This window comes from Haematobia irritans, unplaced genomic scaffold (assembly GCF_050003625.1).
Source record: "Haematobia irritans isolate KBUSLIRL unplaced genomic scaffold, ASM5000362v1 scaffold_6, whole genome shotgun sequence".
Lineage (NCBI taxonomy): Eukaryota > Metazoa > Arthropoda > Insecta > Diptera > Muscidae > Haematobia > Haematobia irritans.
The window spans coordinates 238,909-310,997 of NW_027445819.1; positions in this window are offsets into that span (position 1 = coordinate 238,909).

Below are 72,089 nucleotides of genomic sequence, written 5' to 3' on the forward strand. Positions count from 1 at the left end.
GAGTTGGTATTTTCCATGGGGGTTTGCAGTCCTTGGACAGGGTTGAAAACCCTGTGTCCGCCCCGGGCCGTAGACCCGTCTGCAACGAGGGCGGCTGACGCTGTAGTTGATGATGTTGCTGCTCAGGCTGACCATGCTGTTGCTGATGTTGTTGCTGCTGCTGGTGGGGCTGATGGTGTTGCTGCCCAGGCCGATTACGCTGCTGCTGATGTTGTTGCTGCAGCTGACAGGGCTGAATGTGTTGCTACTCAGGCTGACCATGCTGCTGCTGATGTTGTTGCCGCCGCTGTCGGCGGGGTCGCAAATGCCGCTGGTGTTGTTGCGGTGATGGCTTCACTTGGTGATATTGTGGCTGCTCGTCACGATCCCCGGTTACTCGGTCTAACTGAAACTGGTGTGGTGATTGCGGTTGATGTTGCTGCAGGCCTGGTGAACGCAGCTGATGTTGTTGCTGCTGAGGACGTAGGTGGGGCTGCTGCATATGTTGTTGCAGTATACGGCCAGATCGTAACTGGTTTTTGGTTTTGCGATTGCCGGCCGTCATCGTCCATCTTAGCCCGTTGTCGAGAAATATCCTGGTGTTGTCCATTTAATCCCAGTGATGGAGGCCTCGCCGAATCGCTGGCTTGCCTTAATCTACTCGTTTGCCTAGTTTCCATCACTATTCCTACTCTCCCTCACAGGACAGCAAAACTCCCATTAACATAAAGAGCTAATCAGGCTCTCACTGATGCTCTTCATAATGTCCACAACCTGATCTTCCTTATCCTTCTTCTTCTTTTTCTTCTTACTCTTACTCTCACTCCTATCCTCAACTACTTCATCCTCCATGTCAACCACTAACACCTCATCATCTACGTCCTTTTGAAATCTCTTACTCTGAGAGCCACAGCACTCAACTCTAGATTTCTCCTCACCATCCCTATCCATTTCCTTCTTCATTTTTCAGTACTTAACACGTGTTACAAATAAGCAATTGCTTATCCACAACACGATAAAAATACCACGAAAATAAAACTCTTTCCAGGAAACTATCACGTCAGTCAACAACAATGGAAAAACAAGGTCGTAAAATAACTTTGAAAAACAAAGTCATAAAACAAAACAATTGTATACGGCCGTATGTTCGGCCAGGCCGAATCTTATGTACCCTCCACCATGGATTGCGTAGAAACTTCTACGAAAGACTGTCATCCACAATCGAATTACTTGGGTTGTGGTATCTTAAAACTTCTTAACATAGTTTTCTAAATTGTGAGTTAGTCCATACGTGGTATATATTAGACAAAAAAACTTATGTATAGGTAAGTCTACAAATAATTACGAATCGACATGGACTTTTGCACCGTACGTAGAGAGTCAGAATTGAAATATGGGGGCCGCTTATATGGGGGCTATATAGATTGATGAACTTGATATGGACCAATTTTTGTGTGATTGGAAATCGATTTATCTGACGGATATATATAAATATAGACCGATATGGACCTAGTTACGCATGGTTTTTAACGACCATATATTAGCACAATGTACCAACTTTCAACTCACTCGGATGAAATTTGCTCCTCCAAGAGGCTCTAAAAGCAAATCTCGGGATCGGTTTATATGGGGCTATATATGATTATGGACTGATATGGACCACTTTTGGCATGGTTGTTAAATATCATATACGATCACCACGCACCAAATTTCAAGCATAGGAACCAATTCCTGCATGGTTGTTGGATACCATATACTAACATCACGTACCAAATTTCAACCGAATGGCAAGAATTTTGCTCTTCCAAGGGGTTCTGGAGGTCAAATCTGAGGATCGGTTTATATGGGGCCTATATATAATTATGGACCGATACCGACCAATTTTTACATGGGAGTTTGAGGCCATATATTAACACCACGTACCAAATTTCACTAAATCAGATGAATTTTGGTCTTCCAAGAGGCTCCGGAGGTCAAATCTGGTGATCGGTTTATATGAGAGCTACATATAATTATGGAACGATGTGGACCAATTTTTGCATGGTTGTTAGAGACCATATACTAACACCATGTACCAAATTTCAGCCGGATCGGATGAAATTTGCTTCTCTTAAAGGCCTCGCAAGCCAAATCGGGGTATCGGTTTATATGGGGGCTATATATAATTATGGACCGATGTGGACCAATTTTTGCATGGTAGTTAGAGACCATATATTAACACCATGTACCAAATTTCAGCCTGATCGGATGAAATTTGCTTCTCTTAGAGGCCTCGCAAGCCAAATCGGGGGATCGGTTTATATGGGGGCTATATATAATTATGGACCGATGTGGACCAATTTTTGCATGGTTGTTAAAGACCATATAGTAACACCATGTACCAAATTTCAGCCGGATCGGATGAAATTTGCTTCTCTTAGAGGCCTCGTAAGCCAAATCGGGGGATCGGTTTATATGGGGGCTATATATAATTATGGACCTATGTGGACCAATTTTTGCATGGTTGTTAGAGACCATATACTAACACCATGTACCAAATTTCAGCCGGATCGGATGAAATTTGCCTCTCTTAGAGGCCTCGCAAGCTAAATTTGGGGGTCCGTTTATATGGGAGCTATACGTAAAAGTGGACCGATATGGCCCATTTTCAATACCATCCGACCTACATCAATAAAAACTACTTGTGCCAAGTTTCAAGTCGATAGCTTGTTTCGCTCGGAAGTTAGCGTGATTTCAACAGACGGACGGACGGACATGCTCAGATCGACTCAGAATTTCACCACGACCCAGAATATATATACTTTATGGGATCTTAGAGCATTATTTCGATGTGTTACAAACGGAATGACAAAGTTAATATACCCCCCATCCTATGGTGGAGGGTATAAAAATAATGGGAAAATCCCAGGTAGATATTTGTCTTACCACACAATTTCACAAACACTCGGTTTAAAGAACACGCACGTACACTGTGCTCAAAAAATGGCACGTGGCTAACAGGTGTCGATGGCATCACCTTACACGGGAGCAGGTTAAAGCGCAGCTGCCCCGCCCGCACATAGCCCTCCCCTGACCAGAACGGTCAGTCTCTGTTGCCGTTGACCTGCATCAGCCCGCCGCAACCAGAGAACGAATCGTTGAGCCGGGCCGCATGGTGCTCTAAATTACTCTGCTTAGAGCTCACTGCTGTAACCATGCCATTAATTCTTGCCATCCAGGTTGCCTCCGCACCCACGATCGCCGAGAAGATCCCGTCCTACTCTATCAACCTCCCGAGCCTGCCAGCCATTATTCCCGGGATCCTTTCGGCTAAGCACATCAACTCCAGTCCTCCTTCTTTTACTGGGGCGTGTATTGTCGACCTGTGCGAGTGCGCGTTGAGGTGGAGAATGCTGCGCACAAATTTCCGGATCTTTCTGTCCGCCTCCTTCAGCACCTTCCGTGTAATCGTGGGTTGCTGGACGAATGCTATATATCTCGGGAGGAGGTAGTCCCGTAGTAATCTCAACTTTTGTGCAGGCTCTAGGGGTGCTCTTTTCAGCCTCTGAAGGTGCGTAAAAAGGAAATTGTTTGTCACTGTATTTTCCCCGAACGGTGTGAATTCCGCACCCAAGTACCTGACCACCTCCTATACCTGCACGGCCGCAATCGATGTGTCACCACACTTCAACGCCTCTCCCCTCACCACTACCTTTTTCTTGCTGGGGACCGTCTCCAGCCTGATGACATGGCTTTTCCCAGCATTTATCGCCACAGCACCTCCTCCATCATTCTGCTGGCATCTTCGCGAACAGCAAAATGTCATCCGCGTAGGCCAACGATATTTTTTGGCCTCCCATCTCTACGCCGGAAAAACGATCAAGCTTAGCTATCACCTCGTCGATCACAATATTAAACAACAGGGGAGAGATGGGGTCCACCTGTTTGACACCTTTGCTAACATCCACGGTGAGACCAGTATCGCCGAAGGTGGTTGTGGCGCCTCGAAGGTTTTGGGCTATATACTTGGTCATTCTCTCATCCACATTGACTCGATGCAGAGCTCTGACAATACTGCGGTGTGATACAGAATCGAATGCTTTCGATATGTCTATCGAAAGCAGGCACACCGGTTTGCCCTCTCGTCTCCTCAGCTTGACGAGCGCATTTGTTACAGCAACATTTGCAAAGCACCCATCTAGTCTGCAGAATCCCCTCTGGTACTGCGAAAGCCGGATTCGCTCCAGCTTGTGGCCCAGTATCTTGTGCATTAGCCTAATCACTATGGAGGAAATAGTGATCGGCCTCCACTGAGCTGCGGCATCCGACCCACCATTTATAGCCTTGGGTAGCATCACAGTCCTGCTTTTCTTCCATTCCGGAGGGGTGTAACACAGAAATAAAGAGGCGTTGAAGAGGAGGAGTGATGCCGTCGCTTAGCTAAATTCTTTGGGTTCGCCACGTACTCCTGTTGCGCCAGGCGGTATTCTTTAGCACGTCTTCGCCCGGGACCCAGTACCTCCCTAATCACATAACGGTCCTTATATTGCGCAAAGGAGGTAACCTCTCTACCATATTGACGTTTAATTGAAGCTACCAGTTCGTCAATTGCAGAATGATCTTGTGCCTGCAATATTCGATCCCTCAGGAGAGAATCAGACTCGCCCAGCTCTAGCCTGCGAAGATAGTCCACGAACGGGTCCTCTTCCCCGACCTCCGGTTCGCCCTCCTCCGCCGACTCGTACTCTGATTCTTCCGCGGTCTCTCCCCCTTGCTGCTGTTGTTCACGCAACTCAGCGACCGCTGTTATATAGGATCTACGCTGCCTTCTCTTTTTAATGGCATCTCTGGAACGACTGGTATTTTCCATCAGCCGGTTTATGATGGCGGTGGGATCTGCGGGGTCTATACTGGCTTCAATAGCGACGAGGGCAGTTTCAATAGCGACGAGGGCGGTGGACCACGCCTTGCGGGATGTCGAGGGCATATCCGCTAAAAGACCCCTATTGTACTCCTCGGGGTGTGCACGCCTCTCGTGCTGACGCAGCCCCGGATAAGTGCCAAAATTTCGCAGGCAAAGGCTGCATCGGTTCTCCATAACCATGTTACCCCGACAAGTCTTCCTCCGTATGTGTTGTTTCAGGCCAGCCTCTGTGACAAAAGATCTGCTGCAAACAGGACATTGGAATGGCGTTGGCGCCTGGTTCGCTGAAGATCTAGACTTTCCCTCAGTGGTAATGATTTGTTCTGGGGAGACTGCCACATTTCCCGCCGGTGCAGATACCGAAGGTTGGGTAGAACTTTGCTGTTGGGTGCTAAGTGATCGCCGGTGACTATGGCGATGTTGTTGTTGTTGCTGCGATTGACGACGATTCGAACGCAGCTGCCGCTGATGTTGATGCGGCAATGGCTGGCTGGTGCGTTCCGCCTCGTCGGACTCAGCTACCGGTGAATTTGACTGACGCTGTAGTTGTTGTTGTTGTTGTAGCCCTTTGGAGTAGATATTTTCGAGTTTTTCGGGAAATAAGCATACTCCAAATGGGGGCTTGCAGTCCTTGGACAGGGTTGAAAACCCTGTGTCCGCCCCGGGCCGTAGACCCGACTGCAACGAGGGCGGCTGACGCTGTAGTTGATGATGTTGCTGCTCAGGCTGACCATGCGGTTGCTGATGTTGTTGCTGCTGCTGGTGGGGCTGATGGTGTTGTGCCCAGGCCGATTACGCTGCTGCTGATGTTGTTGCTGCTGCTGACAGAGCTGAATGTGTTGCTGGTCAGGCTGACCATGCTGCTGCTGTCGGCGGGGTCGCAAATGCCGCTGGTGTTGTTGCGGTGATGGCTGCACTTGGTGGTATTGTGGCTGCTCGTCACGATCCCCGTTTTCTCGGTCTGCCTGAAACTGGTGCGGTGATTGCGGTTGATGTTGCTGCAGGCCTGGTGAGCGTAGCTGATGTTGTTGCTGCTGAGGACGTGGGTGGGGTTGCTGCAGATGTTGTTGCAGTATACGCCCAGATCGTAACCGCCGCTGTTGTCGTTGCTGCTGTTCGTCACGCTCTGAACTGCCCACTCCCGTCCCCGACGGGCGTTGTGTTTGCAGCTGATGTTGTTGCTGCATAGGCTGGAATTGCGGCTGATGAGTTTGCAGCTGATGTTGGTGCTGCATGGGCTGGGATTGCTGCTGCCGCCGACTCGACCTCAACCGCATTTGATGTTGGTTTCGCGATTGCCGGTCATCATCATCCATCTCAGCCCGTTGTCGAGAAATTTCCTGGTGTTGTCCATTTAATCCCAGTGATGGAGGCCTCGCCGAATCGCTGGCTTGCCTTAATCTACAGCAGCAGCACTTTTGGTTCGTGTATCCGCTAAGTAAACTTGCCAGTTGTGCGCGTAATTGCAATAGATGGCGTTGGCAAATTATACACACATACGCACCTGCACGTGCCAGCAAAGCATACATGAAAAATACAGATCCAGGTTGGTCGAATAATCCGCAAATATTTCAGGCATCCGCCGACCGATTTGCGAAAAAAAACCACCAACGTGATCACGACACTATATGCTACGCGTTGATATATACATAAAGGCAACTTTATATACACTCGCTGCGCAAGAAGAAGAGCTTCTATTGCATCATTACGGCCCTCTAAAACCACAGTAGTCGTGCCATTACAATCGCGATTCCATGGCTTACTAACCATCCTAACGTCCTTCTCAAATTCCTCGTATGCCATTGTCTCCTTCAAGTTAGATTCATAGAGTTGCCTAATGAATTCACTCGTCGTCAACTCTGTACATACACCCTGCACTACAATCCTTGGTCCCTTTCTTTCACAAGTCTCAACTTGTAAACCAACCTCACTAAACTTCTTATTCCCTGCCACTTTCGTCCTCTCACCCGCTGATCCTGTGCGAATCATCACACTACCGCCTTTCATTGGTCTCACATCGTGTACTCTGACACCTAATGTAGGACCAACCTCTTTCACCACTTTCGCAGCAATTTCCTTCGCCGATGCCTTCTTGTCTTTACTCCTAACCACTAATGCCCAAGTATCAACAGGCTTCGGTGGAGGATCAGCTATTACAGCCGATTCCAACACAGGAGCTGCCAACACAGTAGGGACATCAATGGTCGGTGCACTGACAGAAGAAGACTTCGCCGAATTCATCACCGAAATTGGCGATTGAGTCGGAGAAGTCCATTTTTCACCCTCTAACCTCAGCTTCTCTAAAATGTACACTTTTCCTTTCAGTCTCTCATTCTCCCCTATCAACTTTATGGCGATTTTCTCATACTCTGTCAATTTGACCAGTACTTCAGTCACCGCCTTAGCACTAACCTTGTGTTCATTTATTAAAGAACTAATCAGGCTCTCACTGATGCTCTTCATAATGTCCACAACCTGATCTTCCCTATCCTTCTTCTTCTTTTTCTTCTTACTCTTACTCTTACTCTCACTCCTATCCTCAACTACTTCATCATCCATGTCAACCACTAACACCTCATCATCTACGTCCTTTTGAAATCTCTTACTCTGAGAGCCACAGCACTCATCGCTAGATTTCTCCTCACCATCCCTATCCATTCCCTTCTTCATTTTCATTTTCTCACTACTCAACACGTGTTACAAATAAGCAATTGCTTATCCACAACACAATAAAAATACCACGAAAATAAAACTCTTTCCAGGAAACTATCACGTCAGTCAACAACAATGGAAAAACAAGGTCGCAAAATAACTATGAAAAACAAAGTCATAAAACATTTCGTCAAAACAAAGTCATAAAACACCTCGTCAAAACAAAGTCATAACACAAATAAATAATGGGAAAACCCCAGGTAGATAATTGTGTTACCACACAATTTCACAAACACTCGGTTTAAAGAACACGCACGTCAAAACGTGAAAACGTAAAGTGGAAAATTTTGTTTAGGCTAACGTCAAAAACGTGAATTTGTTCAAGTGGAAAAGGTGAAATATTTGTAGGCTAGTGTAAATACATCCAATGTAAAGAAATCCTAGATGATGATTTTTCAATAAAATACATAATAATATTCATGACTATTCATGACTTTTTAGTTATTTAGTTATGAAATGTTTGTTTAATGTACACACACGAGTTCGAATTGAATCGTTAAAGTTAAAGTGAATCACCTCACTCTATGAAGATATAATACCTTTCCAATCCAAATATTTGGGCTGTTTTATCGAAAAGCAATATTTTAGAATTTTAGAAGAACAGAAAGTGCTCCAACCAAGTCAATATAACTTAAAAACACTTTGGCAATTTCAACAAATCAATCAAATGACTTGAAGATTTGAAAATTTTATACAAGTCTCTAATATGAAGACTAAACACATTTTGAATACATTTTTAATATCGATGGAAGCGAACTTTTTATTCTGGATTTCAAAAGAAAAAAATCTTTGAATCAGAAAAGCCTGCTGTTGTCACATGCTTCCAAACCGACAAATGAAAGACAGGATTTTGTTGAGTAGTACATGCTAGGCATATAGCTTCTAAACAAAATCGCTATTTTGCATTTTGTTGGTTTTAGATTTATTATCGAATCGATTTCATATCGAATCGTCGAGCAGAGGATAAGTTTCAGTGGATCGCAGTATGGCAGCTGCTCTTCCACTTACAACACCTCGCCCGTTAAAAAAGTCGTTTACAATTGATTCTAGGCATTGTCATTGTAATAAATAATGTTTTTATAAGTAACTAGCGCGGCATGCAGGTGATAGAATCCTCCTACAAATAACATTGGTATCACATCCATTGTCGTTTATCAGAAATAAACTTTAAATGGTTTAATAGCCATAGGTTAGGTTAGGTTAGGTTAAAGTGGCAGCCCGATTAAGATTCAGGCCCACTTAGACTATTCAGTCCATTGTGATACCACATTAACTAAAAGTACCTATTACATATGGGCACTTCTAGTTTTAACCGCTGAACCTTCTTGATTATTTTTCTTTGTTGAACCAACCAGATTGTTCCAAAAACAGTAGCAGACTGCTTAAGTTAACGTTTTCCAGATCCGCCAGTAATCTGAAGCTATATGCTCCTAAAAGTTGCTTGCGCTTTACACAAAATTCAGGACACTCACACAAGAGGTGTTTAATTGATTCTTTTTCCTCCGCATCATGACAGCTCATACAATAGTCATTATACTTCGCGCCAATAGTTTTTGCAAAATCGCCTATCAGGCAGCGACCCGTTATAGCAGATATCAGGAGTGATATCTGGCGTCTCGAGAACATTAGCATATCTAGTGTGCGGTTTAAGTTGAAATGGGGCCATATTTGCTTGGTGTCGTTACAACCCTTGCAATTCTCCCATCGAACATTTGCCATCATAACAGCCTCCTCACGCAGCATGAGCTTGCAGGTAGCTAGGGGCATACCAACAAATTCTAGTTCCCCTGGAATATGTAAGGTAGTCCCTAGCCTTGCCAACTCATCCGCTTCGCAGTTCCCCGGTATGTTCCTATGGCCAGGCACCCATATTAGGTGAATATTGTACTGCTCAGCCATCTCATTGAGAGATTTGCGGCAGTCGATGGCCGTTTTCGAGTTGAGGAACACAGAGTCCAAGGATTTTATTGCAGGTTGACTGTCTGAGTATATATTAATGCCCACATTTTTTGGAACATTACTTCTCAGCCAATTCGCCACCTCTCTTATTGCTAATATTTCAGCCTGAAAAACACTACAGTGATTAGGTAATCTTTTCGCTATTCGAAGTTTAATAGCCATACAATGCAATTGCCCCATTTTTATCATTGCTGAGGGCTGAATGTGTTGCTACTCAGGCTGACCATGCTGCTGCTGATGTTGTTGCCGCCGCTGTCGGCGGGGTCGCAAATGCCGCTGGTGTTGTTGCGGTGATGGCTTCACTTGGTGATATTGTGGCTGCTCGTCACGATCCCCGGTTACTCGGTCTGACTGTAACTGGTGTGGTGATTGCGGTTGATGTTGCTGCAGGCCTGGTGAACGCAGCTGATGTTGTTGCTGCTGAGGACGTAGGTGGGGTTGCTGCATATGTTGTTGCAGTATACGGCCAGATCGTAACTGGTTTTTGGTTTTGCGGTTGCCGGCCGTCATCGTCCATCTCAGCCCGTTGTCGAGAAATATCCTGGTGTTGTCCATTTAATCCCAGTGATGGAGGCCTCGCCGAATCGCTGGCTTGCCTTAATCTACTCGTTTGCCTAGTTTCCATCACTATTCCTACTCTCCCTCACAGGACAGCAAAACTCCCATTAACATAAAGAGCTAATCAGGCTCTCACTGATGCTCTTCATAATGTCCACAACCTGATCTTCCTTATCCTTCTTCTTCTTCTTCTTTTTCTTCTTACTCTTACTCTCACTCCTATCCTCAACTACTTCATCCTCCATGTCAACCACTAACACCTCATCATCTACGTCCTTTTGAAATCTCTTACTCTGAGAGCCACAGCACTCATCGCTAGATTTCTCCTCACCATCCCTATCCATTTCCTTCTTCATTTTTTCAGTACTCAACACGTGTTACAAATAAGCAATTGCTTATCCACAACACGATAAAAATACCACGAAAATAAAACTCTTTCCAGGAAACTATCACGTCAGTCAACAACAATGGAAAAACAAGGTCGTAAAATAACTTTGAAAAACAAAGTCATAAAACAAAACAATTGTATACGGCCGTATGTTCGGCCAGGCCGAATCTTATGTACCCTCCACCATGGATTGCGTAGAAACTTCTACGAAAGACTGTCATCCACAATCGAATTACTTGGGTTGTGGTATCTTAAAACTTCTTAACATCGTTTTCTAAATTGTGAGTTAGTCCATACGTGGTATATATTAGACAAAAAAACTTATGTATAGGTAAGTCTACAAATAATTACGAATCGACATGGACTTTTGCACCGTACGTAGAGAGTCAGAATTGAAATATGGGGGCCGCTTATATGGGGGCTATATAGATTGATAAACTTGATATGGACCAATTTTTGTGTGATTGGAAATCGATTTATCTGACGGATATATAAAAATATAGACCGATATGGACCTAGTTACGCATGGTTTTTAACGACCATATATTAGCACAATATACCAACTTTCAACTCACTCGGATGAAATTTGCTCCTCCAAGAGGCTCTAAAAGCAAATCTCGGGATCGGTTTATATGGGGCTATATATGATTATGGACTGATATGGACCACTTTTGGCATGGTTGTTAAATATCATATACGATCACCACGCACCAAATTTCAAGCATAGGAACCAATTCCTGCATGGTTGTTGGATACCATATACTAACATCACGTACCAAATTTCAACCGAATGGGAAGAATTTTGCTCTTCCAAGGGGTTCTGGAGGTCAAATCTGAGGATCGGTTTATATGGGGCCTATATATAATTATGGACCGATACCGACCAATTTTTACATGGGAGTTTGAGGCCATATATTAACACCACGTACCAAATTTCAACTAAATCAGATGAATTGTGGTCTTCCAAGAGGCTCCGGAGGTCAAATCTGGTGATCGGTTTATATGAGAGCTACATATAATTATGGAACGATGTGGACCAATTTTTGCATGGTTGTTAGAGACCATATACTAACACCATGTACCAAATTTCAGCCGGATCGGATGAAATTTGCTTCTCTTAAAGGCATCGCAAGCCAAATCGGGGTATCGGTTTATATGGGGGCTATATATAATTATGGACCGATGTGGACCAATTTTTTCATGGTTGTTAGAGACCATATACTAACACCATGTACCAAATTTCAGCCTGATCGGATGAAATTTGCTTCTCTTAGAGGCCTCGCAAGCCAAATGGGGGGATCGGTTTATATGGGGGCTATATATAATTATGGACCGATGTGGACCAATTTTTGCATGGTTGTTAAAGACAATATACTAACACCATGTACCAAATTTCAGCCGGATCGGATGAAATTTGCCTCTCTTAGAGGACTCGCAAGCTAAATTTGGGGGTCCGTTTATATGGGAGCTATACGTAAAAGTGGACCAATATGGCCCATTTTCAATACCGTCCGACCTACATCAATAACAACTGCTTGTGCCAAGTTTCAAGTCGATAGCTTGTTTCGTTCGGAAGTTAGCGTGATTTCAACAGACGGACGGACGGACAAGATCAGATCGACTCAGAATTTCACCACGACCCAGAATATATATACTTTATGGGGTCGTAGAGCATTATATCGATGTGTTGCAAACGGAATGACAAAGTTAATATACCCCCATCCTATGGTGGAGGGTATAAAAATAATGGGAAAATCCCAGGTAGATATTTGTCTTACCACACAATTTCACAAACACTCGGTTTAAAGAACACGCACGTACACTGTGCTCAAAAAATGGCACGTGGCTAACAGGTGTCGATGGCATCACCTTACACGGGAGCAGGTTAAAGCGCAGCTGCCCCGCCCGCACATAGCCCTCCCCTGACCAGAACGGTCAGTCTCTGTTGCCGTTGACCTGCATCAGCCCGCCGCAACCAGAGAACGAATCGTTGAGCCGGGCCGCATGGTGCTCTAAATTACTCTGCTTAGAGCTCACTGCTGTAACCATGCCATTAATTCTTGCCATCCAGGTTGCCTCCGCACCCACGATCGCCGAGAAGATCCCGTCCTACTCTATCAACCTCCCGAGCCTGCCAGCCATTATTCCCGGGATCCTTTCGGCTAAGCACATCAACTCCAGTCCTCCTTCTTTTACTGGGGCGTGTATTATCGACCTGTGCGAGTGCGCGTTGAGGTGGAGAATGCTGCGCACAAATTTCCGGATCTTTCTGTCCGCCTCCTTCAGCACCTTCCGTGTAATCGTGGGTTGCTGGACGAATGCTATATATCTCGGGAGGAGGTAGTCCCGTAGTAATCTCAACTTTTGTGCAGGCTCTAGGGGTGCTCTTTTCAGCCTCTGAAGGTGCGTAAAAAGGAAATTGTTTGTCACTGTATTTTCCCCGAACGGTGTGAATTCCGCACCCAAGTACCTGACCACCTCCTATACCTGCACGGCCGCAATCGATGTGTCACCACACTTCAACGCCTCTCCCCTCACCACTACCTTTTTCTTGCTGGGGACCGTCTCCAGCCTGATGACATGGCTTTTCCCAGCATTTATCGCCACAGCACCTCCTCCATCATTCTGCTGGCATCTTCGCGAACAGCAAAATGTCATCCGCGTAGGCCAACGATATTTTTGGCCTCCCATCTCTACGCCGGAAAAACGATCAAGCTTAGCTATCACCTCGTCGATCACAATATTAAACAACAGGGGAGAGATGGGGTCCACCTGTTTGACACCTCTGCTAACATCCACGGTGAGACCAGTATCGCCGAAGGTGGTTGTGGCGCCTCGAAGGTTTTGGGCTATATACTCTGTCATTCTCTCATCCACATTGACTCGATGCAGAGCTCTGACAATACTGCGGTGTGATACAGAATCGAATGCTTTCGATATGCCTATCGAAAGCAGGCACACCGGTTTGCCCTCTCGTCTCCTCAGCTTGACGAGCGCATTTGTTACAGCAACATTTGCAAAGCACCCATCTAGTCTGCAGAATCCCCTCTGGTACTGCGAAAGCCGGATTCGCTCCAGCTTGTGGCCCAGTATCTTGTGCATTAGCCTAATCACTATGGAGGAAATAGTGATCGGCCTCCACTGAGCTGCGGCATCCGACCCACCATTTATAGCCTTGGGTAGCATCACAGTCCTGCTTTTCTTCCATTCTGGAGGGGTGTAACACAGAAATAAAGAGGCGTTGAAGAGGAGGAGTGATGCCGTCGCTTAGCTAAATTCTTTGGGTTCGCCACGTACTCCTGTTGCGCCAGGCGGTATTCTTTAGCACGTCTTCACCCGGGACCCAGTACCTCCCTAATCACATAACGGTCCTTATATTGCGCAAAGGAGGTAACCTCTCTACCATATTGACGTTTAATTGAAGCTACCAGTTCGTCAATTGCAGAATGATCTTGTGCCTGCAATATTCGATCCCTCAGGAGAGAATCAGACTCGCCCAGCTCTAGCCTGCGAAGATAGTCCACGAACGGGTCCTCTTCCCCGACCTCCGGTTCGCCCTCCTCCGCCGACTAGTACTCTGATTCTTCCGCGGTCTCTCCCCCTTGCTGCTGTTGTTCACGCAACTCAGCGACCGCTGTTATATAGGATCTACGCTGCCTTCTCTTTTTAATGGCATCTCTGGAACGACTGGTATTTTCCATCAGCCGGTTTATGATGGCGGTGGGATCTGCGGGGTCTATACTGGCTTCAATAGCGACGAGGGCAGTTTCAATAGCGACGAGGGCGGTGGACCACGCCTTGCAGGATGTCGAGGGCATATCCGCTAAAAGACCCCTATTATACTCCTCGGGGTGTGCACGCCTCTCGTGCTGACGCAGCCCCGGATAAGTGCCAAAATTTCGCAGGCAAAGGCTGCATCGGTTCTCCATAACCATGTTACCCCGACAAGTCTTCCTCCGTATGTGTTGTTTCAGGCCAGCCTCTGTGACAAAAGATCTGCTGCAAACAGGACATTGGAATGGCGTTGGCGCCTGGTTCGCTGAAGATCTAGACTTTCCCTCAGTGGTAATGATTTGTTCTGGGGAGACTGCCACATTTCCCGCCGGTGCAGATACGGAAGGTTGGGTAGAACTTTGCTGTTGGGTGCTAAGTGATCGCCGGTGACTATGGCGATGTTGTTGTTGTTGCTGCGATTGACGACGATTCGAACGCAGCTGCCGCTGATGTTGATGCGGCAATGGCTGGCTGGTGCGTTCCGCCTCGTCGGACTCAGCTACCGGTGAATTTGACTGGCGCTGTAGTTGTTGTTGTTGTAGCCCTTTGGAGTAGATATTTTCGGATTTTTCGGGAAATAAGCATACTCCAAATGGGTGGTTGCAGTCCTTGGACAGGGTTAAAAACCCTGTGTCCGCCCCGGGCCGTAGACCCGACTGCAACGAGGGCGGCTGACGCTGTAGTTGATGATGTTGCTGCTCAGGCTGACCATGCGGTTGTTGATGTTGTTGCTGCTGCTGGTGGGGCTGATGGTGTTGTGCCCAGGCCGATTACGCTGCTGCTGATGTTGTTGCTGCTGCTGACAGAGATGAATGTGTTGCTGGTCAGGCTGACCATGCTGCTGCTGTCGGCGGGGTCGCAAATGCCGCTGGTGTTGTTGCGGTGATGGCTGCACTTGGTGGTATTGTGGCTGCTCGTCACGATCCCCGGTTACTCGGTCTGCCTGAAAATGGTGTGGTGATTGCGGTTGATGTTGCTGCAGGCCTGGTGAGCGTAGCTGATGTTGTTGCTGCTGAGGACGTGGATGGGGTTGCTGCAGATGTTGTTGCAGTATACGCCCAGATCGTAACCGCCGCTGTTGTCGTTGCTGCTGTTCGTCACGCTCTGAACTGCCCACTCCCGTCCCCGACGGGCGTTGTGTTTGCAGCTGATGTTGTTGCTGCATAGGCTGGGATTGCGGCTGTTGAGTTTGCAGCTGATGTTGGTGCTGCGTGGGCTGGGATTGCTACTGCCGCCGACTCGACCTCAACCGCATTTGATGTTGGTTTCGCGATTGCCGGTCATCATCATCCATCTCAGCCCGTTGTCGAGAAATTTCCTGGTGTTGTCCATTTAATCCCAGTGATGGAGGCCTCGCCGAATCGCTGGCTTGCCTTAATCTACTCGTTTGCCTAGTTTCCATCACTTTTCCTACTCTCCCTCACAGGAAAGCAAAACTCCCATTAACATAAATACACTTGGCTCAGAAGTCTGTCATACCCGCCGCCAGGTGAAAACGGCCCATAAGAAATTTTTTGAATTTAACGTTCAATCGAGTATGGTAACGCTACTGGCTCGTGTCGTCGCTAAGCAAAATTACAATGGGCAGCACTTTTGGTTCGTGTATCCGCTAAGTAAACTTGCCAGTTGTGCGCGTAATTGCAATAGATGGCGTTGGCAAATTATACACACATACGCACCTGCACGTGCCAGCAAAGCATACATGAAAAATACAGATCCAGGTTGGTCGAATAATCCGCAAATATTTCAGGCATCAGCCGACCGGTTTGCGAAAAAACCACCAACGTGATCACGACACTATATGCTACGCGTTGATATATACATAAAGGCAACTTTATATACACTCGCTGCGCAAGAAGAAGAGCTTCTATTGCATCATTACGGCCCTCTAAAACCTCAGTAGTCGTGCCATTACAATCGCGATTCCATGGCTTACTAACCATCCTAACGTCCTTCTCAAATTCCTCGTATGCCATTGTCTTCTTCAAGTTAGATTCATAGAGTTGCCCCATGAATTCACTCGTCGTCAACTCTGTACATACACCCTGCACTACAATCCTTGGTCCCTTTCTTTCACAAGTCTCAACTTGTAAACCAACCTCAATAAACTTCTTATTCCCTGCCACTTTCGTCCTCTCAGCCGCTGATACAGTGCGAATCATCACACTACCGCCTTTCATTGGTCTCACATCGTGTACTCTGACACCTAATGTAGGACCAACCTCTTTCACCACTTTCGCTTTCCGATTCCAACACAGGAGCTGCCAACACAGTAGGGACATCAATGGTCGGTGCACTGACAGAAGAAGACTTCGCCGAATTCGTCACCGAAATTAGCGATTGAGTCGGAGAAGTCCATTTTTCACCCTCTAACCTCAGCTTCTCTAAAATGTCCACTTTTCCTTTCAGTCTCTCATTCTCCCCTATCAACTTTATGGCGATTTTCTCATACTCTGTCAATTTGACGAGTACTTCAGTCACCGCCTTAGCACTAACCTTGTGTTCATTTATTAAATAACTAATCAGGCTCTCACTGATGCTCTTCATAATGTCCACAACCTGATCTTCCCTATCCTTCTTCTTCTTTTTCTTCTTACTCTTACTCTTACTCTCACTCCTATCCTCAACTACTTCATCATCCATGTCAACCACTAACACCTCATCATCTACGTCCTTTTGAAATCTCTTACTCTGAGAGCCACAGCACTCATCGCTAGATTTCTCATCACCATCCCTATCCATTCCCTTCTTCATTTTCATTTTCTCAGTACTCAACACGTGTTACAAATAAGCAATTGCTTATCCACAACACAATAAAAATACCACGAAAATAAAACTCTTTCCAGGAAACTATCACGTCAGTCAACAACAATGGAAAAACAAGGTCGCAAAATAACTATGAAAAACAAAGTCATAAAACACCTCGTCAAAACAAAGTCATAAAACAAATAAATAATGGGAAAACCCCAGGTAGATATTTGTCTTACCACACAATTTCACAAACACTCGGTTTAAAGAACACGCACGTCAAAACGTGAAAACGTAAAGTGGAAAATTTTGTTTAGGCTAACGTCAAAAACGTGAATTTGTTCAAGTGGAAAAGGTGAAATATTTGTAGGCTAGTGTAAATACATCCAATGTAAAGAAATCCTAGATGATGATTTTTCAATAAAATACATAATAATATTCATGACTATTCATGACTTTTTAGTTATTTAGTTATGAAATGTTTGTTTAATGTACACACACGAGTTCGAATTGAATCGTTAAAGTTAAAGTGAATCACCTCACTCTATGAAGATATAATACCTTTCCAATCCAAATATTTTGGCTGTTTTATCGAAAAGCAATATTTTAGAATTTTAGAAGAACAGAAAGTGCTCCAACCAAGTCAATATAACTTAAAAACACTTTCGCAATTTCAACAAATCAATCAAATGACTTGAAGATTTGAAAATGTTATACAAGTCTCTAATATGAAGACTAAACACATTTTGAATACATTTTTAATATCGATGGAAGCGAACTTTTTATTCTGGATTTCAAAAGAAAAAAATCTTTGAATCAGAAAGGCCTGCTGTTGTCACATGCTTCCAAACCGACAAATGAAAGACAGGATTTTGTTGAGTAGTACATGCTAGGCATATAGCTTCTAAACAAAATCGCTATTTTGCATTTTGTTGGTTTTAGATTTATTATCGAATCGATTTCATATCGAATCGTCGAGCAGAGGATAAGTTTCAGTGGATCGCAGTATGGCAGCTGCTCTTCCACTTACAACACCTCGCCCGTTGAAAAAAGTCGTTTACAATTGATTCTAGGCATTGTCATTGTATTAAATAATGTTTTTATAAGTAACTAGCGCGGCATGCAGGTGATAGAATCCTCCTACATTTGCTATGTTACAAATAACATTGGCATCACATCCATTGTCGTTTATCAGAAATAAACTTTAAATGGTTTAATAGCCATACAATGCAATTGCCCCATTTTTATCATTGCAGTCCAGCTCGGATACGACATTAGAGGCGTTCAGGCATAATCCAACGGACGTAATGTCATAACACTGTTCGCTCGTACAAGTATTGTGCCATAGGTCCGTACCTGCGGTTCCTCTCGTACTACGCAGGAATGCTGTCGCAACAACATATTGTCATTAGAAGGGTAAAACTAACCTGTCTCACGACGGTCTAAACCCAGCTCACGTTCCCTTGCATGGGTGAACAATCCAACGCTTGGTGAATTTTGCTTCACAATGATAGGAAGAGCTGACATCGAAGGATCAAAAAGCGACGTCGCTATGAACGATAGTGCGCCACAAGCCAGTTATCCCTGTGGTAACTTTTCTGACACCTCTTGTTAAAAACTCCTTAAACCAAAAGGATCGATAGGCCAAGCTTTTGCTGTCCCTGTGTGTACTGAACACCGAGATCAAGTCAGCATTTGCCCTTTTGCTCTATGTGTGGTTTCTGTCCGCACTGAGCTGGCCTTGGGACACCTCCGTTATTATTTGAGAGATGTACCGCCCCAGTCAAACTCCCTACCTGGCAATGTCCTTGAATTGGATCATACCTTAGTATTAGGAGTTATACCAAATTTCAAATACGACAATAGCACCGAAATACCATCATATCATCGTGATTTGTTTACAATTATATAACAAACTCTTAGTACTTTGATCAAGAATCTTGCATCAAACCCCAATACCATAAGATATATAAATATATACGTAAAATGGCTAAGAAATGATACACGTTCCACTTAATCAAGTAAGTAAGGAAACAATAAGAGTAGTGGTATTTCATTGTCGATAAAGGCGCGAGGACCAATATCTCCCACTTATTCTACACCTCTTATGTCTCCTTACACTTCCAGATTAGAGTCACGCTCAACAGGGTCTTCTTTCCCCACTAATTATTCCAAGCCCGTTCCCTTGGCTGTGGTTTCGCTAGATAGTAGATAGGGACAGATTCCCGGTAATTTAACGTGATTCTCGCCCTTCGGCCTTAACCACGGTGTGCCACCACACCGGGGAAGTATTGGACGACTTCCGGCGCCCCAATTGCATGCTTGCATGCAGTTGCTTCTTAGAAAGCGGCGCATAGGCCCTACCATCCGTCCAAGTTTTTCCCTTAGATAAGTAACATGGGGAAAGAAATTTAATCTTTCACCTACATTAACACCAAGGTACTTAACCTGCCTAACATACTTTAAACTATGTCGACCAATGCTGACACATGGAAGTCTGTTCCGTGAAAGAAAGCCTTTCAAGATCATCATAGTCGTTTTGTCCAAAGCAACTTCTACACCTACTTCTGCACCCCAACGGCAAACTTTCTCCATAACGGCAGCGGATTTATTCTCAATTATTAATCGAGATGGGCCATCCACCATTACTAGGAGATCGTCTGCGTAAGCACAAACAGAGACTTCGTCTTGAAGTCGCCATAACAAGTCATCCATCATAAAGTTCCATATGAATGGACCACAGATAGATCCTTGTGGGCAACCCCTGACTACATCTCTAACTACCATTCCTGCGTCACCGTAAGTAACTGCCTGTCTTTATGAAAAATAACTTTTCCAAAGTCCTATCTCCCTACATCCTACACTTCTTATCTTATCTAAAACCTGAGACCATTCCAAATTATCAAAGGCTCCTTTAAAGTCAACGAAAACGCCTAGCACATACTTGGCACGACTGTCTTTGACAGTTTGCTTTGTATGTAACCAAGCATCCTCGACAGAAAGACCTTTTCGGAAACCAAATTGAAATTGGGACATCCTATCTTCTACCAACAAATCAAGTCGATGCACCATCATCCTTTCCAATACTTTTCCAAGTACTGGTAGGAGACTTATGCCCCGATAAGAACGAGGATCAGCCTTGTCCCTATCAAGCGACTTTAACAACACTACAACGTTTGCTAATTTCCAGGCTTCTGGAAATAGCTGTTGCGAACGCAATTTCCCATTAAAGCCTCCAAGTATTCAGGAATAACTTGCCAAGTGCTTTTACACATTTGTCCTATTAGTCCATCATAACCTGGTGACTTTTTAGGTTTCACTAATCTCATGCTTTGATCAATTTCACCATAATTCCAGTTCGGAGCTTCAATTAAATCCTCAATAGGATAAATTTCCGTCTCAGATCTAGGACAGAATCCATCCATCAAAACCCCTATACAATCCGTCCAAGAAGTTAAAACAGCACCGTTGACTTTCAACGCCGCCACTTCAGTCTTCTTGCCTTTTTCCCTACAAATTCTATAAAGACTACCCAAGGGATCGTTTCTATTTGTAGAAACGTAATCCCTCCAGTCTTCTTCCTTAACACGCAAAATCATTTCCCTATACTCATCCAATGATTGACGATATATACTCCTGACTTGAGGTAAATTAGGAGAATCAGTTCGTTTCGCCCTTTGGAATCGCTTCCTTAGACGTCGAACTTCTCTCTTTTTCACACTCAATTCATGAGTCCACCACGTCAATCCTTTTGGATTTTTCCTATGCCTAACACCTAGAAAATCATTGTTGACCGCCTGAACCAAATCGGTCAAGCTCTCAACTTGATCATCTACACTCATGGCTGCAAACTCTGAGATGGGCAGATCATCTGCCGCAGCTCTAATTCGCGCACCATAAACCGACCAATCTACACCTCTAGTCCTCCAAGCCCTAATATCCCTATTAAAACTATCCTGTCTCTGTCCATCTATTTTAATCCTAATCAAATTATGGTCACTCATACCGAATGAACCATCAACCTCCCAATCAAAGTGCATTGGTGCAGCAGCCGTACTATTCACAGCAGTCACATCAATATCACTTTGTTCCACTTCTGAATCAAAAGTATAATATTCACTTGGTCTGTTCACCACAAGAACGTTCTCTGATAAGAACCATTCCTGTAGCTGCTCTCCCCTATTATAGCTAGCATAGTGCCTCGAAGTTCGAGTCGCTTTGCTAAACCACATAGGAGAGATTTCATTAGCGTCCATACCAAGCAAAACGGGATTATCTCTAGTGAGAGATAATACACCACTCATATACTCAAGATAAGGGTCAATGGATTGATTAAACTTGCAGTAAACACTGACAAGAAAAATCTTTCCAAAACAACCCTCTACACAAACACAAACTCCTAACTCTTCCTGACTAACCAGCATACACTGGATATTAGCGTCATCTATCACTATAGCCGCACCAAACGCCTTATCAGGAAATACTCGCATGTTAGCGGGCAATCCCCTTACTTTTCCATTGGAAGCATAAGGTTCCTGGATAATAGCAATGCGGCTATTCGACTCTCTCATCTCTTGGCCCAATGCAACCATTGTGCCGTAACTTCCCCTACAATTTAATTGTAGAATCCTGGTCATCTTAATGTCTTGCATTTACACGGTCCTCTTGAGCCTTGTACATCGGGCAACTCTCTGTCATCGCTAGATGGCCAGATGGTTTCCCATTCAATGCACAATTGCGGCATCTGATCGCATTGGAGCAACCATTTGCTTTGTGACCCTCGCAGCCGCATCGCCTACACACATCCTTAGTCACTTTACAGTCCTTTCGCCAATGATTGAAACCGAAACACCTAAAACAGTGTTGGATTTCCTCATAGCGCCTAACTCTAAACGAAAACCACGTTATATACACTCGCTGCGCAAGAAGAAGAGCTTCTATTGCATCATTACGGCCCTCTAAAATCACAGTAGTCGTACCATTAGAATCGCAATTACATGGCTTACTAACCATCTTAACGTCCTCAAATTCCTCGTATGTCATTGTCTCCTTCAAGTTAGATTCATAGAGTTGCCCCATGAATTCACTCGTCGTCAACTCTGTACATACACCCTGCACTACAATCCTTGGTCCCTTTCTTTCACAAGTCTCAACTTGTAAACCAACCTCACTAAACTTCTTATTCCCTGCCACTTTCGTCCTCTCAGCCGCTGATACTGTGCGAATCATCACACTACCGCCTTTCATTGGTCTCAGATCGTGTACTCTGACACCTAATGTAGGACCAACCTCTTTCACCACTTTCGCAGCAATTTCCTTCGCCGATGCCTTCTTGTCTTTACTCCTAACCACTAATGCCCAAGTATCAAAAGGCTTCGGTGGAGGATCAGCTATTACAGCCGATTCCAACACAGGAGCTGCCAACACAGTAGGGACATCAATGGTCGGTGCACTGACAGAAGAAGACTTCGCCGAATTCATCACCGTTGTCGAGAAATTTCCTGGTGTTGTCCATTTAATCCCAGTGATGGAGGCCTCGCCGAATCGCTGGCTTGCCTTAATCTACTCGTTTGCCTAGTTTCCATCACTATTCCTACTCTCCCTCACAGGAAAGCAAAACTCCCATTAACATAAATACACTTGGCTCAGAAGTCTGTCATACCCGCCGCCAGGTGAAAACGGCCCATAAGAAATTTTTTGAATTTAACGTTCAATCGAGTATGGTAACGCTACAGGCTCGTGTCGTCGCTAAGCAAAATTACAATGGGCAGCACTTTTGGTTCGTGTATCCGCTAAGTAAACTTGCCAGTTGTGCGCGTAATTGCAATAGATGACGTTGGCAAATTATACACACATACGCACCTGCACGTGCCAGCAAAGCATACATGAAAAATACAGATCCAGGTTGGTCGAATAATCCGCAAATATTTCAGGCATCCGCCGACCGATTTGCGAAAAAAACCACCAACGTGATCACGACACTATATGCTACGCGTTGATATATACATAAAGGCAACTTTATATACACTCGCTGCGCAAGAAGAAGAGCTTCTATTGCATCATTACGGCCCTCTAAAACCACAGTAGTCGTGCCATTACAATCGCGATTCCATGGCTTACTAACCATCCTAACGTCCTTCTCAAATTCCTCGTATGCAATTGTCTCCTTTAAGTTAAATTCATAGAGTTGCCCCATGAATTCACTCGTCGTCAACTCTGTACATACACCCTGCACTACAATTCTTGGTCCCTTTCTTTCACAAGTCTCAATTTTTAAACCAACCTCAATAAACTTCTTATTCCCTGCCACTTTCGTCCTCTCAGCCGCTGATACAGTGCGAATCATCACACTACCGCCTTTCATTGGTCTCACATCGTGTACTCTGACACCTAATGTAGGACCAAACTCTTTTACCACTTTCGCAGCAATTTCCTTCGCCGATGCCTTCTTGTCTTTACTCCTAACCACTAATGCCCAAGTATCAACAGGCTTCGGTGGAGGATCAGCTATTACAGCCGATTCCACCACAGGAGCTGCCAACACTCTAGGGACATCAATAGTCGGTGCATTAACACAAGACTTCGCCGAATTCATCGCCGAAATTGGCGATTGAGTCGGAGTAGCCGATTTCTCACCCTCTATCCTCAGCTTCTCTAAAACGTCCACTTTCCCTCTCAATCTCTCATTCTCCCCTATCAACTTTATGGCGATCTTCTCATACTCTGTCAATTTGACGAGTACTTCAGTCACCGCCTTAGCACTAACCTTGTGTTCATTTATTAAAGAACTAATCAGGCTCTCACTGATGCTCTTCATAATGTCCACAACCTGATCTTCCCTATCCTTCTTCTTCTTTTTCTTCTTACTCTTACTCTCACTCCTATCCTCAACTACTTCATCATCCATGTCAACCACTAACACCTCATCATCTACGTCCTTTTGAAATCTCTTACTCTGAGAGCCACAGCACTCATCCCTAGATTTCTCCTCACCATCCCTATCCATTCCCTTCTTCATTTTCATTTTCTCAGTACTCAACACGTGTTACAAATAAGCAATTGATTATCCACAACACAATAAAAATACCACGAAAATAAAACTCTTTCCAGGAAACTATCACGTCAGTCAACAACAATGGAAAAACAAGGTCGCAAAATAACTATGGAAAACAAAGTCATAAAACATTTCGTCAAAACAAAGTCATAAAACACCTCGTCAAAACAAAGTCATAAAACAAATAAATAATGGGAAAACCCCAGGTAGATATTTGTGTTACCACACAATTTCACAAACACTCGGTTTAAAGAACACGCACGTCAAAACGTGAAAACGTAAAGTGGAAAATTTTGTTTAGACTAACGTCAAAAACGTGAATTTGTTCAAGTGGAAAAGGTGAAATATTTGTAGGCTAGTGTAAATACATCCAATGAAAAGAAATCCTAGATGATGATTTTTCAATAAAATACATAATAATATTCATGACTATTCATGACTTTTTAGTTATTTAGTTATGAAATATTTGTTTAATGTACACACACGAGTTCGAATTGAATCGTTAAAGTTAAAGTGAATCACCTCACTCTATGAAGATATAATACCTTTCCAATCCAAATATTTTGGCTGTTTTATCGAAAAGCAATATTTTAGAATTTTAGAAGAACAGACAGTGCTCCAACTTAATATCGATTGAAGCGAACTTTTTATTCTGGATTTCAAAAGAAAAAAATCTTTGAATCAGAAAAGCCTGCTGTTGTCACATGCTTCCAAACCGACAAATGAAAGACAGGATTTTGTTGAGTAGTACATGCTAGGCATATAGCTTCTAAACAAAATCGCTATTTTGCATTTTGTTGGTTTTAGATTTATTATCGAATCGATTTCATATCGAATCGTCAAGCAGAGGATAAGTTTCAGTGGATCGCAGTATGGCAGCTGCTCTACCACTTACAACACCTCGCCCGTTAAAAAAGTCGTTTACAATTGATTCTAGGCATTGTCATTGTATTAAATAATGGTTTTATAAGTAACTAGCGCGGCACGCAGGTGATAGAATCCTCCTACATTTGCTATGTTACAAATAACATTGGCATCACATCCATTGTCGTTTATCAGAAATAAACTTAAATGGTTTAATAGCCATACAATGCAATTGCCCCATTTTTATCATTGCAGTCCAGCTCGGATACGACCTTAGAGGCGTTCAGGCACAATCCAACGGACGTAGCGTCATACCACTGTTCGCTCGTACAAGTATTGTGCCATAGGTCCGTACCTGCGGTTCCTCTCGTACTACGCAGGAATGCTGTCGCAACAACATATTGTCATTAGAAGGGTAAAACTAACCTGTCTCACGACGGTCTAAACCCAGCTCACGTTCCCTTGCATGGGTGAACAATCCAACGCTTGGTGAATTTTGCTTCACAATGATAGGAAGAGCCGACATCGAAGGATCAAAAAGCGACGTCGCTATGAACGCTTGGCCGCCACAAGCCAGTTATCCCTGTGGTAACTTTTCTGACACCTCTTGTTAAAAACTCCTTAAACCAAAAGGATCGATAGGCCGAGCTTTTGCTGTCCCTGTGTGTACTGAACACCGAGATCAAGTCAGCATTTGCCCTTTTGCTCTATGTGTGGTTTCTGTCCGCACTGAGCTGGCCTTGGGACACCTCCGTTATTATTTGAGAGATGTACCGCCCCAGTCAAACTCCCTACCTGGCAATGTCCTTGAATTGGATCATACCTGAGTATTAGGAGTTATACCAAATTTCAAATACGACAATAGCACCGAAATACCATCATCTCATCGAGATTTGTTTACAATTATATAACAAACTCTTAGTACTTTGATCAAGAAGCTTGCATCAAACCCCAATACCATAAGATATATAAATATATCCGTAAAATGGCTAAGAAATGATACACGTTCCACTTAATCAAGTAAGTAAGGAAACAATAAGAGTAGTGGTATTTCATTGTCGATAAAGGCCCGAGGACCAATATCTCCCACTTATTCTACACCTCTTATGTCTCCTTACACTGCCAGATTAGAGTCACGCTCAACAGGGTATTCTTTCCCCACTAATTATTCCAAGCCCGTTCCCTTGGCTGTGGTTTCGCTAGATAGTAGATAGGGACAGATTCCCGGTAATTTAACGTGATTCTCGCCCTTCGGCCTTAACCACGGTGTGCCACCACACCGGGGAAGTATTGGACGACTTCCGGCGCCCCAATTGCATGCTTGCATGCAGTTGCTTCTTAGAAAGCGGCGCATAGGCCCTACCATCCGTCCAAGTTTTTCCCTTAGATAAGTAACATGGGGAAAGAAATTTAATCTTTCACCCACATTAACACCAAGGTACTTAACCTGCCTAACATACTTTAAACTATGTCGACCAATGCTGACACATGGAAGTCTGTTCCGTGAAAGAAAGCCTTTCAAGATCATCATAGTCGTTTTGTCCAAAGCAACTTCTACACCTACTTCTGCACCCCAACGGCAAACTTTCTCCATAACGGCAGCGGATTTATTCTCAATTATTAATCGAGATGGGCCATCCACCATTACTAGGAGATCGTCTGCGTAAGCACAAACAGAGACTTCGTCTTGAAGTCGCCATAACAAGTCATCCATCATAAAGTTCCATATGAATGGACCACAGATAGATCCTTGTGGGCAACGCCTGACTACATCTCTAACTACCATTCCTGCGTCACCGTAAGTAACTGCCTGTCTTTATGAAAAATAACTTTTCCAAAGTCCTATCTCCCTACATCCTACACTTCTTATCTTATCTAAAACCTGAGACCATTCCAAATTATCAAAGGCTCCTTTAAAGTCAACGAAAACGCCTAGCACATACTTGGCACGACTGCCTTTGACAGTTTGCTTTGTATGTAACCAAGCATCCTCGACAGAAAGACCTTTTCGGAAACCAAATTGAAATTGGGACATCCTATCTTCTACCAACAAATCAAGTCGATGCACCATCATCCTTTCCAATACTTTTCCAAGTACTGGTAGGAGACTTATGCCCCGATAAGAACGAAGATCAGCCTTATCCCTATCAAGCGACTTTAACAACACTACAACGTTTGCTAATTTCCAGGCTTCTGGAAATAGCTGCTGCGAACGCAATTTCCCATTAAAGCCTCCAAGTATTCAGGAATAACTTGCCAAGTGCTTTTACACATTTGTCCTGTTAGTCCATCATAACCTGGTGAATTTTTAGGTTTCACTAATCTCATGCTTTGATCAATTTCACCATAATTCCAGTTCGGAGCTTCAATTAAATCCTCAATAGGATAAATTTCCGTCTCAGATCTAGGAAAGAATCCATCCATCAAAACCCCTATACAATCCGTCCAAGAAGTTAAAACAGCACCGTTGACTTTCAACGCCGCCACTTCAGTCTTCTTGCTTTTTTCCCTACAAATTCTACAAAGACTACCCCAGGGATCGTTTCTATTTGTAGAAACGTAATCCCTCCAGTCTCCTTCCTTAACACGCAAAATCATTTCCCTATACTCATCCAATGATTGACGATATATACTCCTGACTTGAGGTAAATTAGGAGAATCAGTTCGTTTCGCCCTTTGGAATCGCTTCCTTAGACGTCGAACTTCTCTCTTTTTCACACTCATTTCATGAGTCCACCACGTCAATCCTTTTGGATTTTTCCTATGCCTAACACCTAGAAAATCATTGTTGACCGCCTGAACCAAATCGGTCAAGCTCTCAACTTGATCATCTACACTCATGGCTGCAAACTCTGAGATGGGCAGATCATCTGCCGCAGCTCTAATTCGCGCACCATAAACCGACCAATCTACACCTCTAGTCCTCCAAGCCCTAATATCCCTATTAAAACTATCCTGTCTCTGTCCATCTATTTTAATCCTAATCAAATTATGGTCACTCATACCGAATGAATCATCAACCTCCCAATCAAAGTGCATTGATGCAGCAGCCGTACTATTCACAGCAGTCACATCAATATCACTTTGTTCCACTTCTGAATCAAAAGTATAATATTCACTTGGTCTGTTCACCACAAGAACGTTCTCTGATAAGAACCATTCCTGTAGCAGCTCTCCCCTATTATAGCTAGCATAGTGCCTCGAAGTTCGAGTCGCTTTGCTAAACCACATAGGAGAGATTGCATTAGCGTCCATACCAAGCAAAACGGGATTATCTCTAGTGAGAGATAATACACCACTCATATACTCAAGATAAGGGTCAATGGATTGATTAAACTTGCAGTAAACACTGACAAGAAAAATCTTTCCAAAACACCCCCCTACACAAACACAAACTCCTAACTCTTCCTAACTAACCAGCATACATTGGATATTAACGGCATCTATCACTATAGCCGCACCAAACGCCTTATCAGGAAATACTCGCATGTTAGCGGGCAATCCCCTTACTTTTCCATTGGATAATAGCAATGCGGCTATTCGACTCTCTCATCTCTTGGCCCAATGCAACCATTGTGCCGTAACTTCCCCTACAATTTAATTGTAGAATCCTGGTCATCTTAATGTCTTGCATTTACACGGTCCGCTTGAGCCTTGTACATCGGGCAACTCTCTGTCATCGCTAGATGGCCAGATGGTTTCCCATTCAATGCACAATTGCGGCATCTGATCGCATTGGAGCAACCATTTGCTTTGTGACCCTCGTAGCCGCATCGCCTACACACATCCTTAGTCACTTTACAGTCCTTTCGCCAATGATTGAAACCGAAACACCTAAAACAGTGTTGGATTTCCTCATAGCGCCTAACTCTAAACGAAAACCACGTTATATACACTCGCTGCGCAAGAAGAAGAGCTTCTATTGCATCATTACGGCCCTCTAAAATCACAGTAGTCGTACCATTAGAATCGCAATTCCATGGCTTACTAACCATCCTAACGTCCTTCTCAAATTCCTCGTATGCCATTGTCTCCTTCAAGTTAGATTCATAGAGTTGCCCCATGAATTCACTCGTCGTCAACTCTGTACATACACCCTGCACTACAATCCTTGGTCCCTTTCTTTCATAAGTCTCAACTTGTAAACCAACCTCAATAAACTTCTTATTCCCTGCCACTTTCGTCCTCTCAGCCGCTGATACAGAGCAAATCATCACACTACCGCCTTTCATTGGTCTCACATCGTGTACTCTGACACCTAATGTAGGACCAACCTCTTTCACCACTTTCGCAGCAATTTCCTTCGCCGATGCTTTCTTGTCTTTACTCCTAACCACTAATGCCCAAGTATCAACAGGCTTCGGTGGAGGATCAGCTATTACAGCCGATTCCAACACAGGAGCTGCCAACACAGTAGGGACATCAATGGTCGGTGCACTGACAGAAGAAGACTTCGCCGAATTCATCACCGAAATTGGCGATTGAGTCGGAGTAGTCCATTTTTCACTATCTAACCTCAGCTTCTCTAAAATGTCCACTTTCCCTTTCAGTCTCTCATTCTCCCCTATCAATTTTATGGCGATTTTCTCATACTATGTCAATTTGACGAGTACTTCAGTCACCGCCTTAGCACTAACCTTGTGTTCATTTATTAAAGAGCTAATCAGGCTCTCACTGATGCTCTTCATAATGTCCACAGCCTGATCTTCCCTATCCTTCTTCTTCTTTTTATACCCTCCATCATAGGATGGGGGTATATTAACTTTGTCATTCCGTTTGTAACACATCGAAATATTGCTCTAAGACCCCATAAAGTATATATATTCTTGGTCGTGGTGAAATTCTGAGTCGATCTAAGCATGTCCGTCCGTCCGTCCGTCTGTTGAAATCACGCTAACTTTCAAACGAAACAAGCTATCGACTTGAAACTTGGCACAAGTAGTTGTTATCGATGTAGGTCGGATGGTATTGAAAATGGGCCATATCGATCCACTTTTACGTATAGCCCCCATATAAAGGGACCCTCGGATTTGGCTTGTGGAGCCTCTAAAAGAAGCATATTTCATCCGATCCGGCTGAAATTTGGTACATGGTATTGGTATATTGTCTCTAACAACCATGCAAAAATTGGTCCACATCGGTCCATAATTATATATAGCCCCCATATAAACAGATCCTCAGATTTGGCTTGCGGAGCCTCAAAGAGAAGCAAATTTCATCCGATCCGGCTGAAATTTGGTACATGGTGTCAGTATATGGTCTCTAACAACCATGCAAAAATTGGTCCATATCGGTCGTTAATTATATATAGCCCCCATATAAACCGATCCCCAGATTTGGCTTGTGGAGCCTCTAAGAGAAGCGTATTTCATCCGATCCGGCTGAAATTTGGTACATGGTGTTGGTATATGGTCTCTAACAATCGTGAAAAAATTGGTTTACATCGCTCCATAATTATATATAGCCCCCATATAAACAGATCCCCAGATTTGGCTTGCGGAGCCTCAAAGAGAAGCAAATTTCATCCGATCCGACTGAAATTTGGTACATGATGTTGGTATATGGTCTTTAACAACCGTGCCAGAATTGGTCCATATCGGTCCATAATTATATATAGCCCCCATATAAAACATTCTCCAGATTTAACCTCCGGAGCCTCTTGGAGGAGCAAAATTCATCCGATCCGGTTCAAATTAGGCACGTGGTGTTAGTATATGGTCGCTAACAACCATACCAAAACTGGTCCAATCACACAAAAATTGGTCCATATCGGTTCATAATCATGGTTGCCACTAGAGCCAAAAATAATCTACCAAAATTTTATTTCTATAGAAAATTTTGTCAAAATTTTATTTCTATAGAAAATTTTGTTCAAATTTTATTCGGTTCATAATCATGGTGGCCACTCGAGCCAAAAATAATCTACCAAGATTTTATTTCTATAGAAAATTTTGTCAAAAGTTTATTCTATAAATAATTTTGTTAAAATTTTATTTCTGTAGAAATTTTGTCAAAATTTTCTTTCTATAGAAAATTTTGTCAAAATTTTTATTTCTATAGAAAATGTTGTGAAAATTTTATTTCTATAGAAATTTTGTTAAAATTTTATTTCTGTAGAAAATTTTGTCAAAATTTTATGTCTACTTTGTCAAACTGAATTATATACGTATTGGATCGATCTTTTTTGATTTAATATATAGCACGTATGGACTTACATACAATTTAGAAGATGGTGTTAGGAGGTTTTAAGATACCTTGCCATCGGCAAGCTTTACCGCAACTTAAGTAATTCGATTCTGGATGGCAGTGTTTAGAAGAAGTTTCTACGCAATCCATGATGGAGGGTACATAAGCTTCGGCCTGGCCGAACTTACGGCCGTATATACTTGTTCTTCTTACTCTTACTCTTACTCTTACTCTCACTCCTATCCTCAACTACTTCATCATCCATGTCAACCACTAACACCTCATCATGTACGTCCTTTTGAAATCTCTTACTCTGAGAGCCACAGCACTCATCGCTAGATTTCTCCTCACCATCCCTATCCATTCCCTTCTTCATTTTCATTTTCTCAGTACTCAACACGTGTTACAAATAAGCAATTGCTTATCCACAACACGATAAAAATACCACGAAAATGAAACTCTTTCCAGGAAACTATCACGTCAGTCAACAACAATGGAAAAACAAGGTCGTAAAATAACTATGAAAAACAAAGTCATAAAACAAAAAAATAATGGGAAAACCCCAGGTAGATATTTGTCTTACCACACAATTTCACAAACACTCGGTTTAAAGAACACGCACGTACACTGTCCGTTTTTAACCCACACACAACTCACTGGGGAAACCCCAGGTAGATTTATTCACCTTGCGAACAAAACACGCACTCGATTTAAATCGCGCACACTGTTCTACTTAGGTAACACTTTTTACACACAATTTATTTTCACTTTTTTAAACACAATTTCCGCTAGTTTTTCACAATTCAATTCTTCCGCTCAAAAAATGGCACGTCTGTCGTTGATCCATTCATGCGCGTCACTAATTAGATGGCGAGGCATTTGGCTATTCAAATACATTCTTTGTTGACTTACAAATCCTATTACAGAGTCATTTCATTACTTATTCTAAAGTATCAGAAACCTAGCTATTGTAAAAAGATTAGTGTAATAAAGAAAGTGTCTCACTAATTGACAAATTTCTATCGGATCTCGGGCGATCGTGATGTATAAAATATACCGATCTACATACTTATTGTAGTCTAAACTGGTCTAGTCTACTTAAATACTATCAGTACATACATACAAAGAAATAGAAGAAAATGGACAACTACATAAATCTCAGGACATCTCCGCATTACGCTGCCGTCCACACACATCTCATAAATTTCGTGTGGGTCATAACACCGCCCTTGATTGCACCGGTCAGTGTCTCCCTAGCCACCTTCCTCCCAAAACCCACCGCGTCCATCAGGGCATTATTTTCTCGGCACCACCCTCCCTCTGGCGCCAATGATATATGGAAGCACTGCTACCGAGCTGGATGGAAAAAGCTCCCGCACTTTTGCAATGAATGATGTGGATGAGTAATGCCGCAGCTTCGCTTGATGGTGGGTGCTGAGTGGTTCTTCCCCCTCCCAGTGCACGTCGACGGATACAACCACTTGGGAGCCCTTCACAAATATCAAATCTGGCTTCCGTAAACCATCCGCGGCATATATATGTTTTTCGACGTGCACCGTCCAGCCTTTCCGCCTCGCCTCTGCCACTAGCTTGCTCTGCACGAAATTGTTTCGATTTATGCGGTCTGCGTGTGTCAGGGGGCATGCTTGTAGTATGTGGCACACAGATTCCTGACGACGGCACCCCTCCGCCCTACACCTCCTCTGGCTAACAGGTGTCGGTGGCATCGCCTTACACGGGAGCAGGTTAAAGCGCAGCTGCACTGCACGCACATAGTCCTCCCCTGACCAGAACGGAGGAGGATTGTACAACCACCCGCTGCACTCTCTGTTGCCGTTGACCTGCCTCAGCCCGCCGCAACCAGAGAACGAATCGTTGAGCCGGGCCGCATGGTGCTCTAAATTACTCTGCTTAGAGCTCACTGCTGTAACCATGCCATTAATTCTTGCCATCCAGGTTCAGCTTCCCGCATCCCTGATGGCATGCTAGACGACCACCCATGGCCGTCTAAAATGCGCTTAGCTAAATTCTTTGGGTTCGCCACGTACTCCTGTTGCGAAAGGCGGTATTCTTTAGCACGTCTTCGCCCGGGACCTAGTACATCCCTAATCACATAACGGTCCTCATATTGCGCAAAGGAGGTAACCTCTCTACCATATTGGCGTTTAATTGAAGCCACCAGTTCGTCAATTGCAGAATGATCTTGTGCCTGCAATATTCGATCCCTCAGGAGAGAATCAGACTCGCCCAGCTCTAGCCAGCGAAGGTAGTCCACGAACGGGTCCTCTTCCCCGACCTCCGGTTCGCCCTCCTCCGCCGACTCGTACTCTGATTCTTCCGCGGTCTCTCCCCCTTGCTGCTGTTGTTCACGCAACTCAGCGACCGCTGTTATATAGGATCTACGCTGCCTTCTCTTTTTAATGGCATCTCTGGAACGACTGGTATTTTCCATCAGCCGGTTTATGATGGCGGTGGGATCTGCGGGGTCTATACTGGCTTCAATAGCGATGAGGGCAGTTTCAATAGCGACGAGGGCGGTGGACCACGCCTTGCGGGATGTCGAGGGCATATCCGCTAAAAGACCCCTATTATACTCCTCGGGGTGTGCACGCCTCTCGTGCTGACGCAGCCCCGGATAAGTGCCAAAATTTCGCAGGCAAAGGCTGCATCGGTTCTCCATAACCATGTTACTTCCTCCGTATGTGTTGTTTCAGGCCAGCCTCTGTGACAAAAGATCTGCTGCAAACAGGACATTGGAATGGCGTTGGCGCCTGGTTCGCTGAAGATCTAGACTTTCCCTCAGTGGTAATGATTTGTTCTGGGGAGACTGCCACATTTCCCGCCGGTGCAGATACCGAAGGTTGGGTAGAACTTTGCTGTTGGGTGCTAAGTGATCGCCGGTGACTTTGGCGATGTTGTTGTTGTTGCTGCGATTGACGACGATTCGAACGCAGCTGCCGCTGATGTTGATGCGGCAATGGCTGGCTGGTGCGTTCCGCCTCGTCGGACTCAGCTACCGGTGAATTTGACTGACGCTGTAGTTGTTGTTGTTGTTGTAGCCCTTTGGAGTTGGTATTTTCGAGTTTTTCGGGAAATAAGCATACTCCAAATGGGGGCTTGCAGTCCTTGGACAGGGTTGAAAACCCTGTGTCCGCCCCGGGCCGTAGACCCGACTGCAACGAGGGCGGCTGACGCTGTAGTTGATGATGTTGCTGCTCAGGCTGACCATGCTGTTGCTGATGTTGTTGTTGCTGCTGGTGGGGCTGATGTTGTTGCTGCAGCTGACAGGGCTGAATGTGTTGCTGCTCAGGCTGACCATGCTGCTGCTGATGTTGTTGTTGTTGTTGCCCCTGTGGAAATGGTATAGAAAAAAAAACAAAACAAACAAAGGATAGACGATTACAAACAAATACAGCGATTAGACATTTCAAGCATCCACATCCAGTTCAAGGAAGCGTGCTGCCTCAACTGGATGTGTCCAAAGCGAAGCAGGTGTCAGATCTGTCGGTCTAGCAGGACATTCGAAGAGGTGCCTCGTGATATGTGGCGAGTGTCCACAATTCGGGCAAACATCCTGAATTGCCGGGTTCAATACGGAGAGGTAACTATTTAGGTACCTAGAGATCCCCGATCTTAGCTGGGATAGCACCGACCTGGTTTTTCTAGGAAGCCGTCTCTCATTTTCGCTGATCGGTGGTGGCCTACCTCCCAGTACAACACTGCACTTGTAGGAGTTGATCGCATCTTGAACCGCTGCTGTGTGCACTGCCCTCAATGCCGTCCTTAATCCCTCATCACTGTCATCGCCGATCACATGTTCTATTGACTGCAAGTCCTTCCTAAAATCAAACCGAATGGGTCTACCCCTCTCGGTCGTTGCCCTCCTTGAGGTGGCGTGGTTTGGGTGGTTTACACTTTATCAGGTGCTGTTGGGTGAGGAGGGTGCAGTGTTGCCTCACCGATAGCATTTTGGACTCATGATGCAGATGCTGTTCCGGGGTCTTGGAGTGACATCCGGTCGCAATCCACAGCGCAGTATTTTGCACCGTCTGGAGATTTCTCCATTGGGTATCGCTAATACTGGGAGTCCAAACAGGGGCTGCGTAATCGATAAGGGGACGACCAATAGACTCGTAGGTCTTTTGTATCGTCTCTTTATCTTTCCCCCAGGTGCTACCAGCCAATGCCTTCAGGATCTTGTTTCTGCTCCCAACCTTCTTAGCTACCATTTCCGCATGTTTACCAAAGAGGAACAGGCTATCAAACGTCACACCAAGAACCTTGGGGTTCCTGGAAGTGGGGATACTCTGGCCACGAATGTGGATATCGAGTTCCATGTTCACCTCTTTAGTCCACGATGTGAAGATGGTCGCTGTAGATTTGGGGGCAGAAAGTTTCAGATTCCTGTCGACAAAGAAATCCCTAAGTACAGGTAAGTAGTCATTTATCCTCACCTCAAGCTCCCTTATGTCTCTACCTGTGGTCACTATGGAACAATCATCCGCATAGGTTATCAGGTGGACATCTGGTGGTGGTTGGGGAGCTCCAGCCACGTAGAAATTGAAGAGGAGGGGGGACAATACACCGCCTTGACGTACGCCCTGTTTGTTCCTCCTGGGCGTTGATCTTTTTCCTCTAAATTCCACATAGGACTGTCTGCCAGCCATGTAGTTCGCCAACCATCTCTTGAGATTATTGGGAAGGGTGGTTCCCAGAATGTCTCCCAAGAGCGTGGTGTGGTTCACCGTATCGAACGCTTTAGACAAGTCCAGTGCTACGAGAATCGAACGTTTATGCGGCCTCTTACTGTTTAGTCCCTCTGCAATGTTGGCTGTTAATTCACACAAAGCAGTGGTTGTACTCCTGCCCGAGCGGAAACCATGCTGATGTTCTGCCAACATTAGATGTTCTGAAAAGCAGGGCAGTAAAATAGCCTCCAGAATCTTCGTTACGGGGGACAAAAGAGTAATTGGTCGATACGAGTCTCCAAGGTGTGCCTGTTTCCCTGGTTTCAGAACAGGAACAAACTTCCCAATTTTCCAGATGTCCGCTATTTCAAGGGTGTTGAGACAGGTATTGAAGATGTGGGTCAGATATCTAACACCTTTCTCTCCAATATGTTTCAACATCCTCGTAGCCAAACCATCTGGGCCAATCGCTGTGGAGCTCTTGGCGGCCTTTTTCGCCTGGAGAACATTCTCCCGACTGATGACCATAGGTGGGTTGTCCTGTCTGAGGGCACGGAAGACTCGCCTTTGCTTTCTACTTGCACGATCGACTGATTGGGGGTGCTCGACAAATTGTCTGCAGAAAGCATTCGCTGCACCTTTGTCGTCTTTCGGAGTTTGCCCCCCAAACGATATGGAAATGTTATCCGTACGTTTGGGGTTCGAGAGTTTCCTGATCGTAGACCACAGCCGTTTGGATCCGAGATCAGACTCCTCCAAATGCTTGCGCCACTTTTCTCGCTTGTGGGTGGCAACAAGTCGGTCGATCTCCACACACATCGGTGTAATGATTTGTTTAATTTTTTTGGTTTTTTGATATGTTGTTGTGGATGTGCAAAATTTTGTGAGGAATTTGTTTAGCCTGCCTATTGTGGTGCCGGCGCTTAATAACGCCACTTGGCAAAAATGTTAATTTTGATATTGCAGGCACAACTGAGTGCCACAGCAATTTAAATAAAAAAGATTTTTAATTTATGGTGATGTGCCGGTTTTAGGCTTAAAAACTTGAATGTTCCTTTATTTAATTTTTCTTGATCTTTTATACAAAGATAACGGCATTTCTTATTTTGTTTTCTTTTTTCAAACATATCCTTAAAAATAAACAACAATCCTTATATCTAATCATATGTTCTATTACTTATTACTAAACAGCTGTTTGAATTACAATGTAACTTAAACTATTGAACAGCTGGCTTAAAACTAATGTACCGAATACACTACACCCTCACCCTTTGGAAAAAAAAAATAATTTTTATATCCAAAAATTATTTTTTTAAAAATCCTATCAATATATACATAGCATACATACAATTCAGTGAATTTTTTTTATTACAATTCAATCATTTTTTATTGTGTAATACATACATTTCAATTATTTATCAATTCTATACATTCCATTTTTTAAACATATTGTTATGGTACTTCTTCTTTATTCCATTAATATCTAAAATTGAGTTTACTCCATCTCTAACTAGTATCTTATATGGGCCATGATATGGCGGTTGATTTTTCTTTCTATTCATTGTTCTCAAAAGAACGAGGTCTCCTACTTTCAAATTTAGTGAATTTGATGATTCATCTTGGAGTACCCTTTTTATTTTAGTTTTTTCTAATAAATCTTTAGCTCTTTCGAGAGAAAATTTTAACCTGTGCCTTAATTCAGCAACATAATCATCAGTGTTGTAAAATTGGCTAGTTTTATTTATTTCATCGTTGGGTAAGGAAGGAAGTTTTCCAAATATTAGTTCATAAGGCGAATAACCTGTATCTATATGCGGTGACGTATTGTAGGCAAAAGTAAAATAAGGAATCCAAGTATCCCACTCATCATTTTTGGAGAAATTTAATAAGAATTCGTTAAGTACCCTATGATTTCTTTCTATCGAACCTAAGGTTTCATGGTGATATGGAGCACTAAAAATTTGTTTTATCCTCAACAATCTACATACCTCTGCCATTAATTGATTGGTAAATTCAGTGCCCTTATCAGCTTTCAAAACTTTGAAATTCCCATAAATAAGTATGAAGTGTTCAACTAACGTTCTTGCTACCGTTTTCGCATCCTTTGATTCCATTGGAATCGCTACAATATATTTTGTCAAATCACATTGAATCGTGAGAATATACCGATAATGATTCGATAACCTCAACGGTCCTACTGTATCAATGGAAACAGTTTCAAAACTAGTTGTTGGTGTATTGGTAAGTGTAAATTGTTCTTTCGTGTGTCTTGTCTGTTTATTCATTTTGCATTGCGGGCAATTTAGGACAAAGCCTTTTATCATCTTGTACATATTTCTCCAAATATATCTCTGTTTAATTTTTAGGGTTGTTTTTCTGACACCTAAGTGTCCTCCATGTGTTGAGTTATGAAACTCATCTATTAGTTTCAGTTGTGTATCTTTACAATGTATTCTTTTCGGTTCATCGTATATTAAAATTTTCAAATCCGTTTTCATATGTTTCTGCATTTTTGTAAATATTATTTTAAATTCTTCCATGGCCATGGTTTTAAAAATATTATCGTTTCTGCTCAGAGCTAATTCGCGTATCTTATGATCACGCATCAACGACGTCAGCTTCTCCAAACTCGCTCGTAAGTCAGATGGATTATCGCTGCATCTTACAATAATTTCGTATTTTCCAACTTCTATCTTTGTTTTCCTATTTTCCTCTAGAGGTACAAATTTAAGTTTCATCAAGTTTTTTATATCCGCTACAGAAGTACACTCCCAAATGTAAAGTTGATCAGGCTTTAACATCGTGGTACTTGCTGCGGTACTCATGTCAGTGTTTTTCCCATGTGCAGTTTTCCTCTGCATGCTTCTAGTGATAGCTAATATCCTTCTTTCATTTTCAACTTTATCCGGAATCATAGCTTTTAGGGCGTCACTATTTAAAACTATTCTAGATAACGCATCGGCATTCGTGTTCATTTTTCCTTTCTTGTAAATTATTTCGAAGTCATAATCGCTCAAATCCATTCTTATCCGTGTCATTTTTGACGATGGATTACTGTGCGTAAAAAGAGATACTAAAGGCCTGTGATCTGTGACCACATAGAACCTTCTGCCATATAAATAGGGTCTAAAGAAATTTATTCCCCAATGAATGGCCAACAATTCCTTTTCGATGATAGGTTTGTTCAAATCGTGTTTCTGCAGTGTAGCACTTGCATATGATATTGGTAAATCTGCACCAATCTCCCCTTGGGAAAGAACAGCGCCAAGTGCATAGTTGGATGCATCTGTAGTTAAAATAAACGGTTTCGTAAAATCCGGGTATTTAAGAATTTCTGGTTGTAAAAGTTTCTTTTTCAGTGTTTCAAATGCACTCTGACATTTTTCACTCCACACAAATTTGTTGTCTTTCTTCAGCAGTGCATTGAGGGGTCTAGCTATGTCGGCAAAATGTGAAATAAATCGCCTGTAGTAGTTGCAAAATGCAACGAATCTTCTTACTTCATCTGCATTTACTGGTATGGGATAGTTTTTTATTGCTTCATCCTTCGCAGGGTCTGTTTTCACGCCTTTATCAGTTATTAAATGGCCCAAATAAATTACCTCAGGCTTAAGAAAGCTACATTTATTGGCATTGAGCTTTAAATTGAACTTCCGCAATCGTTGAAATACGTTTCTCAAGTTGGAATTGTGATGCTTCAAGCTACATCCAAAAACTATTATGTCATCAACATAGAGAAAAGCTGATTCATCCAATCCGCTCAAAGCAATCGTTAACATTCTTTGAAAGCTGTTCGAAGATATCTTTAATCCAAATGGTAATCGTTTAAATTGGAAATGTCCATTTCCTGTAGAAAAAGCCGTTAGTGGTCTGGAATCCTCGTACAGACCTATCTGGTGAAACGAACTCGTCATGTCCAGTGTTGAGAAATATCTTGCTCTTCCGAGTCTATCTAATACATCTTCAATTCGTGTCAATGGAAATTTATCGTTAACGATTTTGTCATTAAGTTTTCTGAAATCCACTACCAAACGCCATTTCTTTGTTCCATCTGTAGATTTCTTCGGAACTACTAGCAATGGTGAGTTATAAGGGCTGGTGGAATCTTCAATGATGTCATCATTCCTCATTTGCTCAACTTGCCTATTTATTTCATCCATTTGTGTGTGGGGAAGACGATAATTTTTTATATAAACCGGAGAATCATCAATGGTTTGTATTTGTTGAGTATAAAAATTATTTATACTCAATTTATCCCCAGGAAGATGGAAAACATCTTCAAATTCTTTAAAAATCTCAATAATTGACTCCCTGGAATCAGGATCACATGTTCCAATATCAATATTGGTCAATAAAGTTTTAATTCTTTCAGGATTACGTGTCTTCGAATGACTTGCATAACAAATGTCATATTCACTCAAAGGATGTATTTCACAATCAATGCTGTCAATCTTCACTGCCGCATCTGTAGTATTTAGTATCCTCACATGTTTTATGCCTTTAGCAGGTATTATGGTATTTGCTAAGAAAACTCCTTCCGCCAATCTTTTATTTAATACAATACTATTTTCTCTCACATCCACACTTATTGGGAAAATCATTTCTGAACGTGCTGGTATAATGGTGGCGCTTTGATTAATCGGTCTCGTATTCATTGGTAATATGATTTCATCATCATTGATGTTAAACGAAATAGTGTATGTTTCAAAGTCTATTTTACACAAGTATCTTGACAGAATATCTCTCCCGATAATGCCATCTGTTGGGATTGGAAAATTCTCATCCACAAGATAAAACTTGTCATCCAAAACAAATCTTTCAATATGTAAATCCAATGTTGTAGTACCAATACACTGTACTGCGTCCTCAGTAATGCCAGTGAGTTTCACGGTTTCACTTTGATTTATATTGCCAAAATTGTGGTTTTTGCAAATTGAAACATCAGCTCCCGTGTCAATCAAAAATCTTAATTCTTTATCAATATTGCCACATTTTATAGATACAAATGCGCTAGATTTTGCCGATATATTGAAAATTCTTATATTTGGCCCTCTTGGACAACAGCTTCCTCCATTGTCCGGCCTTCGTAGTTTCCCTCATCGGCTGAATAAGGAAATGCTCGAAAACGTTGATTTGTTCTTCCGTCATATGAACGGTTCCGGGTATTTTGAGAATAATTGCCGCGAAAGTCGTCGTGCCCATTATTCCTCGTGTAATTATTGTTATTATTTTGATAATTGGTTTGTTTTCGGTTAGTGTTGATACTAGTATTCTTATGTCGCCAATTGTTGCGTCTGTTTCTATCGTCGAAACGCTCCCTAGGCCTAAACTGACTATCTCCACTATATGTATTGTTGTTCCCAAATCTATTATTATTACTATACCTACTATCGTTACCATTATCATTCCTACTTCTTCCACCTCTAAAATTCCTATTATGACCTCTATTTATGAAAAACATGTTCTTATCTGCCGAATCTAAATTCTTCTCGGCAGTAATACATCTCTGTGCTGCCTCACTCAAAGTTTTTGGCATGTTCGATAATAATATAGGTTGATATTCAGCACTAACACCCTTAACAAATACATTAAGCGCCATGCCATCACTCACCTTATATATTGCATCCTTCGTCTCCTGAGATGGGTTCGACAAATTCCCAATTTCAAATGCACTTAACTGATCTGCAAGCTCTGAAACTTTTTCCCTAAACTCAGTTATAGTCGACCTTCCTTGTACCGTAGTACCCAATTCAGTTAAAACCTGTTGCAACGTTTTCGGATTCGGAAATGCCTCTTCTAAACTTTTCTTCAATTCACGCCATGTTGTTGGTTTGTTGGAACGACCTAAAATACTCCTCACCTGGGTTGACAGCTTGAAATTATAGACATACTTAACGAATATGGGTCTATCTTCTTCCTTCAACAAATCGTGCAGCAATTCAGTTTGCGAAATAAATTCATCCAAAAATTTAAATGTCCCCTTGAATACCTGTAGGTTTTTGCCTACCATAGATATGTCAAACGACGCCATATTGGGAAAACTTTCTACCTCCCCAACTTCCTCTTTTACGTTTAAAGTTTTTCAAATGTTCTCAGTTTCTCCAAGTAGCTTCTCAAATTGTAATTTTAAAGTTTTGACCTCTTCTTCATCAACAACTTCATTAATTTCATTTCTTAGAAAATTCAACCGAGCAAACTTTTCTTCTATATACTTCTTAGAGAAAGTTCTATTCACGCTCTTCCTCAAATTATTTTTTAATTTCTCTAACTCATTTATATATTCATTTAGCGACTCCATATAAAATACTACAATTCAATAAATTCAAAATATAATAAATAAAATATAATTATTGACTGAATTTTCTTTTCTTATTTCCCAATAAATTTCTAAATTAATTCTATTAAATCTTAACAGAACTACAATTCATTTCAAAAATTACAATTACAATATGAATACACTCCTTTATATCAATCTGAATTTAGCGATTTTCCATAACGTATGTACGCCCCTAATGAAAATACAACCCTGATTCAATACATGTGAACCAGTTACCGATTACTTGAGTACTCGTATTAAATGTCAAATCGGAACATATAAAATGTCAACCAGTCGGACATCTTGAAAGCGAAGCAGAATATTCTTTTTTTAGTGAATAAATTTAATGTTTTAAAATTAATAGAATATTTAATTGGTGTATAATTTTATAAATTCATCTTATATTTTTCATTTCTTTCTTTTTTTTTACATAAAATAAAACAATATAACAAAAAGTCCCAGCCTTTTCTTTTGTTAGTGTTGTGTTAATGTGTTATTGGTTGTTGTGTCTCAGTGCAATTGGTTTTGTTGAATTTTCTTTGTTGCATCTCGGATTGAATTGCATCAATACGTAACCACATCTCTGATGCTCGCTGCCAAGATGGTGGGGGATCAGCGTTGATGGCTTCTTTGAGGGCCGCAAGTTCTCTTCGTTGGCGCACTATTTTACCACCTCTTCTATGTTTAGGTTTTGTTGTTGGAGGAATCCTGGTCAACTTCTCTTCACAAGCCCTTTGTTTCCTCTTGAAATATTGCTCAATCGTCAACTTTTTTGGACCGGCAGCTGGATCCACAGGACACTTTTTTTCTTCAGGCATGAATTTTTGTGTCGGCAGGATCGCCATGTAATGATTTGTTTAATTTTTTTGGTTTTTTGATATGTTGTTGTGGATGTGCAAAATTTTGTGAGGAATTTGTTTAGCCTGCCTATTGTGGTGCCGGCGCTTAATAACGCCACTTGGCAAAAATGTTAATTTTGATATTGCAGGCACAACTGAGTGCCACAGCAATTTAAATAAAAAAGATTTTTAATTTATGGTGATGTGCCGGTTTTAGGCTTAAAAACTTGAATGTTCCTTTATTTAATTTTTCTTGATCTTTTATACAAAGATAACGGCATTTCTTATTTTGTTTTCTTTTTTCAAACATATCCTTAAAAATAAACAACAATCCTTATATCTAATCATATGTTCTATTACTTATTACTAAACAGCTGTTTGAATTACAATGTAACTTAAACTATTGAACAGCTGGCTTAAAACTAATGTACCGAATACACTACATCGGTCCATAATTATATATAGCCCCCATATAAACAGATCCTCAGATTTGGCTTGCGGAGCCTCAAAGAGAAGCAAATTTCATCCGATCCGGCTGAAATTTGGTACATGGTGTCAGTATATGGTCTCTAACAACCATGCAAAAATTGGTCCATATCGGTCGTTAATTATATATAGCCCCCATATAAACCGATCCCCAGATTTGGCTTGTGGAGCCTCTAAGAGAAGCGTATTTCATCCGATCCGGCTGAAATTTGGTACATGGTGTTGGTATATGGTCTCTAACAATCGTGAAAAAATTGGTTTACATCGCTCCATAATTATATATAGCCCCCATATAAACAGATCCCCAGATTTGGCTTGCGGAGCCTCAAAGAGAAGCAAATTTCATCCGATCCGACTGAAATTTGGTACATGATGTTGGTATATGGTCTTTAACAACCGTGCCAGAATTGGTCCATATCGGTCCATAATTATATATAGCCCCCATATAAAACATTCTCCAGATTTAACCTCCGGAGCCTCTTGGAGGAGCAAAATTCATCCGATCCGGTTCAAATTAGGCACGTGGTGTTAGTATATGGTCGCTAACAACCATACCAAAACTGGTCCAATCACACAAAAATTGGTCCATATCGGTTCATAATCATGGTTGCCACTAGAGCCAAAAATAATCTACCAAAATTTTATTTCTATAGAAAATTTTGTCAAAATTTTATTTCTATAGAAAATTTTGTTCAAATTTTATTCGGTTCATAATCATGGTGGCCACTCGAGCCAAAAATAATCTACCAAGATTTTATTTCTATAGAAAATTTTGTCAAAAGTTTATTCTATAAATAATTTTGTTAAAATTTTATTTCTGTAGAAATTTTGTCAAAATTTTCTTTCTATAGAAAATTTTGTCAAAATTTTTATTTCTATAGAAAATGTTGTGAAAATTTTATTTCTATAGAAATTTTGTTAAAATTTTATTTCTGTAGAAAATTTTGTCAAAATTTTATGTCTACTTTGTCAAACTGAATTATATACGTATTGGATCGATCTTTTTTGATTTAATATATAGCACGTATGGACTTACATACAATTTAGAAGATGGTGTTAGGAGGTTTTAAGATACCTTGCCATCGGCAAGCTTTACCGCAACTTAAGTAATTCGATTCTGGATGGCAGTGTTTAGAAAAAGTTTCTACGCAATCCATGATGGAGGGTACATAAGCTTCGGCCTGGCCGAACTTACGGCCGTATATACTTGTTCTTCTTACTCTTACTCTTACTCTCACTCCTATCCTCAACTACTTCATCATCCATGTCAACCACTAACACCTCATCATGTACGTCCTTTTGAAATCTCTTACTCTGAGAGCCACAGCACTCATCGCTAGATTTCTCCTCACCATCCCTATCCATTCCCTTCTTCATTTTCATTTTCTCAGTACTCAACACGTGTTACAAATAAGCAATTGCTTATCCACAACACGATAAAAATACCACGAAAATAAAACTCTTTCCAGGAAACTATCACGTCAGTCAACAACAATGGAAAAACAAGGTCGTAAAATAACTATGAAAAACAAAGTCATAAAACAAAAAAATAATGGGAAAACCCCAGGTAGATATTTGTCTTACCACACAATTTCACAAACACTCGGTTTAAAGAACACGCACGTACACTGTCCGTTTTTAACCCACACACAACTCACTGGGGAAACCCCAGGTAGATTTATTCACCTTGCGAACAAAACACGCACTCGATTTAAATCGCGCACACTGTTCTACTTAGGTAACACTTTTTACACACAATTTATTTTCACTTTTTTAAACACAATTTCCGCTAGTTTTTCACAATTCAATTCTTCCGCTCAAAAAATGGCACGTCTGTCGTTGATCCATTCATGCGCGTCACTAATTAGATGGCGAGGCATTTGGCTATTCAAATACATTCTTTGTTGACTTACAAATCCTATTACAGAGTCATTTCATTACTTATTCTAAAGTATCAGAAACCTAGCTATTGTAAAAAGATTAGTGTAATAAAGAAAGTGTCTCACTAATTGACAAATTTCTATCGGTTCTCGGGCGATCGTGATGTATAAAATATACCGATCTACATACTTATTGTAGTCTAAACTGGTCTAGTCTACTTAAATACTATCAGTACATACATACAAAGAAATAGAAGAAAATGGACAACTACATAAATCTCAGGACATCTCCGCATTACGCTGCCGTCCACACACATCTCATAAATTTCGTGTGGGTCATAACACCGCCCTTGATTGCACCGGTCAGTGTCTCCCTAGCCACCTTCCTCCCAAAACCCACCGCGTCCATCAGGGCATTATTTTCTCGGCACCACCCTCCCTCTGGCGCCAATGATATATGGAAGCACTGCTACCGAGCTGGATGGAAAAAGCTCCCGCACTTTTGCAATGAATGATGTGGATGAGTAATGCCGCAGCTTCGCTTGATGGTGGGTGCTGAGTGGTTCTTCCCCCTCCCAGTGCACGTCGACGGATACAACCACTTGGGAGCCCTTCACAAATATCAAATCTGGCTTCCGTAAACCATCCGCGGCATATATATGTTTTTCGACGTGCACCGTCCAGCCTTTCCGCCTCGCCTCTGCCACTAGCTTGCTCTGCACGAAATTGTTTCGATTTATGCGGTCTGCGTGTGTCAGGGGGCATGCTTGTAGTATGTGGCACACAGATTCCTGACGACGGCACCCCTCCGCCCTACACCTCCTCTGGCTAACAGGTGTCGGTGGCATCGCCTTACACGGGAGCAGGTTAAAGCGCAGCTGCACTGCACGCACATAGTCCTCCCCTGACCAGAACGGAGGAGGATTGTACAACCACCCGCTGCACTCTCTGTTGCCGTTGACCTGCCTCAGCCCGCCGCAACCAGAGAACGAATCGTTGAGCCGGGCCGCATGGTGCTCTAAATTACTCTGCTTAGAGCTCACTGCTGTAACCATGCCATTAATTCTTGCCATCCAGGTTCAGCTTCCCGCATCCCTGATGACATGCTAGACGACCACCCATGGCCGTCTAAAATGCGCTTAGCTAAATTCTTTGGGTTCGCCACGTACTCCTGTTGCGAAAGGCGGTATTCTTTAGCACGTCTTCGCCCGGGACCCAGTACATCCCTAATCACATAACGGTCCTCATATTGCGCAAAGGAGGTAACCTCTCTACCATATTGGCGTTTAATTGAAGCCACCAGTTCGTCAATTGCAGAATGATCTTGTGCCTGCAATATTCGATCCCTCAGGAGAGAATCAGACTCGCCCAGCTCTAGCCAGCGAAGGTAGTCCACGAACGGGTCCTCTTCCCCGACCTCCGGTTCGCCCTCCTCCGCCGACTCGTACTCTGATTCTTCCGCGGTCTCTCCCCCTTGCTGCTGTTGTTCACGCAACTCAGCGACCGCTGTTATATAGGATCTACGCTGCCTTCTCTTTTTAATGGCATCTCTGGAACGACTGGTATTTTCCATCAGCCGGTTTATGATGGCGGTGGGATCTGCGGGGTCTATACTGGCTTCAATAGCGATGAGGGCAGTTTCAATAGCGACGAGGGCGGTGGACCACGCCTTGCGGGATGTCGAGGGCATATCCGCTAAAAGACCCCTATTATACTCCTCGGGGTGTGCACGCCTCTCGTGCTGACGCAGCCCCGGATAAGTGCCAAAATTTCGCAGGCAAAGGCTGCATCGGTTCTCCATAACCATGTTACTTCCTCCGTATGTGTTGTTTCAGGCCAGCCTCTGTGACAAAAGATCTGCTGCAAACAGGACATTGGAATGGCGTTGGCGCCTGGTTCGCTGAAGATCTAGACTTTCCCTCAGTGGTAATGATTTGTTCTGGGGAGACTGCCACATTTCCCGCCGGTGCAGATACCGAAGGTTGGGTAGAACTTTGCTGTTGGGTGCTAAGTGATCGCCGGTGACTTTGGCGATGTTGTTGTTGTTGCTGCGATTGACGACGATTCGAACGCAGCTGCCGCTGATGTTGATGCGGCAATGGCTGGCTGGTGCGTTCCGCCTCGTCGGACTCAGCTACCGGTGAATTTGACTGACGCTGTAGTTGTTGTTGTTGTTGTAGCCCTTTGGAGTTGGTATTTTCGAGTTTTTCGGGAAATAAGCATACTCCAAATGGGGACTTGCAGTCCTTGGACAGGGTTGAAAACCCTGTGTCCGCCCCGGGCCGTAGACCCGACTGCAACGAGGGCGGCTGACGCTGTAGTTGATGATGTTGCTGCTCAGGCTGACCATGCTGTTGCTGATGTTGTTGTTGCTGCTGGTGGGGCTGATGTTGTTGCTGCAGCTGACAGGGCTGAATGTGTTGCTGCTCAGGCTGACCATGCTGCTGCTGATGTTGTTGTTGTTGTTGCCCCTGTGGAAATGGTATAGAAAAAAAACAAAACAAACAAAGGATAGACGATTACAAACAAATACAGCGATTAGACATTTCAAGCATCCACATCCAGTTCAAGGAAGCGTGCTGCATCAACTGGATGTGTCCAAAGCGAAGCAGGTGTCAGATCTGTCGGTCTAGCAGGACATTCGAAGAGGTGCCTCGTGATATGTGGCGAGTGTCCACAATTCGGGCAAACATCCTGAATTGCCGGGTTCAATACGGAGAGGTAACTATTTAGGTACCTAGAGATCCCCGATCTTAGCTGGGATAACACCGACCTGGTTTTTCTAGGAAGCCGTCTCTCATTTTCGCTGATCGGTGGTGGCCTACCTCCCAGTACAACACTGCACTGGTAGGAGTTGATCGCATCTTGAACCGCTGCTGTGTGCACTGCCCTCAATGCCGTCCTTAATCCCTCATCACTGTCATCGCCGATCACATGTTCTATTGACTGCAAGTCCTTCCTAAAATCAAACCGAATGGGTCTACCCCTCTCGGTCGTTGCCCTCCTTGAGGTGGCGTGGTTTGGGTGGTTTACACTTTATCAGGTGCTGTTGGGTGAGGAGGGTGCAGTGTTGCCTCACCGATAGCATTTTGGACTCATGATGCAGATGCTGTTCCGTGGTCTTGGAGTGACATCCGGTCGCAATCCACAGCGCAGTATTTTGCACCGTCTGGAGATTTCTCCATTGGGTATCGCTAATACTGGGAGTCCAAACAGGGGCTGCGTAATCGATAAGGGGACGACCAATAGACTCGTCGGTCTTTTGTATCGTCTCTTTATCTTTCCCCCAGGTGCTACCAGCCAATGCCTTCAGGATCTTGTTTCTGCTCCCAACCTTCTTAGCTACCATTTCCGCATGTTTACCAAAGAGGAACAGGCTATCAAACGTCACACCAAGAACCTTGGGGTTCCTGGAAGTGGGGATACTCTGGCCACGAATGTGGATATCGAGTTCCATGTTCACCTCTTTAGTCCACGATGTGAAGATGGTCGCTGTAGATTTGGGGGCAGAAAGTTTCAGATTCCTGTCGACAAAGAAATCCCTAAGTACAGGTAAGTAGTCATTTATCCTCACCTCAAGCTCCCTTATGTCTCTACCTGTGGTCACTATGGAACAATCATCCGCATAGGTTATCAGGTGGACATCTGGTGGTGGTTGGGGAGCTCCAGCCACGTAGAAATTGAAGAGGAGGGGGGACAATACACCGCCTTGACGTACGCCCTGTTTGTTCCTCCTGGGCGTTGATCTTTTTCCTCTAAATTCCACATAGGACTGTCTGCCAGCCATGTAGTTCGCCAACCATCTCTTGAGATTATTGGGAAGGGTGGTTCCCAGAATGTCTCCCAAGAGCGTGGTGTGGTTCACCGTATCGAACGCTTTAGACAAGTCCAGTGCTACGAGAATCGAACGTTTATGCGGCCTCTTACTGTTTAGTCCCTCTGCAATGTTGGCTGTTAATTCACACAAAGCAGTGGTTGTACTCCTGCCCGAGCGGAAACCATGCTGATGTTCTGCCAACATTAGATGTTCTGAAAAGCAGGGCAGTAAAATAGCCTCCAGAATCTTCGTTACGGGGGACAAAAGAGTAATTGGTCGATACGAGTCTCCAAGGTGTGCCTGTTTCCCTGGTTTCAGAACAGGAACAACCTTCCCTATTTTCCAGATGTCCGCTATTTCAAGGGTGTTGAGACAGGTATTGAAGATGTGGGTCAGATATCTAACACCTTTCTCTCCAATATGTTTCAACATCCTCGTAGCCAAACCATCTGGGCCAATCGCTGTGGAGCTCTTGGCGGCCTTTTTCGCCTGGAGAACATTCTCCCGACTGATGACCATAGGTGGGTTGTCCTGTCTGAGGGCACGGAAGACTCGCCTTTGCTTTCTACTTGCACGATCGACTGATTGGGGGTGCTCGACAAATTGTCTGCAGAAAGCATTCGCTGCACCTTTGTCGTCTTTCGGAGTTTGCCCCCCAAACGATATGGAAATGTTATCCGTACGTTCGGGGTTCGAGAGTTTCCTGATCGTAGACCACAGCCGTTTGGATCCGAGATCAGACTCCTCCAAATGCTTGCGCCACTTTTCTCGCTTGTGGGTGGCAACAAGTCGGTCGATCTCCTTAGCGAGACTCGGGATCCTAGGGTCAGCTGGGTCTACTTTCCGGATCTCGTCCCTCTTATCTGCCTACCTTGATGCTTCCATGGGGAAATTCGGACGGATGTCGGGCATCCGGCCCGCTGGTATGCACCTTTTACACGCCCTATTCAAGACATCCCTGAAGAATTTCTCTCCAGCCGGCGCTGACGTTGGCAGGGGGGCAGTGGCAAACTCGTACTCGGTTAGCGAGGTAAAAAGCTCCCAATTAGCTTTACCAAAGTTCATAAACGTCTTCTTCTCTGGAATTACGGTGTCTGTCCCTAAGTCAATAGACACTGTGATCGGGAGGTGGTCGGAATTCATGGCTATGTCCACATGCCATGAGGTCTGAGCCACGAGGTCAGAGCTAACCATGGTGATGTCAGGGGAGCTTCGGCAGGTGGCCGTTATGCGAGTCGGGTGGTTTTCGTTCAGTACACAGAAATCTGTGTCATCCACCTGATCCGCAATCAATTCTCCTCTGGCATCACATCCAGGCTCTGAATACCAGCTGTCATGATGCGCATTCAGGTCGCCTAACAGGATAGTACGCACATTGTTGAGGTGGGGCCTCGGGAGGAATATATACGTTTAGAATACATATATCTTCCTCCCCCACCGTGACAGTTATCCCCTGTATCTCCAAATGGGGATCGGTCGTAGTCAGTGGCATGGGTCTGTATCTCACGGAATCATGGACAATGAAGGCTATTCCCCCTCCGGCATTCCTTTCTCTGTCTTGCCTTATTACAGAGTAGCAGGATGATCTCGTGAGACCATTCCTGCTGGAGAGCTTGGTCTCCTGGAGCGCGGATATGAGAATACCCCTCTTGTCCATGAAATCCGTGATTTCAGTAATCTTCCTTGTCAGTCCATTACAATTCCACTGTAGCATCTTGAGACCACTCAACTGGTTCCCAGCAGTGGACGGGACAGTCCGAACTATTGAATGGGCTGACGAGGAAGAGTCTATTGTAGTCTGTTGTGGATGTCGGGTGTTAACTATGGGGTGGGGTTGCTGAAATGTTAACTATGGGGTGGGGTTGAATTCCTGAGGCCTGAGCATCTCAGGTGCGTCGAGGTCTTGCAGATGGAACACCTAACCGGTTTAGCTGCCTTTGTGTATCTCTTTCTGCAAGCCTGACATGTCTCTGGACCAGATATACTGTTATTTACGGACGGACTCGGATTTGACAAAAGTGTTGATGTGGTTGTATCGTGTGATGATGTGGGGGGATGGGTCATGACAGGTGATGTGGGGTCTGCAGTCACAACGTGAGAGGGTCTCACTGTTGTGACTACAGGAGGGGGCGACATGGGGGGCAAGCGCACACAGGTGGGACACTTGAATGTAGTATTGTAATCACCTACATTCCTGAGTCCCGAGCAACGCAGGTGTACCCAGTTGTGACATTCGCTGCACATCACGGAGTAACCTCCGCGCGTGACCTGCCGCGAACAGAACGGACACACATACTTCACTGCACCTGGATTGCTTTCAATGTCGCCAGCACGAAGGAGAAGAATTCTGAGCAGACTGGTTGGCAGACTCTGCCCAGGAGGGAAAAAGGGATGGGGAATGGGATGGGATGTTGGACGGGATTTGGGAAAGGGGTGGGGAAGGGTTTTCTATACCTACTTGATTTCCCATGGGGAGGTTGCAGTCCTTGGACAAGGACGTGGTCCTTGTGTCGACCCCGGTACGAAGAACCGACTGCAGTGAGGGTTGCTGCTGCTGATGTTGTTGCCGCCGCTGTCGGCGGGGTCGCAAATGCCGCTGGTGTTGTTGCGGTGATGGCTTCACTTGGTGATATTGTGGCTGCTCGTCACGATCCCCGGTTACTCGCTCTGACTGAAACTGGTGTGGTGATTGCGGTTGATGTTGCTGCAGGCCTGGTGAACGCAACTGATGTTGTTGCTGCTGAGGACGTAGGTGGGGTTGCTGCATATGTTGTTGCTGTATACGGCCAGATCGTAACTGGATTTTGGTTTTGCGATAGCCGGCCGTCATCGTCCAACTCAGCCCGTTGTCGAGAAATTTCCTGGTGTTGTCCATTTAATCCCAGTGATGGAGGCCTCGCCGAATCGCTGGCTTGCCTTAATCTACTCGTTTGCCTAGTTTCCATCACTATTCCTACTCTCCCTCACAGCAAAGCAAAACTCCCATTAGCATAAAGAGCTAATCAGGCTCTCACTGATGCTCTTCATAATGTCCACATCCCGATCTTCCTTATCCTTCTTCTTCTTTTTCTTCTTACTCTTACTCTCACTCCTATCCTCTACTACTTCATCCTCCATGTCAACCACTAACACCTCATCATCTACGTCCTTTTGAAATCTCTCACTCTGAGAGCCACAGCACTCATCGCTAGATTTCTCCTCACCATCCCTATCCATTTCCTTCTTCATTTTTTCAGCAATTGCTTATCCACAACACGATAAAAATACCACGAAAATAAAACTCTTTCCAGGAAACTATCACGTCAGTCAACAACAATGGAAAAACAAGGTCGTAAAATAACTATGAAAAACAAAGTCATAAAACAAAACAATTGTATACGGCCGTATGTTCGGCCAGGCCGAATCTTATGTACCCTTCACCATGGATTGCGTAGAAACTTCTACGAAAGACTGTCATCCCCAATCGAATTACTTGGGTTGTGGTATCTTAAAACTTCTTAACATCGATTTCTAAATTGTGAGTTAGTCCATACGTGGTATATATTAGACAAAAAAACTTATGTATAGGTAAGTCTACAAATAATTACGAATCGACATGGACTTTTGCACCGTACGTAGAGAGCCAGAATTGAAATATGGGGGCCGCTTATATGGGGGCTATATAGATTGATGAACTTGATATGGACCAATTTTTGTGTGATTGGAAATCGATTTATCTGACGGATATATATAAATATAGACCGATATGGACCTAGTTACGTATGGTTTTTAACGACCATATATTAGCACAATGTACCAACTTTCAACTCACTCGGATGAAATTTGCTCCTCCAAGAGGCTCTAAAACCAAATCTCGGGATCGGTTTATATGGGGCTATATATGATTTTGGACTGATATGGACCACTTTTGGCATGGTTGTTAAATATCATATACGATCACCACGCACCAAATTTCAAGCATAGGAACCAATTCCTGCATGGTTGTTGGATACCATATACTAACATCACGTACCAAATTTCAACCGAATGGGAAGAATTTTGCTCTTCCAAGGGGTTCTGGAGGTCAAATCTGGGGATCGGTTTATATGGGGCCTATATATAATTATGGACCGATACCGACCAATATTTACATGGGAGTTTGAGGCCATATATTAACACCACGTACCAAATTTCAACTGAATCAGATGAATTTTGGTCTTCCAAGAGGCTCCGGAGGTCAAATCTGGTGATCGGTTTATATGAGAGCTACATATAATTATGGAACGATGTGGACCAATTTTTGCATGGTTGTTAGAGACCATATACTAACACCATGTACCAAATTTCAGCCGGATCGGATGAAATTTGCTTCTCTTAAAGGCCTCGCAAAGCCAAATCTGGGTATCGGTTTATATGGGGGCTATATATAATTATGGACCGATGTGGACCAATTTTTGCATGTTTGTTAGAGACCAAATACTAACACCATGTACCAAATTTCAGCCTGATCGGATGAAATTTGCTTCTCTTAGAGGCCTCGCAAGCCAAATCGGGGGATCGGTTTATATGGGGGCTATACGTAAAAGTGGACCGATATGGCCCATTTTCAATACCATTCGACCTACATCAATAACAACTACTTGTGCCAAGTTTCAAGTCGATAGCTTGTTTCGTTCGGAAGTTAGCGTGATTTCAACAGACGGACGGACGAACATGCTCAGATCGACTCAGAATTTCACCACGACCCAGAATATATATACTTTATGGGGTCTTAGAGCAACATTTCGATGTGTTACAAACGGAATGACAAAGTTAATATACCCCCCATCCTATGGTGGAGGGTATAAAAATAATGGGAAAATCCCAGGTAGATATTTGTCTTACCACACAATTTCACAAACACTCGGTTTAAAGAACACGCACACTGTCCGTTTTTAACCCACCCACAACTCACTGGGGAAACCCCAGGTAGATTTATTCACCTTGCGAACAAAACACGCACTCGATTTAAATCGCGCACACTGTTTTACTTAGGTAACACTTTTTACACACAATTTATTTTCACATTTTTACACACAATTTTCGCTATTTTTTCACAATTCAATTCTTCCGCTCAAAAAATGGCACGTGGCTAACAGGTGTCGATGGCATCACCTTACACGGGAGCAGGTTAAAGCGCAGCTGCACCGCCCGCACATAGTCCTCCCCTGACCAGAACGGTCAGTCTCTGTTGCCGTTGACCTGCCTCAGCCCTCCGCAACCAGAGAACGAATCGTTGAGCCGGGCCGCATGGTGCTCTAAATTACTCTGCTTAGAGCTCACTGCTGTAACCATGCCATTAATTCTTGCCATCCAGATTGCCTCCGCACCCACGATCGCCGAGAAGATCCCGTCCTACTCTATCAACCTCCCGAGCCTGCCAGCCATTATTCCCGGGATCCTTTCGGCTAAGCACATCAACTCCAGTCCTCCTTCTTTTACTGGGCCGTGTATTATCGACCTGTGCGAGTGCGCGTTGAGGTGGAGAATGCTGCGCACAAATTTCCGGATCTTTCTGTCCGCCTCCTTCAGCACCTTCCGTGTAATCGTGGGTTGCTGGACGAATGCTATATATCTCGGGAGGAGGTAGTCCCGCAGTAATCTCAACTTTTGTGCGGGCTTTAGGGGTGCTCTTTTCAGCCTCTGAAGGTGCGTAAAAAGGAAATTGTTTGTCACTGTATTTTCCCCGAACGGTGTGAATTCCGCACCCAAGTACCTGACCACCTCCTCTACCTGCACGGCCGCAATCGATGTGTCACCACACTTCAACGCCTCTCCCCTCACCACTACCTTTTTCTTGCTGGGGACCGTCTCCAGCCTGATGACGTGGCTTTTCCCAGCATTTATCGCCACAGCACCTCCTCCATCACTCTGCTGGCATCTTCGCGAACAGCAAAATGTCATCCGCGTAGGCCAACGATGTTATTTTTTGGCCTCCCATCTCTACGCCGGAAAAACGATCAAGCTTAGCTATCACCTCGTCGATAACAATATTAAACAACAGAGGAGAGATGGGGTCCCCCTGTTTGACGCCTCTGCTAACATCCACGGTGAGACCAGTATCGCCGAAGGTGGTTGTGGCGCCTCGAAGGTTTTGGGCTATATACTTGGTCATTCTCTCATCCACATTGACTCGATGCAGAGCTCTGACAATACTGCGGTGTGATACACAATCGAATGCTTTCGATATGTCTATCGAAAGCAGTCACACCGGTTTGCCCTCTCGTCTCCTCAGCTTGACGAGCGCATTTGTTACAGCAATTTTTGCATGATTGTTAGAGACCATATACTAACACCATGTACCAAATTTCAGCCTGATCGGATGAAATTTGCTTCTCTTAGAGGGCTCGCAAGCCAAATCGGGGGATCGGTTTATATGGGGGCTATATATAATTATGGACAGATGTGGACCAATTTTTGCATGGTTTTTAAAGACCATATACTAACACCATGTACCAAATTTCAGCCGGATCGGATGAAATTTGCTTCTCTTAGAGGCCTCGTAAGCCAAATCGGGGGATCGGTTTATATGGGGGCTATATATAATTATGGACCGATGTGGACCAATTTTTGCATGGTTGTTAGAGACCATATACTAACACCATGTACCAAATTTCTGCCGGATCGGATGAAATTTGCCTCTCTTAGAGGCCTCGCAAGCTAAATTTGGGGGTCCGTTTATATGGGAGCTATACGTAAAAGTGGACCGATATGGCCCATTTTCAATACCATCCGACCTACATAAATAACTACTACTTGTGCCAAGTTTCAAGTCGATAGCTTGCTTCGTTCGGAAGTTAGCGTGATTTTAACAGACGGACGGACGGACATGCTCATATCGACTCAGAATTTCACCACGACCCAGAATATATATACTTTATGGGGTCTTACAGCATTATTTCGATGTGTTACAAACGGAATGACAAAGTTAATATACCCCCCATCCTATGGTGGAGGGTATAAAAATAATGGGAAAATCCCAGGTAGATATTTGTCTTACCACACAATTTCACAAACACTCGGTTTAAAGAACACGCACGTACACTGTCCGTTTTTAACCCACGCACAACTCACTGGGGAAACCCCAGGTAGATTTATTCACCTTGCGAACAAAACAGGCACTCGATTTAAATCGCGCACACTGTTTTACTTAGGTAACACTTTTTACACACAATTTATTTTCACTTTTTTACACACAATTTTCGCTATTTTTTCACAATTCAATTCTTCCGCTCAAAAAATGGCACGTGGCTAACAGGTGTCGATGGCATCACCTTACACGGGAGCAGGTTAAAGCGCAGCTGCACCGCCCGCACATAGTCCTCCCCTGACCAGAACGGTCAGTCTCTGTTGCCGTTGACCTGCCTCAGCCCGCCGCAACCAGAGAACGAATCGTTGAGCCGGGCCGCATGGTGCTCTAAATTACTCTGCTTAGAGCTCACTGCTGTAACCTTGCCATTAATTCTTGCCATCCAGGTTGCCTCCGCACCCACGATCGCCGAGAAGATCCCGTCCTACTCTATCAACCTCCCGAGCCTGCCAGCCATTATTCCCGGGATCCTTTCGGCTAAGCACATCAACTCCAGTCCTCCTTCTTTTACTGGGGCATGTATTATCGACCTGTGCGAGTGCGCGTTGAGGTGGAGAATGCTGCGCACAAATTTCCGGATCTTTTTGTCCGCCTCCTTCAGCACCTTCCGTGTAATCGTGGGTTGCTGGACGAATGCTATATATCTCGGGAGGAGGTAGTCCCGCAGTAATCTCAACTTTTGTGCGGGCTTTAGGGGTGCTCTTTTCAGCCTCTGAAGGTGCGTAAAAAGGAAATTGTTTGTCACTATATTTTCCCCGAACGGTGTGAATTCCGCACCCAAGTACCTGACCACCTCCTCTACCTGCACGGCCGCAATCGATGTGTCACCACACTTCAACGCCTCTCCCCTCACCACTACCTTTTTCTTGCTGGGGACCGTCTCCAGCCTGATGACGTGGCTTTTCCCAGCATTTATCGCCACAGCACCTCCTCCATCATTCTGCTGGCATCTTCGCGAACAGCAAAATGTCATCCGCGTAGGCCAACGATGTTATTTTTTGGCCTCCCATCTCTACGCCGGAAAAACGATCAAGCTTAGCTATCACCTCGTCGATCACAATATTAAACAACAGGGGAGAGATGGGGTCCCACTGTTTGACGCCTCTGCTAACATCCACGGTGAGACCAGTATCGCCGAAGGTGGTTGTGGCGCCTCGAAGGTTTTGGGCTATATACTTGGTCATTCTCTCATCCACATTGACTCGATGCAGAGCTCTGACAATACTGCGGTGTGATACAGAATCGAATGCTTTCGATATGTCTATCGAAAGCAGGCACACCGGTTTGCCCTCTCGTCTCCTCAGCTTGACGAGCGCATTTGTTACAGCAACATTTGCAAAGCACCCATCTAGTCTGCAGAATCCCCTCTGGTACTGCGAAAGCCGGATTCGCTCCAGCTTGTGGCCCAGTATCTTGTGCATTAGCCTAATCACTATGGAGGAAATAGTGATCGGCCTCCACTGAGCTGCGGCATCCGACCCACCATTTATAGCCTTGGGTAGCATCACAGTCCTGCTTTTCTTCCATTCTGCCGTCGGTGTCCGCATCATCTTCAACGTGCCGATCAATTCTTCTCCTGATATCGGCTCCGTCGTCATCGTCACGGAATGGAACTCATCGCCTATAGCTTCATCATCCATCGCAGATTGTGTAGAGAATACGGCCGCAAATCTCTCTTCAGCTTCCCGCATCCCTGATGACATGCTAGACGACCACCCATGGCCGTTAAAATTCGCTTAGCTAAATTCTTTGGGTTCGCCACGTACTCCTGTTGCGCCAGGCGGTATTCTTTAGCACGTCTTCGCCCGGGACCCAGTACCTCCCTAATCACATAACGGTCCTTATATTGCGCAAAGGAGGTAACCTCTCTACCATATTGACGTCTAATTGAAGCCACCAGTTCGTCAATTGCAGAATGATCTTGTGCCTGCAATATTCGATCCCTCAGGAGAGAATCAGACTCGCCCAACTCTACCCTGCGAAGATAGTCCACGAACGGGTCCTCTTCCCCGACCTCCGGTTCGCCCTCCTCCGCCGACTCGTACTCTGATTCTTCCGCGGTCTCTCCCCCTTGCTGCTGTTGTTCACGCAACTCAGAGACCGCTGTTATATAGGATCTACGCTGCCTTCTCTTTTTAATGGCATCTCTGGAACGACTGGTATTTTCCATCAGCCGGTTTATTATGGCGGTGGGATCTGCGGGGTCCATACTGGCTTCAATAGCGACGAGGGCAGTTTCAATAGCGACGAGGGCGGTGGACCACGCCTTGCGGGATGTCGAGGGCATATCCGCTAAAAGACCCCTATTATACTCCTCGGGGTGTGCACGCCTCTCGTGCTGACGCAGCCCCGGATAAGTGCCAAAATTTCGCAGGCAAAGGCTGCATCGGTTCTCCATAACCATGTTACTTCCTCCGTATGTGTTGTTTCAGGCCAGCCTCTGTGACAAAAGATCTGCTGCAAACAGGACATTGGAATGGCGTTGGCGCCTGGTTCGCTGAAGATCTAGACTTTCCCTCAGTGGTAATGATTTGTTCTGGGGAGATTGCCACATTTCCCGCCGGTGCAGATACGGAAGGTTGGGTAGAACTTTGCTGTTGGGTGCTAAGTGATCGCCGGTGACTTTGGCGATGTTGTTGTTGTTGCTGCGATTGACGACGATTCGAACGCAGCTGCCGCTGATGTTGATGCGGCAATGGCTGGCTGGTGCGTTCCGCCTCGTCGGACTCAGCTACCGGTGAATTTGACTGACGCTGTAGTTGTTGTAGCCCTTTGGAGTTGATATTTTCGAGTTTTTCGGGAAATAAGCATACTCCAAATGGGGGTTTGCAGTCCTTGGACAGGGTTGAAAACCCTGTGTCCGCCCCGGGCCGTAGATCCGACTGCAACGAGGGCGGCTGACGCTGTAGTTGATGATGTTGCTGCTCAGGCTGACCATGACCATGGGAAAGGGGTGGGGAAGGGTTTTCTATACCTACTTGATTTCCCATGGGGAGGTTGCAGTCCTTGGACAAGGACGTGGTCCTTGTGTCGACCCCGGTACGAAGAACCGACTGCAGTGAGGGTCGCTGCTGCTGATGTTGTTGCCGCCGCTGTCGGCGGGGTCGCAAATGCAGCTGGTGTTGTTGCGGTGATGGCTTCACGATCCCCGGTTACTCGCTCTGACTGAAACTGGTGTGGTGATTGCGGTTGATGTTGCTGCAGGCCTGGTGAACGCAGCTGATGTTGTTGCTGCTGAGGACGTAGGTGGGGTTACTGCATATGTTGTTGCTGTATACGGCCAGATCGTAACTGGTTTTTGGTTTTGCGATTGCCGGCCGTCATCGTCCAACTCAGCCCGTTGTCGAGAAGTTTCCTGGTGTTGTCCATTTAATCCCAGTGATGGAGGCCTCGCCGAATCGCTGGCTTGCCTTAATCTACTCGTTTGCCTAGTTTCCATCACTATTCCTACTCTCCCTCACAGGAAAGCATTAACATAAAGAGCTAATCAGGCTCTCACTGATGCTCTTCATAATGTCCACAACCTGATCTTCCTTATCCTTCTTCTTCTTTTTCTTCTTACTCTTACTCTCACTCCTATCCTCTACTACTTCATCCTCCATGTCAACCACTAACACCTCATCATCTACGTCCTTTTGAAATCTCTTACTCTGAGAGCCACAGCACTCATCGCTAGATTTCTCCTCACCATCCCTATCCATTTCCTTCTTCATTTTCTCAGTACTCAACACGTGTTACAAATAAGCAATTGCTTATCCACAACACGATAAAAATACCACGAAAATAAAACTCTTTCCAGGAAACTATCACGTCAGTCAACAACAATGGAAAAACAAGGTCGTAAAATAACTATGAAAAACAAAGTCATAAAACAAAACAATTGTATACGGCCGTATGTTCGGCCAGGCCGAATCTTATGTACCCTCCACCATGGATTGCGTAGAAACTTCTACGAAAGACTGTCATCCACAATCGAATTACTTGGGTTGTGGTATCTTAAAACTTCTTAACATCGATTTCTAAATTGTGAGTTAGTCCATACGTGGTATATATTAGACAAAAAAACTTATGTATAGGTAAGTCTACAAATAACTACGAATCGACATGGACTTTTGCACCGTACGTAGAGAGCCAGAATTGAAATATGGGGGCCGCTTATATGGGGGCTATATAGATTGATGAACTTGATATGGACCAATTTTTGTGTGATTGGAAATCGATTTATCTGACGGATATATATAAATATAGACCGATAAGGACCTAGTTACGTATGGTTTTTAACGACCATATATTAGCACAATGTACCAACTTTCAACTCACTCGGATGAAATTTGCTCCTCCAAGAGGCTCTAAAACCAAATCTCGGGATCGGTTTATATGGGGCTATATATGATTATGGACTGATATGGACCACTTTTGGCATGGTTGTTAAATATCATATACGATCACCACGCACCAAATTTCAAGCATAGGAACCAATTCCTGCATGGTTGTTGGATACCATATACTAACATCACGTACCAAATTTCAACCGAATGGGAAGAATTTTGCTTCTGGAGGTCAAATCTGGGGATCGGTTTATATGGGGCCTATATATAATTATGGACCGATACCGACCAATTTTTACATGGGAGTTTGAGGCCATATATTAACACCACGTACCAAACTTCAACTGAATCAGATGAATTTTGGTCTTCCAAGAGGCTCCGGAGGTCAAATCTGGTCATCGGTTTATATGAGAGCTACATATAATTATGGAACGATGTGGACCAATTTTTGCATGGTTGTTAGAGACCATATACTAACACCATGTACCAAATTTCAGCCGGATCGGATGAAATTTGCTTCTCTTAAAGGCATCGCAAGCCAAATCGGGGTATCGGTTTATATGGGGGCTATATATAATTATGGACCGATGTGGACCAATTTTTGCATGGTTGTTAGAGACCAAATATTAACACCATGTACAAAATTTCAGCCTGATCGGATGAAATTTGCTTCTCTTAGAGGCCTCGCAAGCCAAATCGGGGTATCGGTTTATATGGGGGCTATACGTAAAAGTGGACCGATATGGCCCATTTTCAATACCATCCGACCTACATCAATAACAACTACTTGTGCCAAGTTTCAAGTCGATAGCTTGTTTCGTTCGGAAGTTAGCGTGATTTCAACAGACGGACGGACGGACATGCTCAGATCGACTCAGAATTTCACCACGACCCAGAATATATATACTTTATTGGGTCTTAGAGCAATATTTCGATGTGTTACAAACGGAATGACAAAGTTAATACACCCCCCATCCTATGGTGGAGGGTATAAAAATAATGGGAAAATCCCAGGTAGATATTTGTCTTACCACACAATTTCACAAACACTCGGTTTAAAGAACACGCACGTACACTGTCCGTTTTTAACCCACGCACAACTCACTGGGGAAACCCCAGGTAGATTTATTCACCTTGCGAACAAAACAGGCACTCGATTTAAATCGCGCACACTGTTTTACTTAGGTAACACTTTTTACACACAATTTATTTTCACTTTTTTACACACAATTTTCGCTATTTTTTCACAATTCAATTCTTCCGCTCAAAAAATGGCACGTGGCTAACAGGTGTCGATGGCATCACCTTACACGGGAGCAGGTTAAAGCGCAGCTGCACCGCCCGCACATAGTCCTCCCCTGACCAGAACGGTCAGTCTCTGTTGCCGTTGACCTGCCTCAGCCCGCCGCAACCAGAGAACGAATCGTTGAGCCGGGCCGCATGGTGCTCTAAATTACTCTGCTTAGAGCTCACTGCTGTAACCATGCCATTAATTCTTGCCATCCAGGTTGCCTCCGCACTCACGATCGCCGAGAAGATCCCGTCCTACTCTATCAACCTCCCGAGCCTGCCAGCCATTATTCCCGGGATCCTTTCGGCTAAGCACATCAACTCCAGTCCTCCTTCTTTTACTGGGGCGTGTATTATCGACCTGTGCGAGTGCGCGTTGAGGTGGAGAATGCTGCGCACAATTTTTCCGGATCTTTCTGTCCGCCTCCTTCAGCACCTTCCGTGTACTCGTGGGTTGCTGGACGAATGATATATATCTCGGGAGGAGGTAGTCCCGCAGTAATCTCAACTTTTGTGCGGGCTTTAGGAGTGCTCTTTTCAGCCTCTGAAGGTGCGTAAAAAAGAAATTGTTTGTCACTGTATTTTCCCCGAACGGTGTGAATTCCGCACCCAAGTACCTGACCACCTCCTCTACCTGCACGGCCGCAATCGATGTGTCACCACACTTCAACGCCTCTCCCCTCACCACTACCTTTTTCTTGCTGGGGACCGTCTCCAGCCTGATGACGTGGCTTTTCCCAGCATTTATCGCCACAGCACCTCCTCCATCATTCTGCTGGCATCTTCGCGAACAGCAAAATGTCATCCGCGTAGGCCAACGATGTTATTTTTTGGCCTCCCATCTCTACGCCGGAAAAACGATCAAGCTTAGCTATCACCTCGTCGATCACAATATTAAACAACAGAGGAGAGATGGGGTCCCCCTGTTTGACGCCTCTGCTTACATCCACGGTGAGACCAGTATCACCGAAGGTGGTTGTGGCGCCTCGAAGGGTTTGGGCTATATACTTGGTCATTCTCTCATCCACATTGACGCGATGCAGAGCTCTGACAATACTGCGGTGTGATACAGAATCGAATGCTTTCGATATGTCTATCGAAAGCAGGCACACCGGTTTGCCCTCTCGTCTCCTCAGCTTGACGAGCGCATTTGTTACAGCAATTTTTGCATGGTTGTTAGAGACCATATACTAACACCATGTACCAAATTTCAGCCTGATCGGATGAAATTTGCTTCTCTTAGAGGCCTCGCAAGCCAAATCGGGGGATCGGTTTATATGGGGGCTATATATAATTATGGACCGATGTGGACCAATTTTTGCATGGTTGTTAAAGACCATATACCAACACCATGTACCAAATTTCAGCAGGATCGGATGAAATTTGCTTCTCTTAGAGGCCTCGTAAGCCAAATCGGGGGATCGGTTTATATGGGGCTATATATAATTATGGACCTATGTGGACCAATTTTTGCATGATTGTTAGAGACCATATACTAACACCATGTACCAAATTTCAGCCGGATCGGATGAAATTTGCCTCTCTTAGAGGACTCGCAAGCTAAATTTGGGGGTCCGTTTATATGGGAGCTATACGTAAAAGTGGACCGATATGGCCCATTTTCAATACCATCCGACCTACATCAATAACAACTACTTGTGCCAAGTTTCAAGTCGATAGCTTGTTTCGTTCGGAAGTTAACGTGATTTCAACAGACGGACGGACGGACAAGATCAGATCGACTCAGAATTTCACCACGACCCAGAATATATATACTTTATGGGGTCTTAGAGCATTATTTCGATGTGTTGCAAACGGAATGACAAAGTTAATATACCCCCCATCCTATGGTGGAGGGTATAAAAATAATGGGAAAATCCCAGGTAGATATTTGTCTTACCACACAATTTCACAAACACTCGGTTTAAAGAACACGCACGTACACTGTCCGTTTTTAACCCACGCACAACTCACTGGGGAAACCCCAGGTAGATTTATTCACCTTGCGAACAAAACACGCACTCGATTTAAATCGCGCACACTGTATTACTTAGGTAACACTTTTTACACACAATTTATTTTCACTTTTTTACACACAATTTTCGCTATTTTTTCACAATTCAATTCTTCCGCTCAAAAAATGGCACGTGGCTAACAGGTGTCGATGGCATCACCTTACACGGGAGCAGGTTAAAGCGCAGCTGCACCGCCCGCACATAGTCCTCCCCTGACCAGAACGGTCAGTCTCTGTTGCCGTTGACCTGCCTCAGCCCGCCGCAACCAGAGAACGAATCGTTGAGCCGGGCCGCATGGTGCTCTAAATTACTCTGCTTAGAGCTCACTGCTGTAACCATGCCATTAATTCTTGCCATCCAGGTTGCCTCCGCACCCACGATCGCCGAGAAGATCCCGTCCTACTCTATCAACCTCCCGACCTGCCAGCCATTATTCCCGGGATCCTTTCGGCTAAACACATCAACTCCAGTCCTCCTTCTTTTACTGGGGCGTGTATTATCGACCTGTGCGAGTGCGCGTTGAGGTGGAGAATGCTGCGCACAAATTTCCGGATCTTTCTGTCCGCCTCCTTCAGCACCTTCCGTGTAATCGTGGGTTGCTGGACGAATGATATATATCTCGGGAGGAGGTAGTCCCGCAGTAATCTCAACTTTTGTGCGGGCTTTAGGGGTGCTCTTTTCAGCCTCTGAAGGTGCGTAAAAAGGAAATTGTTTGTCACTATATTTTCCCCGAACGGTGTGAATTCCGCACCCAAGTACCTGACCACCTCCTCTACCTGCACGGCCGCAATCGATGTGTCACCACACTTCAACGCCTCTCCCCCCACCACTACCTTTTTCTTGCTGGGGACCGTCTCCAGCCTGATGACATGGCTTTTCCCAGCATTTATCGCCACAGCACCTCCTCCATCATTCTGCTGGCATCTTCGCGAACAGCAAAATGTCATCCGCGTAGGCCAACGATATTTTTTGGCCTCCCATCTCTACGCCGGAAAAACGATCAAGCTTAGCTATCACCTCGTCGATCACAATATTAAACAACAGGGGAGAGATGGGGTCCACCTGTTTGACACCTCTGCTAACATCCACGGTGAGACCAGTATCGCCGAAGGTGGTTGTGGCGCCTCGAAGGTTTTGGGCTATATACTTGGTCATTCTCTCATCCACATTGACTCGATGCAGAGCTCTGACAATTCTGCGGTGTGATACAGAATCGAATGCTTTCGATATGTCTATCGAAAGCAGGCACACCGGTTTGCCCTCTCGTCTCCTCAGCTTGACGAGCGCATTTGTTACAGCAACATTTGCAAAGCACCCTTCTAGTCTGCAGAATCCCCTCTGGTACTGCGAAAGCCGGATTCGCTCCAGCTTGTGGCCCAGTATCTTGTGCATTAGCCTAATCACTATGGAGGAAATAGTGATCGGCCTCCACTGAGCTGCGGCATCCGACCCACCATTTATAGCCTTGGGTAGCATCACAGTCCTTCTTTTCTTCCATTCTGGAGGGGTGTAACACAGAAATAAAGAGGCGTTGAAGAGGAGGAGTGATGCAGTCGCTTAGCTAAATTCTTTGGGTTCGCCACGTACTCCTGTTGCGCCAGGCGGTATTCTTTAGCACGTCTTCGCCCGGGACCCAGTACCTCCCTAATCACATAACGGTCCTTATATTGCGCAAAGGAGGTAACCTCTCTACCATATTGACGTTTAATTGAAGCCACCAGTTCGTCAATTGCAGAATGATCTTGTGCCTGCAATATTCGATCCCTCAGGAGAGAATCAGACTCGCCCAGCTCTAGCCTGCGAAGATAGTCCACGAACGGGTCCTCTTCCCCGACCTCCGGTTCGCCCTCCGCCGACTCGTACTCTGATTCTTCCGCGGTCTCTCCCCCTTGCTGCTGTTGTTCACGCAACTCAGCGACCGCTGTTATATAGGATCTACGCTGCCTTCTCTTTTTAATGGCATCTCTGGAACGACTGGTATTTTCCATCAGCCGGTTTATGATGGCGGTGGGATCTGCGGGGTCTATACTGGCTTCAATAGCGATGAGGGCAGTTTCAATAGCGACGAGGGCGGTGGACCACGCCTTGCGGGATGTCGAGGGCATATCCGCTAAAAGACCCCTATTATACTCCTCGGGGTGTGCACGCCTCTCGTGCTGACGCAGCCCCGGATAAGTGCCAAAATTTCGCAGGCAAAGGCTGCATCGGTTCTTCATAACCATGTTACCCCGACAAGTCTTCCTCCGTATGTGTTGTTTCAGGCCAGCCTCTGTGACAAAAGATCTGCTGCAAGCAGGACATTGGAATGGCGTTGGCGCCTGGTTCGCTGAAGATCTAGACTTTCCCTCAGTGGTAATGATTTGTTCTGGGGAGACTGCCACATTTCCCGCCGGTGCAGATACGGAAGGTTGGGTAGAACTTTGCTGTTGGGTGCTAAGTGATCGCCGGTGACTTTGGCGATGTTGTTGTTGTTGCTGCGATTGACGACGATTCGAACGCAGCTGCCGCTGATGTTGATGCGGCAATGGCTGGCTGGTGCGTTCCGCCTCGCCGGACTCAGCTACCGGTGAATTTGACTGACGCTGTAGTTGTTGTTGTTGTTGTAGACCTTTGGAGTTGAAAACCCTGTGTCCGCCCCGGGCCGTAAACCCGACTGCAACGAGGGCGGCTGACGCTGTAGTTGATGATGTTGCTGCTCAGGCTGACCATGCTGTTGCTGATGTTGTTGCTGCTGCTGGTGGGGCTGATGGTCCCCGTCCCCGACGGGCGTTGTGTTTGCAGCTGATGTTGTTGCTGCATAGGCTGGGATTGCGGCTGTTGAGTTTGCAGCTGATGTTGGTGCTGCATGGGCTGGGATTGCTGCTGCCGCCGACTCGACCTCAACCGCATTTGATGTTGGTTTCGCGATTGCCGGCCATCATCATCCATCTCAGCCCGTTGTCGAGAAATTTCCTGGTGTTGTCCATTTAATCCCAGTGATGGAGGCCTCGCCGAATCGCTGGCTTGCCTTAATCTACTCGTTTGCCTAGTTTCCATCACTATTCCTACTCTCCCTCACAGGAAAGCAAAACTCCCATTAACATAAATACACTTGGCTCAGAAGTCTGTCATACCCGCCGCCAGGTGAAAACGGCCCATAAGAAATTTTTTGAATTTAACGTTCAATCGAGTATGGTAACGCTACTGGCTCGTGTCGTCGCTAAGCAAAATTGCAATGGGCAGCACTTTTGGTTCGTGTATCCGCTAAGTAAACTTGCCAGTTGTGCGCGTAATTGCAATAGATGGCGATGGCAAATTATACACACATACGCACCTGCCCGTGCCAGCAAAGCATACATGAAAAATACAGATTCAGGTTGGTCGAATAATCCGCAAATATTTCAGGCATCCGGCGACCGATTTGCGAAAAAAAACACCAATGTGATCACGACACTATATGCGTTGATATATACATAAAGGCAACTTTATATACACTCGCTGCGCAAGAAGAAGAGCTTCTATTGCATCATTACGGCCCTCTAAAACCACAGTAGTCGTGCCATTACAATCGCGATTCCATGGCTTACTAACCATCCTAACGTCCTTCTCAAATTCCTCGTATGCCATTGTCTCCTTCAAGTTAGATTCATAGAGTTGCCCCATGAATTCACTCGTCGTCAACTCTGTACATACACCCTGCACTACAATCCTTGGTCCCTTTCTTTCACAAGTCTCAACTTGTAAACCAACCTCACTAAACTTCTTATTCCCTGCCACTTTCGTCCTCTCACCCGCTGATCCTGTGCGAATCATCACACTACCGCCTTTCATTGGTCTCACATCGTGTACTCTGACACCTAATGTAGGACCAACCTCTTTCACCACTTTCGCAGCAATTTCCTTCGCCGATGCCTTCTTGTCTTTACTCCTAACCACTAATGCCCAAGTATCAACAGGCTTCGGTGGAGGATCAGCTATTACAGCCGATTCCAACACAGGAGCTGCCAACACAGTAGGGACATCAATGGTCGGTGCACTGACAGAAGAAGACTTCGCCGAATTCATCACCGAAATTGGCGATTGAGTCGGAGAAGTCCATAGAGGGTGAAACTCTAACCTCAGCTTCTCTAAAATGTCCACTTTTCCTTTCAGTCTCTCATTCTCCCCTATCAACTTTATGGCGATTTTCTCATACTCTGTCAATTTGACGAGTACTTCAGTCACCGCCTTAGCACTAACCATGTGTTCATTTATTAAAGAGCTAATCACGCTCTCACTGATGCTCTTCATAATGTCCACAACCTGATCTTCCCTATCCTTCTTCTTCTTTTTCTTCTTACTCTTACTCTTACTCTCACTCCTATCCTCAACTACTTCATCCTCCATGTCAACCACTAACACCTCATCATCTACGTCCTTTTGAAATCTCTTACTCTGAGAGCCACAGCACTCATCGCTAGATTTCTCCTCATCTATTCCCTTCTTCATTTTCATTTTCTCAGTACTCAACACGTGTTACAAATAAGCAATTGCTTATCCACAACACAATAAAAATACCACGAAAATAAAACTCTTTCCAGGAAACTATCACGTCGGTCAACAACAATGGAAAAACAAGGTCGCAATATAACTATGAAAAACAAAGTCATAAAACATTTCGTCAAAACAAAGTCATAAAACACCTCGTCAAAACAAAGTCATAAAACAAATAAATACCACACAATTTCACAAACACTCGGTTTAAAGAACACGCACGTCAAAACGTGAAAACGTAAAGTGGAAAATTTTGTTTAGGCTAACGTCAAAAACGTGAATTTGTTCAAGTGGAAAAGGTGAAATATTTGTAGGCTAGTGTAAATACATCCAGTGTAAAGAAATCCTAGATGATGATTTTTCAATAAAATACATAATAATATTCATGACTATTCATGACTTTTTAGTTATTTAGTTATGAAATGTTTGTTTAATGTACACACACGAGTTCGAATTGAATCGTTAAAGTTAAAGTGAATCACCACACTCTATGAAGATACAATACCTTTCCAATCCAAATATTTTGGCTGTTTTATCGAAAAGCAATATTTTAGAATTTTAGAAGAACAGAAAGTGCTCCAACCAAGTCAATATAACTTAAAAACACTTTGGCAATTTCAACAAATCAATCAAATGACTTGAAGATTTGAAAATTTTATACAAGTCTCTAATATTAAGACTAAACACATTTTGAATACATTTTTAATATCGATGGAAGCGAACTTTTTATTCTGGATTTCAAAAGAAAAAAATCTTTGAATCAGAAAAAGCCTGCTGTTGTCACATGCTTCCAAACCGACAAATGAAAGACAGGATTTTGTTGAGTAGTACATGCTAGGCATATAGCTTCTAAACAAAATCGCTATTTTGCATTTTGTTGGTTTTAGATTTATTATCGAATCGATTTCATATCGAATCGTCAAGCAGAGGATAAGTTTCAGTGGATCGCAGTATGGCAGCTGCTCTACCACTTACAACACCTCGCCCGTTAAAAAAGTCGTTTACAATTGATTCTAGGCATTGTCATTGTATTAAATAATGGTTTTATAAGTAACTAGCGCGGCACGCAGGTGATAGAATCCTCCTACATTTGCTATGTTACAAATAACATTGGCATCACATCCATTGTCGTTTATCAGAAATAAACTTAAATGGTTTAATAGCCATACAATGCAATTGCCCCATTTTTATCATTGCAGTCCAGCTCGGATACGACCTTAGAGGCGTTCAGGCACAATCCAACGGACGTAGCGTCATACCACTGTTCGCTCGTACAAGTATTATGCCATAGGTCCGTACCTGCGGTTCCTCTCGTACTATGCAGGAATGCTGTCGCAACAACATATTGTCATTAGAAGGGTAAAACTAACCTGTCTCACGGTCTAAACCCAGCTCACGTTCCCTTGCATGGGTGAACAATCCAACGCTTGGTGAATTTTACTTCACAATGATAGGAAGAGCCGACATCGAAGGATCAAACAACGACGTCGCTATGAACGCTTGGCCGCCACAAGCCAGTTATCCCTGTGGTAACTTTTCTGACACCTCTTGTTAAAAACTCATTTAACCAAAAGGATCGATAGGCCGAGCTTTTGCTGTCCCTGTGTGTACTGAACACCGAGATCAAGTCAGCATTTGCCCTTTTGCTCTATGTGTGGTTTCTGTGTGCACTGAGCTGGCCTTGGGACACCTCCGTTATTATTTGAGAGATGTACCGCCCTAGTCAAACTCCCTACCAGGCAATGTCCTTCAATTGGATCATACTAGAGTATTAGGAGTTATACCAAATTTCAAATACGACAGTAGCACCGAAATACCATCATCTCATCGAGATTTGTTTACAATTATATAACAAACTCTTAGTACTTTGATCAAGAAGCTTGCATCAAACCCCAATACCATAAGATATATAAATATATCCGTAAAATGGCCAAGAAATGATACACGTTCCACTTAATCAAGTAAGTAAGGAAACTATAAGAGTAGGGGTATTTCATTGTCGATAAAGGCCCGATGACCAATATCTCCCACTTATTCTACACCTCTTATGTCTCCTTACACTGCCAGATTAGAGTCCAGCTCAACAGGGTCTTCTTTCCCCACTAATTATTCCAAGCCCGTTCCCTTGGCTGTGGTTTCGCTAGATAGTAGATAGGGACAGATTCCCGGTAATTTAACGTGATTCTCGCCTTTCGGCCTTAGCCACGGTGTGCCACCACACCGGGGAAGTATTGGACGACTTCCGGCGCCCCAATTGCATGCTTGCAATCGAGGTTATGCTCGTACGGGCATAAGCACTCCACCTTGGTAAGGAGCGAGGCCTATCTAACACCTCTGCTGCTCTATGGGTCACAGCACACGGTTGAGAATGCAACTCCACACCGAAGTTCTACCCGCATATGGGCTAACCACATCCACCACGTTTCATCCAAAACAGGATCCTCACCATGAGTCAGTTAGATCAACATATCTAAGGGCATCTGACTCCCCGTGGTACCAGATTAGGTGCTCTGGTCAGACCTCGTAGCATATGCTACTCCTAGTTTTTGTTCGGTACAACAGGGGACTGGTGGCCCTTAATCTCCAAAAACCACTAATTATTCTCAATTCTCCTCATTCCCATCCGAGCTCGCCGTTGTTGGAATACTCTGTGAGCAAACCTACTGGCTACAGCCTTATTTGCTGCCGAAGTAAGAACTGACGTCCCATCCACCCTCAATCTCCCAAATCCACTATAAAGCGGACATTCACACAAAACATGAAGCGAATCCTCCGATTCTGCTCCACAGTCACAAGCTGCCGTGTCGCTAAGGGTCCTTTCATACAAGAATGCATTGAGGGAGCCATGTCCAGTTAGCAAAAATCCTAGACTAAGAGTAAAATCAAAGTCCGGTTTATTTCGCACGAACGTGACATCCCTATTGAATTCATAAGTCACTCTGCCGGTATCGCCTTCATCCCATCTAGATTGCCATCTAGATGTGATGAAAGCCAGCAAATGTTCCTTAAGATCCATTACATTCATGTTGTAAATTCCCTCAACTAACCATTCCGGGTCACTAACACTCAAATCATGTCGTTTCTTAACCAATGAACTAATTGCCCTACTACAAACAACCAAATCCAATGGAGGAACTCCCATTAAGACTTGCAATGCTGCAGTAGAAACAGTTCTACACACCTTCATAGTTCCCAAAAGAGCAGCACGTTGACAAGATAAAATCTTATCGCGGCCTATAGCAGTCTTAACTATGCCATACCAAGCAGACGAAGCATAAGTGGCACAAGCCAAAAATGACCCGTCATAAATGGCACGAAAAGACAGCCTGCTAAAGCCCCAGTTGCTTCTTAGAAAGCGGCGCATAGGCCCTACCATCTACCATCCCTGACTACATCTCTAACTACCATTCCTGCGTCACCGTAAGTAACTGCCTGTCTTTGTGAAAAATAACTTTTCCACAGTCCTATCTCTCTACATCCAACACTTCTTATCTTATCTAAAACCTGAGACCATTCCAAATTATCAAAGGCACCTTTAAAGTCAACGAAAACGCCTAGCACATACTTGGCACGACTGTCTTTGACAGTTTGCTTTGTATGTAACCAAGCATCCTCGACAGAAAGACCTTTTCGGAAACCAAATTGAAATTGGGACATCCTATCTTCTACCAACAAATCAAGTCGA